Below are 72089 nucleotides of genomic sequence, written 5' to 3'. Positions count from 1 at the left end.
ATGTAGCTCCAAATGCACAACAATGTGGTTGTCTCTTAACTGCCCTTGGGGCAATTAGGGATGGGCAATAAATGCTGGCTTCACTGATGATGCCCACATCCTGTGAACGAATAAATAAAAAAAAGTGAGGACTACCATCAGATTACCTATTATGATAGTGCTGTATGGAGGTGTGGGCAGAACAACTTGGGATCTCAAAGGAGTGAGACCTAGCATCTGGTCCTCTCCAAGTTCTCTGAACAACATCTATTATATCTATATGACCAGCAACTAATAGCGAACATACATAAATTAAGTCTTGTTAACTATAAGAGACTCTTCTTGTTAGACCGGGCAGTTTTATTGCTATAGCACACTAGACCAAGTAGGCCCTGAAGTTTCCAACACTTAAAGAGAATGGTGCCAGCAATCTTCATCAGGAGTAGCGGTCCCGTCAGTGTGGTGAACTGGCACCCTGTACAACATGGGAGGGAGCGTTGTGGATTTGACTTTGGTGCTCCTACACCATGTGGTGAGCAGGGATGTGAAATCTTCACACTCAGCTTTAAATTGCCTGCTCATCCAGCACAGTCAGCAGTAAGAAAGAGCTGATCATTTAAGCATCCTATAGAAAAACCTCTCATGTCAGTCCTCAACACGGAATGATAAAATAAAAGCATTTCAGACCTGTAAAGAGACACAGGGGAGTTAGCCACTCGTTGGAGAAGGAGAATTAGTAGTGCCAAAAGAAATATAGGCTGCAGCACAAGACTGTGGTCTGTGGGAGTGAGCACGAGTCAAAATTGAGCAGCTAGCGAACTATCATCAGAAGCTCTGTGAATAAGGCTTAAAATCCCTGGTGACACATTCAGAAATGTGCTGCAATCCGAGCTGAAAAAGTGAGAAGACAATAAAATTATTTAGAGCTCAAAAGAAGCACATTACCAGAACAACTGGGCACCATGCAGCATAGCTACAGTGATGGAAGTAAAGGATCGGGAAAAGAATATCAACCTGAGGTCACTGACTCGGGGACATTGTCACTTTAATTGCTGCCTCCACAATGTTGTGCTGATTAAAAGCCGAAGCAAATCTCATCTAAAAGAGACAGAACATTTGGGAGACTTTAGTCAGACTGCAGAAAAGGCAGTCATCCATAATAAAAACCACAGTAAAGGCAGGAATAATTTATTCAAACCAGAAGCAATGGGAGTTATTCAGTAAAACTGTTGATCAAAGTGGGAATCATTTAATAAAACTGTGAATGTGGGATTCATACTGTGGAGCTGAAAAATATATCAAAATCTTCCAATTAGCTACAAACCAGAAAAACCTACCACACAGCAGAAAATCAGCATTCTGTGCCCAAATGCAGCAAGATCTGGACACATTCAGGCTTGGCAGGTAAGTGGAAAGCAATATTGGTGTCACACAAATGCCATGGAATGACAATCTCAAACAAAAGAAAATCCAAATATCGACCCTTGGCATTCAATGGCATTACCATCACTGAATCCCCTACCATCAGCTTCCTGGGAATTACCATTGACTAGGAGCTGACCAGACCAACCATTTAACCACAGTGGCTATGATAGCAGGTCCAAGGCAACATGCTTCCTGATTCCCCAAGGCTTGTTCACCAATTGCAACGTACAAGTCAGGGGTGTGGTGGAATACACCCAGTTTGCCTGAATGAGCGCAACTCCAACAACACTTTACACCATCCTGGACAAAAAAGCCTGCTTGATTAGCACCATATCCACTATCTTCAACATTCATTGCCTCCATCACTAATGCATAACAGCAGCAATGGGTATTATCTACAAGATGCACAGCAGAAACTCACTGAGGCTCCTTGGAAATCACCTTCTCGTCATGCAAAACATTCACCTATAAGGATAAGGATGAGATAACCACCATCTGCATGTTCCTCTCGAAGCTACCCATTGTCTTGATCTGGAATATCACTATCACTTAATTGTCACGGGATCAACGTCCTGGAATTCCCTCTCTAATAGCATTAGAAATATACTAACACCACAGCAATTCAAGAAGGTACCTCACCAACAGCCTCTTAAGTGTAATTAGAAATAGGCAATAAAAGCTAACCTACCTAGCAATGCCCATATCCTATGACTGAATTTTAGAGCAACAGAACTACTGTTACTGCAAAAAAAAAAGTATTTTAGCAAAATATACTTTGAATTTGGACAACATGGCATCAGACTTATTTTTAGTGTTGGGCCAAATAGAATACAGAATTGGACATCTTAGAGAAAGTAATTCTGAAATACAGAATAATATCTAAATGAGCTAATAGGTTAGAAACTGAAGACATAAATGCATGACTAGACACAATTTGAAGTATAGATAGTGGTGTTATCACTCACCAAGGGGTAAAAAAAGCAACAAATATTTTTGAAGAGTTACTGAAAGCCTTTGAGAATTATTTAAATCTTTTGAGAATTACTTAAACCTCTTGAAAGAGCAAGATTCAATAAAAGAGTTCGGCATCAATGAGAAATCCATAATGTTTAATTAACAATCACTATAGATTGGTGATGATATAAAATCAGAATTCATACAAAAAGAATTATTGCAGGATCTGCTGATGAGTCATTATCAGAATTATTGCAGTCCAAAGAAGACTTGACTCTAGAGAAATCTATTTAAGTGAGTGAAGTTGAAGTCCCAAAGCAACACAAATCAATTCTAAGAGAGGTAGCTCAGGGGATCAACAAAGTCCATTCAAGTTTTGTGGCATAAAAACGTTGGGCATCCATGAAATAGTATGGGCCATCAACAGCAGAATAATTGTACTCCAAAACAATTTACAACCTCATGGCCTGGCACATCCCCACGCAACCATTACCACCAAACCAGACACGAAAATGTGTTGCTGGAAAAGCGCAGCAGGTCAGGCAGCATCCAAGGAGCAGGAATATCGACGTTTCGGGCATGAGCCCTTCTTCAGGAATGAGGAAAGTGTGTCCAGCAGGCTAAGATAAAAGGTAGGGAGGAGGGACTTGGGGGAGGGGTGTTGGAAATGTGATAGGTGGAAGGAGGTCAAGGTGAGGGTGATAGGCCGGCGTGGGGGTGGGGGCGGAGAGGTCAGGAAGAAGATTGCAGGTTAGGAAGGCGGTGCTGAGTTCAAGGGATTTGACTGAGACAAGGTGGGGGAAGAGGAAATGAGGAATAAATATCTCATGAGAACCTAATTAAAATTAGAAACATTATACAGTGGGAATTGAAGAAAAATGATATGATTACGCATATTAAGGGTATATATTATGCTGCCTCTTCACTAAGAATTAGACGTCATTTATTACCACATTCGAGGTCATCTCTGATTGATAATCTAGATTTATTGTCTATTAATCTCTCAACCGGTTTGATAACAATAAAAGAGTGCTATTTTGTAGCCTATGAGGGGTCTGAGAATTTCTAAATTTACAGTCTGAGATTCCCTGGTTTTATAGAACTTAGAACATTACAGCGCAGTATAGACCCTTCAGCCCTCGATGTTGCGCCGACCTGTCATACTAACTGAAGCCCATCTAACCTACACTATTCCATGTACGTCCATATGCTTGTCCAATGAATACTTAAATGTACTTAAAGTTGGCGAATCTACTACCGTTGCAGGCAAAGCATTCCATACCCTTACTACTCTCTGAGTAAAGAAACTACCTCTGACATCTGTCCTATATCTATCATCCCCCCAATTTAAAGCTATGCCCCCTCGTGCTCACCGTAACCATACTTAGAAAAAGGCTCTCCCTGTCAACCCTATCCAACCCCCTGATTATCTTAAGTCACCTCTCAACCTTCTTCTCTCTTACGAAAACAGCCTCAAGTCCCTCAGCCTTTCCTCGTGAGACCTTCCCTCCATACCACACAATATCCTAGTAAATCTCCTCTGCACCTTTTCCAAAGCTTCCACATCCTTCTTATAATGCGGTGACCAGAACTGTACACAACATTCCAAGTGCGGCTGCACCAGAGCTTTGTACAGCTGCAGCATAACCTCATGGTTCCAGAACTCGATCCCTCTATTAATAAAAGTTAAAACACTAAGCATTCTTAACAACCCTGTCAACCTGGGTGGCAACTTTCAAGGATCTGTATACATGGACACTGAGATCTCTCTGCTCATCCAAACTACCAAGAATCTTACCATTAGCACAGTACTTTGCATTCCGGTTACTCCGAACAAAGTGAATCACCTCACACTTGTCTGCATTAAATTCCATTTGCCACCTCTCAGCCCAGCTCTGCAGCTTATCTATGTCTCTTTGTAACCTACAACATCCTTCGTCACTATCCACAACTCCACCGACCTTAGTGTCGTAAATAAACAAGGAAAAAACATTTCTGCAATGTTTGCAGTCATTTAAACTTCACAAGCAATACAATGGCTACAGCTGTTATGGATCAGGGCAGATCCCCTCAAAATATTTTAAGGTAGCCTAGACCCTAACTGTTCCTTATTTTAAAGGCAGATGTGAAGTGAGTGTTCCAGCTGTGAAGCATTGGTCAAACCACATAGCTTTAAGCAAAACAGAATTTATTTAAACCCTAAAGCTGAAACACAACACAAGGAAAACAGAATTTAGAATAACCTACTATTGGAAAACTTAACTGACCCAATACAGCAACTTAACTCATTAACTGTCCAAAACAGTAACTGGAATTTCCCATAAACGCAAAAAGGCAAATTCAAGCAGATTGTCAGAGGCAGGAGGAAACTACATCCAGAGAGATTTCAGAGAAAGTCAGTCAGGAATCATTTACTGAAGCTTGCAATCCTTCTGGTACTCACACATCTTCTGACTGCTACAGCTAAAAACAACTAGAAAACCCTGAACTGAGAGAACTGGCCACTCACCTTCTGTTGTAAAAAAAGACACTTGATTCAGGACAAAACCCTTCTGGTTTACAAACTCTCTTCAAAAAAACCCAGGACAAAATAACCTTTTTAAAAGTGACAGCATCGACACACAATAGTCTGTGTGAAGAACCTGCAGTTTTCGATATATCAAATGCAGGATATTCTTCTGCACATTATAAATCTTTCATGTATAGCTCTTGCTAACCTATGCACAACTTTTGATAGTGTATGTAAGTGAACACTGCTTCCAGATATATTTATGTAGTCTGCATTATACAAGTGGAAATTACTTTGGTGGTTTGGTTTGGAGACTTCTAAACATGGTGATCATTTCTTAACATGTGCCTGAACACTCAGCTAAACAAACAAGTGGATTGCCTTCAAAAGAAAAATATACAAGCATTTTTCTAAAAACCTGAACTTAATAGTATTATGGAAACAAATGAAATGAAATGATTGTTAGAGCAGAACAGAATGAGGAATGCAGATGCTAGAGATCGCAGTCGAGAAGTGTGATGCTGAAAAAGCACAGCAGGTCAGGCAACATCCGAGGAGCAGGAGAGTCAACATTTCAGGCAAAAGCCCTTCATCAGGAATGTGTGCGTGTTTGGGGAGTGGTGGGGTAGGTGCTGCTGAGAGATAAACAGGAGGCAAGTTGAGGGCTGGGGGAGGGGGGGGTGGTAAGTAGAAGGTAGCTGGGAAAGTGAAAGGTAGATGCAGGTGGGGGGAGAGGGTGACAGGTCAGAGGGGAGGGTGGAGCGGATAGGTGGGAAGGAAGATGGACAGGTAGGTCAGTTCGAGAGGGTGGTGCCGAGTTGGAGAGTTGGATCTGGGATGAGATGGGGGAAGAGAAGATGAGGAAACTGGAGGAAACAACACCCAGAGATGTTGATACTGTGTGGTCAGAGGGTCCCAAGGCAGAAGATGAGGCATTCTTTTTCCAGGCAATGGGTAGCTGGGATTTGTTGGTGGAGGAGGCCCAGGACTTGCATGACCTTGGCAGAGTGGAAGGGGAAGTCGAAGTGGTCAGCTACACGGTGGTGGAGTTATTTGGTTCATGTGTCCCAGAGATGTTCCCTGAAATATTCCGCAATTTGGCGTCCTATCTCCCCAATGTAGAGGAGACCACATTGAGAGCAACAAAGACAGTAGATGAGGTGTTTGGATGTGCAGGAAAATCTCTGCCGGATGTGGAAGGATCCTTTGGGGCCTTGGATGGAGGTGAGGGGGAGGTGCAGATGTAGATTTTACACCTCTTGCTGTGGCAAAGGAAGGTGCCAGCAGTGAAGGGTGGGTTGGTGAAGGATGTGGACCTAACGAGGAAGTTGCAGAGGGAATGGCCTATGCAGAATGCTAATAGGGATGGGGTGGGAAATATATCTCTGGTGGTGCGGTCTGATTGTAAATGGCAGAAATGGCGGAGGATGATGCGCTGTATCTGGAGATTGGTGGGGTAGAAGATGAGGACCAGAGAGGTTCTATCCTTGGTGCGGTTGGAGGGGTGGAGGTGCGGGAAGTGGAGGAGATGCACTGGAGGGCATTGTTGACCACATGGAGAGGGGAAATTGTGGTTCTTGAAACAGGAGGCCATCTGGAATGTTCTGGAGTGGAATTGCTCCTCCTGGGAGCAGTTTTAGCGGAAGCAGAGGAATTGGAAGTGAGGGATAGCATTTTTATGGGGAGGGGGGTTGGGTGGGAGGAGGTGTAGTACAGGTAGCTGTGGGAATCGATGAGTTTGAAGTAATGTGTGTATTGAGTCAGTTGCTGGAGATGGCGACAGGGAGGGAGGTGTCTGAGATAGTCCAGGTGAACTTGAGATCAGGATGGAAAGTGTTCGTGAAGTTGATGAACTGTTCAACCTCTTCATGGGAGCATAAGGTTGCGCCAATACAGTCATCAATGTAGCGGAGGAAAAGGTGGGGGTTGGTGCCTGTGTACCTGTGAAAGGTGGACTGTTCCATGTATCCGATGAAGAGGAGGTATAGTAGAGGCCCAAGCGGGTGTCCATGGGCATTGATTTGGTCTGAAGGAAGTGGAAGGATTCAAAGGAGAAGTTGTTGAGAGTGAGGACCAGCTCCATCAAACGATTAAGTGTATCGGTGAAAAGGTACTGGTTGGGTCGGCAGGAGAGGAAGAAGCAGAGAGCTTGGAGGCCTTCACCACGGCAGATGGACATGTACAGGGACTGGATGCCCATGGTGAGGATGAGATGGTGGGGGCTGGGGAAATGAAAGTCATGGATTAGGTGGAGGGCATGGGTGGTGTCCCGAATGTATGTGGGGAGATCCTGGACCAAGGGGGACAGGACAGTGTCAAGGTATGAGGAGATACGTTCGGTAGGGCAGGAACAGTGGAGACTGAGGCAGTCAGGTTTGTGAATTTTGGATAAGAGGTTGATCAGACAATGTAGCATTCCTGGACTACGAGGTTGCAGGCTGTGGATGGGAGATCCTCTGAGATGATGAGGTTATGAATGGTCTGAGAGATGATGGTTTGATGATGGGAGGTGAGGTCGTGGTCGAGGGGGCAGTAGGAGGAGGTGTCTGTGAGTGTCCATAATTGTTAGAGCATCCTGGTTGATTTTAGTATCATTTGGCAATCCTCTGAATTCAACCAACCCCCTATCCCTCCATCCCTCCTTTAATGAGGTATCTAAGTACAAAGCAAGATATTTCAAGAGAAAAGTAAAACAAATGTCATAGGCATGAATTATCCTGTGGCTGTACTATAGCTTGCCAGACTGAAACTGCTAACTTAAATTCTAACTCTGGACTCTGCCATTTTTCTAAAAAAGAAACTAAGCAAAGTATTTTGTGGGAAGGAAGCAGTGACAGAACCAGCTAGTGCTTTTATTGTAAATAAAAAGGTTGCTTGAAATACATGCATTCATATTTACAACTTAGTGTGGTGTGTTAGCACTGTCAATAACCAATCTTGACAATCTCTATACTAAACACACCTTAATAGGATAGTGCAAATTGACAAACATACTAATTAGGATGATTATGAAGGATGAAATACACAACATTTTGTTCAGTAAATCAAATTTAAATGGGGGTCATATTTAACTCCCATTTGTTCGCAGTGTTTTGCATAAGTATCAACCTTTTATTAGTCAAATATCGCATTATGTTTTCTGTTTAAAAAAGGTATGTGTATTTGTAAACAGGAACATTTTAATTCATTTGTTTGAAAGGACATAACATTATTTATGATAACTGACCTTTCCCACTTAGATGTTTTTCCTAAATATGAAACAAACCAGAAAAGGATTTTTTTTTGCATGAAATTTAAGAAAAACAAGTAGATAACTCTGAGATTAGCAGCTGCTAGAGATTACTAGAATTTGGAAGTGCAAGACTAAGGTGTGAGAGGTGGTTGGGGAGAATATATTGGCTGGAATTTATTGTAGCTGACAAGGTTATGGTCATTTTTTTCAGGTACTTATCCGTGCAATGTTGTGCATATCTTCTGTTTAAGCTTTTGGACCAGACTCTACTAACTCTCAGACTAACTCACTACAGCCACAACTGGACCTGACCTGCTCAGTTGTATCATGACAACCTAAATACACCTCAACTACCTGATTGACCTGACCCATTAGATCTGATTATGATCCTTCCACAACTGCTCCCACACCAATCCTGCCATGGACCTTACTATTTAATGGATTACCCAGTTACTAACACCATCCACCTACACACTCACTGACTTAGCCATTCAGCCACCTACCCATCTCATCCAATTATCCACCCAGCCACTTACTCAGCTATCCATCTCAGCCACTCACTATTTGGGCTACACTCTCATTTAAAACACTCATGGCTTCACTTGGCATTTCACTAACCCATTCATTACCACTCACTGAAGGAAGCAACCATTAATCTTGCCAGACAAATTAGAGCAGCTAATACTAGACAAAGAGGGTGTGTGCTATTTTCCCATCATCTATCCCAACAGACATCATGAGCGACACACGGCAATGCATTTCTTTGACAATCAATATGTAATTATGTCAGGCTGGGGGAATATTTTTGTGTTCATTCAGAGATATGGGCATCATCAGATGAACCAGAATTCATCACCCATTCCTGGTTGACCTTGAGAAAGTGGTGGTGAGCTACCTTCTTAATCCACATCCATTTGATATAGGTACACCCACAATGCTATTAGGGAGTGAGTTCCAGAATTTGACCCAGTAACACTAAAGGAACAATGATATATTTCCAAGTCAGAGTGGTGAGTAGCTTGGAAAGGAACTTGCAGGTGGTGGTGTTGCTATGTGCCTGCTGCCCTTTTCCTTCCAGATTGTAGTGGTCAAGATTAGGAAGGTACAATCAAAGGAGCCTTGGTAAATCTTGTGCATCTGATAGACGGTACACATTGCTGCTACTGAATATTGGTGGTGGAGCGATGAATGTTTATGGATGGTTTGCACTTTGTTGTCTCCTTTTAGAAATGCTTTTAACAATTAGTTTCTAAGTGGGCTAAGGAGTAGCAGATGGAGTTTAATTTAAATAAGTGTGAGGTGCTGCATTTTGGAAAAGCAAATCAGAGCAGGACTTAATGGTAAGGTCCTGGGGAATGTTGCTGAACAATGAGACCTTGGAGTGCAGGTTCATAGTTCCTTGAAAATAGAGCCACAGGTGGATAGGATAGTTAAAGAAGGCATTTGATATACATTCCTTTATTGGTCAGAGTATTGAGTATAGGAGTTGGGAGGTCATGTTACGGCTGCACAGGACATTGGTTAGGCCACTGTTGGAATATTGCATGCAATTCTGGTCTCCTTCCTATCAGAAGAATGTTGTGAAACTTGAGAGAGTCCAGAAAAGATTTACAAGGATGTTGCCAGGGTTGGAGGATTTGAGCAATAGGGAGAGGATGAACAGGCTGAGGCTATTTTCCTTGGAACATCAGACACTGAGGGGATGACCTTATAGAGGTTTATAAAATTATAAGGGGCATGGATATGGTAAATAGCCAAGGTCCTTTCCCTAAGGTGGGGGAGTCCAGAACTAGAGGGTATAGGTTTAGGGTGAGAGAGGAAAGATATAAAAAGGGACCTAAGGGGCAATGTTTTCACACAGAGGGCGGTGCGTGTTTGGAATGAGCTGCCAGAGGAAGTGGTGGAGGCTGGTACAATTATAGCATTTAAAAGGCATCTGTATAGGTATGAATAGGAAGGGTTTAGAGGGATATGGTCCAAGTGCTGGCAAATGGCACTAGATTGGAGGCAGCACGGTGGATCAGTGGTTAGCACTGTTGCCTCACAGTGCCAGGGACCTGAGTTCCCACCTCGAGCAACTGTGTGTGTGGAGTTTGCACATTCTCCCCGTGTCTGCATGGGCTTCCTCTGGGTGCTTTGGTTTCCTCCCATAGGCCAGGTGAGTTGGTCATGCTAAATTGCCTATAATGTTAGGTGCATTAGTCAGGGGTGAATATAGGGTAGGAGAATGGGATTGGGTGGGTTATCCTTTGGAGGGTCAGTGTGGACTTATTGGGCCAAATTGCCTGTTTCTTCACTGTAGATTAGTTTAGGATATCTGGTCGGCATGGACAAGTTGGACTGAACGGTCTGTTTCCGTGCTATGAATCTATGAGTCTATCTTCCCTGTGACAAATGTTAAGCTGACCTGCCCGTAGTTTACTGTTTTCTGTCTCCCTCATTTTTATGGAATAAAGGAGATATGTTTAGTATTTTCCAGTCTAAAGGAATCTTCACCAAATATAGGGAATGTTGAAAAATTAGCACCAATGCATGAACTATGTATGATTATATGTTTTCAGCACTTCCAGGCATGACATTGGATGACTTTACTGAAGTATTTAAACATTTTTAGCACATAAAATTATATTATATATTTATCCCCTTTTCTTTGAACACTTGTTAAGTGTTCTGACCAGTTGCAATGCTGAGCACAGTGCTTCTGCACACAAAGATTATGTGATGCCCATATCCTTTGAATTATTAAAACAAAAATTGGAAAATAAAAACATGTCCATTTTGGCAGGAAGGATAAAAAAGAAACATATTGTCTAAATGGTGAGAGATTGCAAAGCTCTGAAATGCAGAGGAATCTAATTTTCTTACTGCATGAATTGCAAAAGTTTTGTATGCAAGTACAGGAAGTAATTAGGAAAGCTCATTGAATGCAGTCATTTATTGCAAGGGGGATTGAATTAAAAAGTCATGAGGTTATGTTTGAACTATAAGGGCATTGATGAGATCACATCTGGAGTAGGAAGCATATTGCATTGGAAGCAGCTTGAAGAAGTTTTTTTAAAATAATACTTGAAACAGATGCGTTGTCTTATGAGGAACAGGACAGTGTGGGTTTGTATTCACTCTGTCCCTTTTAGGTATTTATTGTGATTGAGATTTGAAATCCCAGGCTGCTTTCAATATCCTACCCAGTGCAGATGCATGAATTCACTGTTGCTCTTTTCCTCTTGTTCTTAAAAAAAGTTAACTATTGGGAAGCAGAACCAGACTGTGCCAAATGAAAAGAGTCAACTAACCGTAAATGGATTGCAGTTTTTACAAATCCTTTGCACTTGTAATAAGAGTCAGCATAAACTGCCTTCCAGTAATAAATTTAAGAGAAGGACAGAAAGTTGTATCACAAGAAATTATATTAGCATTCTGATCGAGTTATGTCGTGCCCAGTCAGTGGTAAACATCAGATGGATTCATTGAGTTACTGCACTCTGTTTTGCATCCCTTTACATATATATAGGATCTAAACTGTGCCATAAGAAAAGATGGATGGTCAAGTTTCTCAGCCAAGAACTTGGAATATTCCGCATAATTGGAAACCTTTTGGGAGACCTTCTTAGGCAGTAATAACTGATTCTGACTAATTCATGACTAACTCGGGAATCAGGAGTCCAGATACTGTTCATTTTGAATGATGTAACTTCCTTTCTTCCAGTTTTCTGCAGAATGTCTTGCACCTATCTCAGAGCTGACACTGCAAGGGATCCTAACCAGCAGATGGCTTCCTGCTCTCACTTCTTCTGGACTCTTCGTTGTTCTTGAGTTATTGGTGTTCATATAGAATTGAGACCTTCCTCCACTAGCAACTGCACTCACCTTCCACCTCTTCAAGACTAGCATGACTTCATTCCCAGAAGAGCCAGTTGTGGCTTAAAATATAGGTAAATCATTCTTAAAGATACTAATGTAAAAATGTCTTGTGACGTTTTTTTAAAAACAGATTTCATTAGACTGAACCTGAATAGACTCCACCTGAAGTAGAATGGAACCTGTGTGACAGAAGAAAGGGTACAAAGGGAAATGGCAATTGTTTAAAATTAGTAAGTTATAGCAAAGCTACAAGAATGGAAATAAATTCATTATAAATAAAAGCGGAAATATTTTTATGGCATACTAGGTTAAGGGAGGGCATAGACGGTCAAGAAATAAATAGGGTTTTAGAATAGGAATACAAAAAGATGGCTAAGATAAAATGAGAAGAATTGCTTCTATTAATAATTTAAACTGTAAAGCAATACACAATTCTGTAATAAAACATGGATGACTAGAGGCAATCATTCATTTTGATGATTCATATAAAGTTGACATTACGGAGGCATAGCTACAGAAAAATCAGGATGGAAATAACACACTGCAGAGCATAACACATTTGGAAAGGATAGAAAGATGGATGTGAAATAACTGTGCTTATTAAAATTATTGTAATGACATTTGAAAATAAATGCATAACTATCAGTAAAGCTGAAGTAGAATCGATATAGCCAGCGATATAAGATAATGCAAGATCAATCAAATTAATAGGGGTAGTTTACACACCCTGAATAGTGGAAAGGAGAAGGAGAAAACAATAATTAGGTAAATCAACAAGAAAGAGAGATTTTGCAGCACACTAAAATTAATTAACCCTAAGGAGTACAAAAAGGGATAAGCTAACGGAGCTCTCCCGGTGTCTACGCAACTCCTTCCTAAACCAGTATGAAAGAAACCTGGCAAAGAAACAACATACTACAATTTTGAAACTTGAAAGAAAAGTAAAATACAATTCTAGCAATACTCAGAAAATCCAACAGCATCTGAGGAAGAAACAGAGTTAGTACTCAAAGTCATCACATTTATCAGACTTGATTCACAATTGAATTTACTAATATGAACCAGCGTAGATATGAGAAGTTAAATTAGATGGCTATGGAGGCAACCATAACCATAATATAATATTCCTTCAGGTAATGAATTAGAAGGCCATCAACATGATAAAGTAGGTCAGGCAACATCTGTGGAGACAGAAGCCGAGTTATTGTTATGGTTCAGTGAGCTTTCATTGTGAAGATGATCAACCTGAAACACTGGTTACAGTAGGAAGTATGGTAATCAGGCCCACGGAAGAAGCAATGTGCCAATCTCCAAAGCGAATAAACATGCCATCCCTGTCGCACGAGCCATCAAGATTGTTAAAGGTGGGTCAGGGATTAATGGAGTCACACAAATCTTCTGAGCGTCTTAAAAGTTGCCAGCAAAGCCTGTTCGTAGAGGATAATGTGTCCCACATTGTCAGGTGAGGAACTGAATTTGCGAACGTGTGAGGAGCCTTTGTCACAATTCCTCCCTCCCCCAAAATTCCTTCTTGCAAACCACATCCCATTCTCACTGAAGAGAAGTCTTGGTGAAGTCTTCACAGTAGCCAAAGTGTTCAATAAAGCTGAGGAAAAAGATATTTCACTGATAAACAAGAACAAATTATACACTTAAACATTGTGAATGCATAAAAACATAATACATTGGATATCCAAAGGTCCTGTATTTGAATCCCTCATTAGGATTTGTTGGTCACACCAGGTCAGCTCAAAATATGCTGAAAAATGTGTTGCTGGAAAAGCGCAGCAGATCAGGCAGCATCCAAGGAGCAGGAGAATCGAGGTTTCGGACATAAGCCTGAAGAAGGGCTTATGCCCGAAACGTCGATTCTCCTGCTCCTTGGATGCTGCCTGACCTGCTGCGCTTTTCCAGCAACACATTTTTCAGCTCTGATCTCCAGCATCTGCAGTCCTCACTTTCTCCCAGGTCATAACATGGCCAAGCAGGTTAATTGTTAACCTGCCAATCCTACCAACATGCTAATGGAAGACAGTAAGGGTGGGTGATCCTTCAAGTCAGCATGCTTGATGTTGACTGAAACCCCTCAAGCTATAGCTTCTTGCTTCAGACTGATTAACCTGTTTGAGGAAAAGCAAGCTATGGATAACAGACATTACTATGAGTCTTGTCTTCCTTGTGCAACTCCTGGTGTGGGTAGTGTTTTAAACCTAATAATAATTGAAGGCATGATTAAAAAAAAGACTAAGTGTATGAACACCAGGGGGAAGCATAACAATAGAGAATGCATTAAGAATAGGAGAGAAGATAAAGACAAGCATTTAAATTGTCAAGGAACATAAAACAGTGCTGCATACTTTATAGGTACATAAATAAAAAATAAAGATGTTGAAATGGATATAGAATCACTCTGGGATGCAAAGGATAAAATCCTTGGCAATGATGACAAAATAGTTGAAATATTAAAGAATTATTTGCTTCAGTATTTACCAAACAGATGCATCTGATGGACATTTTATTGGAAGATTAGATTAGAAATTATGGTCCAGACTTTCTGATGACCAGGTATTCGGTTCTGCAGTGTCAGAGCAGTTCATGAAGACTCTGAGGAATTCCTGATAAGATAAAGGGAGTATAAATTCACAAATCACATAAAATAGCGATGCAGGTTAGCAAGGTATCCTAAAAAATACACACACCAAGAGAGCACGAGGGTTTAATTTGAGAGGGGTGGAATTCAAAAATAGAGAGCTTATGCTCAACTTGTACCAAATCTTGGTCAGAGCACACTTAGAATGTTGTTTGCAGTTCAGATTCTACATAAAAAAGTGATATATAAGCATAACATAGGATGCAATAAAAATCTAGAAGAATCATATCAAAAGCATAGGTTATGCCAAACAGGAGAGGGTAAACACATCAGATTTCTTTTCTCTTGAAAAGATAAGGCTGATAGGGGTCTTTACAATTACAAAATGTTTTGATGGCACAGGCAGAGAGGAAGCATTCCCACTATTGGGGATGAGCAAAACAAAAGGCAATGTGAGGATGTCACCAAGAAATCAACCAAAGAATGTTTAAAGAAATTTCTTTACCCAGGTATTAGTTGGAATGTGGAGCTTGCTACCACAGCAAGTGGTTGAGCAAAATGGCATTTATGAGAGGAAAATAGAAAAGAAGGTCATGCCGACAATGCGATGAAGAAGCATAGAAAGAGGATAAGTAGCATAAATGCCAGCATGGATTATTTGGGTCAAATGGCATGTGCTGTAAATTCTATGTAACTTCTGTGTACTATATAAAAAAAAGTATGGACCCTGGTTTTAATTTATTTGTATTATTTTCAAAAGTGTTGTATGAAGCCATTAATCACTATGAAGTGAATGATGCCTTTTATTAGTGTTCTCTTTGTGAAGGAAACTTTCTGCTTTTGATAATTCTTATTTTACTGATAGTTGTCAAATATCTTAAGTTCAGCTTGTTTCTTAAAAGTATTTTGTTTTTGATTTTTCTTTTATCAACGGTGTCAGTCTCTGTGTTGGAAGCTATGGGTCAAACCCCACTCAAGACTTGAGCATAAACTTTAGGGTGACACTTCAGTGTAGAACTGAGGTGTGGAGATGCCTTTTGAATACCATGCTAACGTCCTAAATTCCAATGAATGTATCATTGTTAATTATCCATGCTCACATGCATTTTGCCAAAAGTTCCACATAGCAAGATAACGCTTCCCCATCCCACAAAAGGTATTATATGAAAAAAAATTGGTTAATCGTACTTTTTAAAATGTACCAAATGTATGGTAAAGACTTTGGCAAGCACTTGACTCAGATAAAGGAATTTGTGCCAATGCGTCATTGTGTTGTGACATCTTTTGCCCCTTTTTTGTGATGTCATTGTAACAATAAAGACACTCCGCTACTTTGCTCCTGTTCTGAGAAATGGTGGCAGTGTCCCTTTTTAAAAAAAATGGTGTGACCAGAGATTCCTTCTTTAAAATAAGGTCTTTTGATTTTGCTAACTTTTTTTTTGACATTTCTCACTGTAATGCTTCTCTGTTAATCAAATCTGTCCTTTATTTTATTGTTTTTTAGCTGGCTTTTTCACACTCCAGCTGTGCTGAATCCAAGAGGAGTTTGGTGCAGCTTGGACAATGAAAGCCAAGACCAAGCAGTGGAAGCAGCTAGTACTGATTGGGATACTGGCATGGGCACTCGTCTTCTTGCTGCTGTTTACATATTTCACAGACTCCAAAACAGATGAGCGTCCAGCCAGCTCTTTCACATTCACTGAGACAAGAAGGCTCTTCCCCGTACAGGGTAAACAGAGAGTCTTTATGGGAGCTTTCCCAAATCCAAAGGTCTCAGCAAGTCAAAGAGAAAATAGCCTTTTCTTTGAGAATGATGAAGATTCTGTGCATTCATTGCATTTAGATTCTTTGAATGATGGAAATCTAAAATGGAGCCAAGTGGAAGAAAATGGTGAACTTCAAGTCAAGATAAGAGTGAAGAAGATGAAGATTGGCACCGACCAGCACATTCAACACAAGCTAATAAATACGCTAGTTAAAATTGCTAATGATGGCAATATGTACGAGGAAACAATTATTCAAGATACTAAATCTAAACCTCACAAAAGGATATCAAAAAATAAGCAAAAACAAAACTATGAAGTAGACCCATTTCTTGAAAATCTAGATTCCTTAGAGCTAGAGGACTTGGAGTTTTCAAAATCCAGTTCAGTGCTTGCCAATCTGTGGAGAGGAAATGTTTCATCTGGGATGCTGAATCCTCGTTTACGGAAAGCTATGAAAGACTATATGAATGAAAACAGACATGGTGTCCAGTTTCAAAGGAAAAGTGGCATGGAAAAGATGATTGGAGAAGAGCTTCTCTGTGAACTCAAAGACAAAATCAAAGTAAGAACCCTCGATGGGAAGGAGGCTCCATTTTCTACAGCTAGATGGAAAAAGCATTTTCCTAAAATACCACTGAACAAGATCAGGACTAACACACAGGCCTACAGAAATTGTGCTGTAGTCACATCTGCTGGTTCAATATTGAATTCCTCCCTTGGCGAAGAAATAGGTAGGAACAGAATTTTTGTCATTTGAAGTGAAATTTGTTATTGGCTGAAAATTTCAGTTTGCAGATGTATAATGAGCAATCAAACAATTCTCAAGTGAAAGAAATTTCTGTAAGGTTGTTTTTACTCACTGAAGTGGTCATTGTATAATATTATGGTTGCATCTGTATGCTTCTCACGAGAACAAGGTTTGTTGCTCAACGTTGAATTTTTATAATTTCTGTTCTCCGGAATGTAGTGAGTCATGCCAGAGTAAATTCCTTATGTAATAATTTTCCAGTATATCACCAAGCAACCATTCTACTTGCTTCTAATTGAGGTCACCCCAGTTGATGCAATCCAATCCAGTGGGCATCCTGCCATCCAGAACAGAAACCACAGCTCTATCATTTATTTTCTTCCCGGGGACAATCTAAGGAACATTTGCAGTGCTGATTTAACTATGACAATCCTATGGATCAAATGTGGTATACCCTTGTTCCTTAGTCACAAACACCATATGCAACATTTCTGATTCACAAAATCAAGTCCTACCCTAAACTTGATGGGAATATTGTTATAGTCCAAAGATTACCACTGGATAAGTCAGATCCCAGAATAGAATCTGGGATCATATTTAATTTAATGTGGCTGCTGAAACATTAAGTACATGAGGCTGCAAATTTGGTTTTACGAATAAAAGAAATTTATTACATAAGAGGAATTAAAATAAAATAAAGCAAACTAAGCTATCTAAACATAACAGTTCAATAGATTTCAAAGCATACACCAAATCAAAATTCCATCTACTCCCTTACACCATCACTTTACAGTTATTCAAAAGCCACAGAAATGCCGTTTCTGTCAAATCTATAGGTTTTGACTTAATTGTTTCTTCACAGTTTCGGGCCTGTGAGATGCAAGGTCTTTTACCTGGAATATTCACACAATTGAGATCTCAGACTTTCCCAATCCATTGAATATAAACTGGTTTCTAACCAAATATTCCTGTTCTGGAAATTTCACATCTAAACTCATTCCCTGAGGTAATTTATTTCCAAACTGCTCTGAATAATCTCTCTTTCCTATGAACCATTGTAAGGTCCTGAACAGGTCTCTGTCAAACTGAACCCAAAAGCTTTCTAATTTCCATGTGGTTGTTTGATGTGGGTTGAAATTTTGTGGAAGTATGTAAATTTGAGAGCTGCTTGATTTCTATGTATGCAGACAGCTCACAGGTCTGAGGTGGGGCAGTGGCAAGAAACAGTCTAATGCAGACTGATTTCTTTTTTAGCCTCATGGAAAAAAACATTTCAACATATCAATTATATAGGAAACCATTATGCACACCTTGTGCTAGCTGGTCAGAGTAACATTTCCAGCTACAGTGCTAGTAAATGATAATTCTGCAGTGCTAGTAAATGGTAATTCCGGAGAAAAAAGGGAATGCAAATAAATCTACGCTAAAAATAGTTTTCAGAATGGTTTTATGTTTGAACAATGTGCTTATGTTTCAGATTTCTACATTTATAGTTATTCAATGGGAATGTAACATGAGTATCCCAACCAGTTTCACTGTTGTGCTGTAAAATTGCATTTCCATGCTGATTATTCCCTTCCTGCTCACAACCTCCCATCGATGTTCCATCCACTTTTATTCAACTCGCAACTACAAACATGACTGGAAACAAAAGAGAAGTTTTAAAATAATTGCTGTGTTCTTTACAAACATTTTACTGTATTTGGTTATAATTGCCATGTACATGAGCAAAGGCTGATCAGGGAAACAAATAGTGTCAACTATGAACAGAAAAAATATTTGGAATACATTATATAATGAATATAATATTAGATTACAGGATTCAGTAAGCAAAACAAAATTGCATACATTTACAACAAGTTTTCTATGGCTTCAGAACATCCCAAATCATTTCAAATTGTTGTTGCATTTATAATACAAAACATAACAGTCATTGTGAATATATTAATTGTCCACAAATAGCAATGTGCAAAAGATCAGTTAACGAGCTTTTTCAGTGAAATTTGTTTCAGGATAAATAGTAGTGAGGAGGTTGAGAAGGACTCTTCTGTTCTTTAAAACATGTGACCTGCCATTTATATCAAAGCAATTTGCTTATTATGTGTGATGAATTCCACAGAATTGTTGTCACAGAAGTTTTCCCCTGTTAAACTACCTGTATAGTCTCTTTCAGGCTTTTTGTAATCTAGGAGCACTTTTCCTGCCTGTATTTCTCCTGTTGATTTGAGATGTCTTTGAAGCTAGGAAATTCAACAATCACTACTTTATTCTGCTTTTAAAGTTTACCAACTACCCCTCAATCATTTTTTTTTTATCTCTCATGGTAATGTTTAGTAATTAGATTTCTACACACTATGAACTACTGACAATGTCAGCCCAGTTAATAGCATTTAAGCAGTGTGTTTACAATTGACATCTTTGATAATGGCACTTGCACCTATGCCATCTTTAAGAGCATGTGATGCACGCACTCAAGTACCACCAGCCCAGAGCTGCCCTGCATAGTTTCTGACATTTGCCTCAGACATTGCAAATGGGGGAAAAACAATGCTTTGTTTCCTGGGCAGGGTACAACAGGTAGTGCTGAATGGAGTGGTGCCAACACAGTCCTTCTTTCTGCTCTAGGACCAGCAATGGAGGCCATGACACAAAACATTGCCAGGTTGGTCCAAATTGTCAGCTGGCTAAAAGCAGCCTAATCCATCTGGAGGAATGTCCAGAGATGTAAGAAGATTGTCCTTCTCCACTTTGCCACCATCTTTTCTCTGATATCTTACAGTCACTCTCCCTGTGGTTTTGTACTCAGTACCATACTCTACTATTGTTACAGTTGCCTGCCATTGCCCACTCACTTGCATCCATCTCAACCCCAACACCATTAATCTTGCATGCCCTCTGTGCTGCTTACTCATTCATTCAGGACACCTTCTCACCTGTACCAACAATCATAGATTAGATTACTTACATTGTGGAAACAGGCCCTTCAGCCCAACAAGTCCACACCGACCCACCGAAGCGCAACCCACCCAGACCCTACATTTACCCCGTCACCTAACATTACAGGCAATTTAGCATGGCCAATTCACCTAACCTGCACATTTTTGGACTGTCGGAGGAAACCAGAGCACCTGGAGGAAACCCACACAGACACGGGGAGAATGTGCAAACTCCACACAGTCAGTCGCCTGAGGCGGGAATTGAACCCAGGTCTCTGGCACTGTGAGGCAGCAGTGCTAACCACCGTGCCACTGTGCCGCTCCACTCACTTTCATCTCTGGAAGGACCTGCCCTCCCCCTCTCATTCCCTGAGGAAAACAGCCTACAATAGAGCAGAAAGAGTCAAGATGGGTTATGTGCTGCCTGTCATACAACACCTCTCTGCTAATGAGGTCAGAGTCCTGACCCATGCAAGATCTGGACATTATAGCTTACTGTGCCATAAACCCCTGATAAAGGCTTGAAACACCTTGATGTGAGTGACATCTGCTGACATAATGACCAGCTTCCTCTCCCTGTGCTAAATGGTGGAGCAAGGAAGCAGTAGCATAAGCCTGGAATCTCTGGCAATGGTGGCAAACTGCAAACAGGTAAGGCAAGGCAATGCAAGAAAGGGACATCCAGGTCGGCTCATAGTGAGTGAGCATATGAAAACAAGTGAAGAGTCCACAGGTGCAGCCTGGCCCATCAGCTGGATGTGTGTCCCTGAGAGCACAGTGTCCTTGCTGCAACATTGTTATGATAGTTGCCAATGCAGCACCAAGTATGCATCCTGTAAATGGATCAAAGCCATGCCATGAGGGTTCTTAGTAACAGGTACATGTTGGATGGTAGTGTCCATGGGTGTGGAATGCATGTGGCTGATACCCACGGAGCATTTTCTGAGATGTCGGTGTCCAGTTTCCGACGTGCAGGCCGTTTGAAGTAAGTGGTGAGCTGAATCTGCTGTTGGGGAGGCTTTATTGAATTCAAGCTTGTTTGGGGTGTTTGGTAAAATAGGACACTGAATGTTAATGAGGTGAGTTGGGCTGTAAATATGGTATTTAGTAAATGTTAATTTCCAGCAATCGGCTTCCTGCTGCTGCCTAGCAAGAATGTTGTATACTGCTTATGGAATACTTAGCAGATGACACAGGTTTCTGTCAAAGTCAGGAGAACCTCATTGTACCTGTCGGCCAATTCTGTCGCACATCTCACCAAAGCCCACATTGTTCAGATCTCTATATAGTTCAATCCATCACATTTCTATGTTAACTGTATTGAAAGAAGCACTCTCATTCATAAACGACACTTCAGAAAGTTCAAAACCTCTTCACAGTGCTTGATGGGTCCACACTAGTTGACAGGCCTCAGCAAGTTTAATAGTTCCACGTGGTAGAACCAATGGCAATGAATCAACTTCTATTACACACCGTCTCTCAATATTCCTTCCCGTGGAAGATTACATGATAATGATTAATTCCATATAAATTAGTACTTCTGACTCCAATATAAAATTCAACTGAACAATTAGACAGAGTGCTACATGGTCAGAACTCTCTTGCAAATGTTGTCCATTCATTTCCTGATCAATCTCACCCATTTTACAGCTGCCAATAGGATGGACATCCCTGATCATAATATGTATCTCAAACATTCTTCAAGTTAGCATTTGAAAGCAGATGTTGCTTCCTATTGTACATATTGTTTTAAACTATGAAGGAATCCATTACTTTATAATTTAAAAAGTGATCACATTTTAAATTATGGAAATAATCATAAAATTACTGTTATTTATAAATTAATTGTAGAGATGAAAGTGTGGGAAATGGATTTTATTGCAAACAAGTGTGAGATCATTCATTTTGGACCAGAAAAACATAAATCAAAGTATTGTCTTAAGAAATGAAAACGAGGAATTGTGGAGGCTCAAAAATGTATAGCCATCAACGTAAACAAAGCGTTTAAATGTGGTGTCAGGTACACAAAGTAATCAAAATAATTAATGGCATAGATAATTAGACTACAAAAGGTGAACTATTTAATATGACTATATCAGCCTGGTTTCAGACAGAATCAATATGGTTTCATGAAAAGGAAATCATATTTGAAAGTTTAGAGTTCTTTTAAGATAATATGAACAGGGTAGAAATGGGGGAAACTAATAGATGCAGTATAACTAGATTTCCAAAAGAAGTTTGATAAAATGTCCTATAAAAGATTATTACACAAGAATTCATGGTGATGGGGTGTTATATTAGAATGATTAGAGGCTTGAATAAGAGCAAGCAGAGTTGGGATAGATGCATACATTTCAGGCTGGAAAGCTCTAACTAGTGGAGTGTCTCAGGGATCAGTGCTGCAATCTCAAATATTTATGGTCTATGTTATTGGCTTGGATATAGATATTGCAATTGTACTTAGGTTTGCTGATAATACAAAGATGGTTGGAAGCAATTTGCGAGGAGGATACAAAATTAAAACCCTGCAAAGAGATTTGTTAGACTGAGAGAGTGAGCAGAGAGTTAGCAGATTGGGTATAATGTGAGTTGTCCACTTTGACAAGAATAGGAAAGCAGAATTTTATTTAAATGGAGGGACACTGCAAAACGCTTCAGCACAGAGGGATTTGAGTGTCCTTATACATTAATCACAAAATGTTAGCATGCATTTCTTTTTAATGTTCTTTCATTGATGTGGGTATCACTGGCTGGGTCAGCAGTTAACATTCATTCCTAGTTACCCTTGGGGAGATTGTAGAGAGCTGCCTTTTTGAATCACTACAGTCCATGTGGTGTTGTTTTGCAGTTCTGTTAGCAGATGAGTTCCATGATTGTGATCAAGTGACAGTAAAGAAACGGCAATTTAATTCTAAGTCAGGATGCTGTGTGGCATGAAGAGGAACTTTCAGGTGATGGTGTTCCCATGCATTTGTTACTGTTATCATTCTAGACCAACATTGTAATTGGGAAAGTAATTGGAATGCCAGTATTTATTAAAGAGGAATGGTGGAAACAAGTTGAGGAACTTGCTACAATTGTGCAGAACATTGTGTAGACTATATCTGGAGTACTGCATACAGTTTTTGTCTCCATATTTAGGGAGAGATATATGTGTAGTGGAAGCAGTTTAGAGAAGCTCACTGGATGGATTCCTTGGATGGAGGCATTATCTTGTGAGGAAGTGTTGAATTATATGGCCTATACTCTCTGGTTTTAGAAAAATTAGAGATGATCTTAGTGTAACATACATGATGCTAAAGGCTCTTGATATGCATTATGATCCTTGCTGATGGTAGTCCCGGACAATCAAATCCCAGAATGATACCTGACATGATAGATCAGGATTTAGATTTTCAGTTGAACAGATAGACAGTATTCTGGTGTAGATGGGACCTGCATATAGGGATCCTGTGGAATTCCTTGTTTAGTGGACTCTGAAGCAATTTCCCAGGAAACGTAGGTCAATTTCTCTACACCTGGAACCCTTCAGAATGTTCCATTTAACTTAGAGAATACAGAAGGATCTGATTAAATTAAGTACAATAAACCATTAATTGCATAACTATTAAAGTAACTATACATTTACCTCACACACACCCCCAAAACAACTCCCACAGACCACTTAGACCCTCCAAACCCTAATCTGACACTCCCAGATTGACCACACTTTCCCTGCTCTGAACTCAAACACATTTCATGCCCAGGAGACATGCTTTCCCTTGTTTCACTCTAGACCCAGTCTGCCACTGCCTCCTCCAGGTCCCACATCCCATGAAAGAATAAAAAAAAAAGGATCAGGAACTGAACTTTCAAGGATATTTAATGTTTAAGAAGGATGGACAAAAAATAAAAAGAGATGGGGTTGCTGTGATATTAATGGATGAGATCAGTATATTAGTAAGGGAGGATCTCAGGTTAGAGGAAGAATATGTGACAAATGTTTAACCCGAGTCCAACCCTATTACATCTGATTGAGTATTGATCTGTTCCACCCAATCAGCCATGGTTATATTGAATAGCAGGACAGGATCAATGGCTGAATGGTCTACTCCTAGTCATACATTCTGAATTCTTCACTGTGCCTATCTTCTTTACACTTAAGTGTTTGCACTGAAGAACAATGAGAGAAAGTGAAGGCTGCAGATGCTGGAGATCAGAGCTGAAAATGTGTTGCTGGAAAAGCGCAGCAGGTCAGACATCATCCAAGGAACAGGAGAATCGACGTTTCGGGCATAAGCCCTTCCTCAGGAGAACTGAAGAACAATGCCCTGTTTTTCAGAAGTCCTAATGGTGATCTCTGAATTATAAATGGGAGTTACACATGGGGCCCCTGTGAAATTCCCATCGGAGCAGAATTCAAAAGAGTTGTCCAAGGAGTTGAAGATTCTCCTGGGCAATTCCTCTAGGTCTGGAACCATCCAAAACTATCAATTAAAACTGAGATGTTCTGAGAGTTCTGCTGAAATTATAGTCACTCAGGAAAAGGTACAATCTTGGATAACTTATCTAACTCCTGACTAACTACTAAACTAACTACACCAGTCCTACACCCCTTACACCTCTTTCCCACCTACAAGACTCTGACCTCCTCCATCTCAGCCAGGACTTGATCACTGTCACTGGATCTTTTAGGCCTGGGACGAGACAAACCCTCCAGCAACTGATTCCCCCATTCGCTTTTGAACCTATCATCCTCCAGCCTTATCCTTCCCCTGATCTGGATCCAACCACCCTCATATCCCCATTTGATACCCAAAAACCCCACCTCCCCCACACTGGATCCAACCACCCTCCTAACCCCACTCAAAACCAAACAGCACCCCGCCTTCCCCTGTTTTAGACTCACCTCCCCTAATACTAGAAATAGGATGTCAATGTACCAGATAAGTTGAGTGCTAGGGGGCAAGGTGCCATATGGTGAAAGATGGCACGAGAGCCAGGTAAGTGTTTCATTATTCAGGGTAGGTTGAGAAGAGTGGTAAAAACTGGGCCAGGTGACAAGGATGGAGGGTATCTGATTGGGTGGGATTGTAGGATGGGTGTTGATATGGCATTAGAGGTAATGGGGTTGGGTCCTGTGTATGGGAGAGTGAGTGCAGGGGTAGGTGTAGAGGCAGATCAGGTCTGGTGTGGGGGCCAATGTTTTACACAGAGGCTGGTTCATTTGTGGAATGGACATTCTAAGGAAGTGATGGATGTGGGCACAGTTACAACATTTAAAAGACATTTGGGTAACTACATGAATAGGAAAGGTTTGGAGGAATATGGGCCAGGAGCGGGCAAGTGGGACTAGTTTAGTTTGGGATTACGTTTGGCATGGACTGGTTGGATCGAAGGGTCTGTTTCCATGCTGTATGACTCTATGACTATGACTGATTGCCAAGAGACTAGCTTTTTATATCAGATATTTTGCATTGAATTCAAATTTCACCATCTATCATGGCAGGATATGAACTCCTGTCCTCAGATTATTAGTGTGAGGTTCTGGATTACCAAGTTTATGACATTACCATTACTCCAACACTTTCCCTGGTGACCATTCTGCCAGATTGCAACAATAGCAATTGGAGCAGACCGATGCATCTCTGTCTGTGCCTTTGCAATGTCTCCCCCGCATTCAGGTAGTGAGCTCTAAACATTTCTTTGTGACATCAATCTACTTTCAAAGCATACTCAATGCTTGTCCTTATTTCTTCTGTCTTATCTCTCCCCAGCATCTTTTGGATTTCCTGTTTCCAACTTTGCTTCCTTCTAATTCACAGTACTCCTTGAATTGCTATCCCTCGGCAATCTAGTTTAAAGCTCACCACCACATGCCACTGGCAGTAATCCTGTGATGATTGCTCTTGAGGTCCTACTTCTTAATTTCCTTCCTAAACCCCTAGATCTATCTTCAGGACCTTATCCCTCTTTCATCCCATGTCATTGGTACTAACATGGCCACGATGTCTGGCTGGTCCACCTCCATAGAAGAATGTCCTGCAGCCGTTCCATGCCATCCTTCATCCTGCCACCAAGTGAGGCAACCCATCATCCGGGAATCAAGTTTACCACCACAGAATGATCTTTGAAGTTGGAATTCTTCATTCATTCTTCCCCTTCTACTGTACAGCTGAGTTATCCATGCTGTCATGGCCTAGGCTCTGGCTGTACTCCCCTGAAAACCCACTACCCTCACCAGTTTCCAAAATGGAATTCTAATTAGTAAGCATGAAAGACAAGAGGTTCTCTTGCATTATCTGTCTGGTTTTCTTAGACTGCCTAGTTCTTACCCATTGCCTGTCTGTCAGTATGATTCTAATCTGCTGTGTGACCAGTTCATTGGATGTGCTATCCATATGGTCCCCTGCCTCTTGGATGCACAACAGTGCTTCCAGCCATGACTTAAGTTGGCAGTCAATTCACTGTGAGCACATATTGTGCTGTTGGCAAAGATCAGGTGAGTTTCACCCCTAGGTTACTAAGTTTGGAATTACAGAGCTCATTGCACAAGCTTGGCTACGTTACGTATCTATTGGGTCTCTTGTTAAACTAACACATATTTGCAACATTTTCCAAATCTATTTTTTCATTGGACTTTGCATAATAGTTTGGGCAACTGGATATAAATATGCTGACAATGCAACCCAAGTTATAAACATTTGGGAAAATTTCTCCCAACACACGACCATCCTGCCCTTGAAAAGCAAGGAAGCCTTATTTTAAGTTGTTAAACTTGGTCAATTTCTACCATTTCAATCACTCTGTGGGAGTGTTGTATCTTGTACATGCATATCAGAAACTGATCATGAGAGGAGCCCACTGATGGTGTGAAGCATATAACAAAAATTTGATTTCACTTCCATTTGTCATATGGGAATTATATCTTTGGGAGAAGAGTATGAAATAAAAGCATTTGTAACAGTCCAACACCATGCTGAGTTTTTATTGGGAAACAACAGGGGGCTGTAAACAAGGCTGAAAATATGATTTGAATTTGAAAACACTTTTGTGTGAAACCCTCAGTGCATTCTTGACTCAACCCTGAAGTGAAGGAAAGCTTTTTATGACCTTGCAATAGCAACTTTGAGCCAAATAATTGACAGAAGATTTTTATACCAAAATCACAGAATTTTTATAGACTGGCAGGATACTCTGGCTTGACCAGTCTCCACCAGCTCTCTGAATGAGCATTATGACCGAGTACCATTCTCCTGCCTTTTCCCTATAACCCCACACATTGGTTCTGTTCAAATCATTATTTCACATCCTTTTAAACGCCTTGATTGAATCTGCTCCTACATTACTTCCAGGCAGTGCATTCTGGACCCAAACTACTGACTGTGTGGGACCAGTATCTTCTCAGATTGCACTTGTTTTGTTTCGCAAATTACTTTAAATCTAGGCTTTTCATTCCCAATGCTTTTACAGGTTTCTCCTTATCAACTCTGTCCAGAAGCCTCATGATTTTGAGTACCTGAGACCATCAGATGTAGGAGCAGAAGTAGCCATTTGGCCCATCAAATCCAATCCATCATTCGATGATATCATGGCTGATCTGATAATCCTCAACTCCACCTTTCTGCTTTTAACCTCTAACCTTTGATTTTCTTACTGATTAAAAACTATCAATCTCAGCTCTGAATATACTCAAAGATCCAGCCTCAACAACCATCTGGTAAAGAATTTCAGTGATTCACTATCCTCTGAAAGAAAGAAATCCTCTTCATCTCTTTCTTAAATATGCGACCCATTACTCTGAGATTATGCCCTCTAGTCCTTGACAATCCCACAAAGCAAAACAGCCTCTACTCTGTTAACTGCCCTAGGAATCCTTATGTTTTTTTGCCTTCATGTAGGTTCACAAAAGTTGGGCATCACTGGCTAGGTAAATTCAAATGTCACCATCTGCAAAAGTGGGATTCAAACCTATCCATTATGTTGAAGTTGTACAGGACATTGGTGAGGCCTCTTCAGGAATACTGTGTCTAGTTCTGGTCGCCCAGTTATAGGAAGGATATTACCAAGCTGGAGAGGGTTCAGAAGAGATTTTCCAGGATGTTGCTGGGTATGGAAGGGTTTGAGTTATAAAAAAAGGCGGGAATTTTTTCATTGGAGTGTAGGAGATTGCGAGGTGACATGATAGAGGTTTATAAAGTAATGAGAAGTATAGATAAGGTTAATGGTAGTTGTCTTTTCCCTAAGATAGGGAATTTCTGGAGTAGGGGGATACATTTTTAAGGTGAGAGGAGAGTGATTTAAAAAAGACATTACGATTTCTTTTCACAGAGAGCGTTTTGAGTGTGGGATGAACTCGAAGAGAAAGTGCTAGATGTGGGTACAGTCGCAACGTTTAAAAGACATTTGAATGGATAAGTGAATAGGAAAGGTTTGGAGGGATATGGGCCAGGAGCAAGCAGATGGAACCAGTTTAGTTGGGATTATGTTCAGCGAGGACTGGTTGGACCAAAGGGTCTGTTTCTATGCTGCATAACTCTATGACTCTATATCACTGGCCTGTAGTTCTGGATTGCTAGTCCAGTTGCATTACTGCTGCACCATTTTTTCCTCCATGTTTCAATAAGACATAGAACATAGAACATAGAACATAGAAGAATACAGCGCAGTACAGGCCCTTTGGCCCTCGATGTTGCGCCGATCCAAGCCTACCTAACCTATACTAACCCACTATCCTCCATATACCTATCCAATGCCCGCTTAAATGCCCATAAAGAGGGAGAGTCCACCACTGCTACTGGCAGGGCAATGACCTCCTCTCATTCTCCTGAACTCCAATGAGTATAGGCCCAACCTATGTAACCTCTCTTCATAAGGAAATCCCTTCATACCCCAGGATCAACCTTATGAGCCTTCTCTGGACTGCCTCCAATACCAATATATCTTTCCTTAGATAAAAGGACCAACACTTCTGTTAAATCTCCTCTTAGCCTTCTCCTCTCCAAGGAAAGAGCCAAATTTCTCCAGCCTATCTTCAGAAATGAAGTTTCTCATTCCTGCACCTTTTCTTATAACCTCTTCGGCATTCTCTCCAATGCATTCAAGTGAACTGAAAGGTACACAGTACTTCAGGTGAGATCAAAGTTATATCTTATACCATAACTTTCTTGTACTTGTACTCTATGCCCCCAGTAATAAAGCCCAGAATACTGTTTTCTTTACTGACTGATCTCTCCACCTTCAATGACTTATGCACATATGCACCCAGGCCTCTCTGTCCCTGCACAAAATTTAGAGTATTTTTTAAAGTTATAGCTGTCTTTATGACAGTATTTTTCTCCATCCATTTCTGGGTGAGAATGTTTAATGCAATTCAGTAAAAGCCTCAAGTCTTATTCAGTGTCACCAGTTTTATGAGTAAAATGTAACACAGAAGTTGGCGTACACCACTGGAAGGAACATATTAAATAACTCTCAAAAAAAAATCTACTCTGCCATCTTGTGGCCACAAATGTTTATATCAGTATTTGGTATACAATAATTGCTCAACAGCACTCATCAATAATGTACATCTACAGACACGGTGTATATTTCACATAATATACCACTTTAGTTGGAAAGGAGATGCCGTCCACATCAATTAATTGAGTGGATTTGAAATTCTGCTGCAATCCAAGCTGTACTGTTGTACAGTATTAGATCAGACACCAATAAGATTAGCAGACTGACTAATTCAAATGTTCACTCAGATGTGCAATGCAGAAACTAACCATGGATTTAATCACTCATTGTTTATCAGCTGACACTTTTTTTTATTAATACCTATCACATTTTCTGGTTTGCTAGAAACTGGTGCAATTCTCTAAATGTTCCATTATAGTCCCTGAAAAATCAAAAATATTGGCCACAAAAATTAATATGTGTGCACTATTCATTGGCAAAGGTGGACAGAAAAATGAATTGTGGACGATTTTTGATCATGATTTGGCATTATAATGCTTCACACATAAAGTGACATCGTTACAAGAAGCTCCATTGCAATTTAGAGTTATAGTATGGAATCCCTTTAAAGTATCTAAGAAGTGAATCGTGTATATGCAGATTTTTTTAAAAAGGAAAATCTTATTATAATTTGGCAGAGAATTCAATAAATGGTATAAACATTCCTTAGCTCTAGTTAGTGAGCATTCTAAGAAATGGAAACATTTTACTCTGACTGAGATGGAATGCCGTTTCTTTGTGTCTCAATGCAACAACTGGGCTGAAAAGCAGGAGGTTCTTCAACTTGGGAATGGGTCAGGGTTTGTCACATGATTGTCACTCGTAATTTATTACGTATGCATGCATGAGGAACTGCAAACTTTTTGGGTAGTCAGATAGGAAATTCCCTCCTACCCCACTTCCCCACTCCTACAACACCTAAACCCCAGACCTTAGGGGTTCCAAATTCTGAGTGCCACATTTAAAGGGCACCCAAACAACACTCTTTGCTCCATAGCCTAAGAGCGTCACTCAACCTCTCCTCATCACCCTCACCTAGCCGCGGAGATGTCAGAGACTAGGTATAAAGAAGCACCGCACTTTAGTGATGGCTCCTTCTCCTGAAGCTATTCAAGAGAGCAAGGCAGCTTTTTTCCCTAGGGATGGGAACAGTAGGCCATCCCAAATGACAAAGGTGGCATGGACAGAGCAGCCAGAGGAGGTTAGCACTCATGGTTCCACTGCCATAACAGGAGGAATGGTCTGCTGTACTGCTGCCTACTCAGTGCTTCATGCTCCCATGAGTGTGAGTTGGCTTAATAAGGTTATCATGCAGAGGACTGTCATACACTAGATGAGTGCAAGGCAACTCCATCAGGTGCATCATAGAATCAATGTATATCCCTTTACTGCAACTGCCACTGTAGCATTACATGTTTTTAAAATCATTTGTAGGGCCTTGGCATTACTGGTTGGACAGTATTTTTATTGCCCATCCCTAGTTGCCCTTGAGAAAGTGGTGGTCAGATGTCTTCATGAGCCACTGCAGTCCATGTACTGTAAATTAACCCACAATGCTGTTAGGGAGGGAATTCAAAGATTCTGACCCAGTGACAGTGAAGGAACGGCGATATATTTGCAAGTCAGGATGGTGAGTAGCCTGGAGGTAGGTGTTTCCACAAATCTACTGATGGAAGCAGTCGTGGGTTTAGAAGGTGTTGTCTGAGGATTTTTGGTGAATTTCTGCAGTGCATCTTGTTGATGGTACACACTGCTGCATCCCAATAATTCTGCCTCTTTCACACTTCTGACAGAACTCACACTTAAACTTATAAGGAGCCTCAACACTTGACAGTTCAAAGCATCAGCTCATTACCTTTCATCACTATGAGAACATACACGGAGACTTTTATTCATTTATTGGGTAGACGAAATAGGGCTGAAGGCCTTAATTCCTTAAGCACCTCCAACTGCCCCTTCTCCTCAAGGGGAGAGGGAAGTGCTATTGCACACTGCCAGGGAGCAGGAGTGATAGACAGACACCAAGGAATTATCATCTCAGCATACTCCAGAGTATGACAAAGGAGCAGTGCCCCAAAAGCTTGTGATTTCAAATAAACCTGTTGGACTATAACCTGATGTCGAGTAACTTCTGACCTACTCCAATGTACACTACCTTTGCCCTTTCAATGGCGCAAATACTTAAGAACATAAAAAGGCCATTCAGTTCATCAAGTTTGCCGTTGCAATCATGGTTGATTGAAAACTTCAATGCTTTTTACTCCATCACAGGTAATTGGAAATCTGTCAATCCTGACCTTGAACATACTCAAAGACTGAACCTCCACAATCTACTGTGGTAGAGAATTCCCAAGGTTCATAACTTTGTATATAACATAATTTATCCTCCTCTCAGACCTAAGTGGCATCCCCTTATTTTTAAATTGTGGCCTCCAATTTTAGACTCTTCAACCAGAGGAAACATCATCTCTGCATCGACCCTGCCTATCCCTGTAAGGATTTTGTAGTTATTTCCATCAGGTCAGGCTCTGGACGATGAGACCACACCGAAGCAGTGATCTCTAAGCAGGCTGGAGAACTCTGTCCTGGACCACCAGAGGACATCCATCAAAGTCATTGGAGACAAGCTGACAAAGTAGTCAGTGGCAAGTTCAGCAATGACTGCTGTGGTACCACCAATAGGAAAATAACCATTAAACAATATTGAAGTCACCATGGGTGCACGACCTTCAGTCGATGTCCTGCATACTGGGGTCATTAACCAGGTCTTCTAGAGGTACCCCTTGTCGCTCTTGAGACAGCCCTGGAGATCACAGAAATGTTACAGTGCAGAAGGAGGTTATTTGGCCCAAATCTCCAAATAAATATAATGACTTAAAGCCAGTCTCCGGCCTTTTGCCTGTACTCTCACACATTGTTTAAATGAAAACAATCATGTTGCCCACTTGAGTGCCACAGGTGAACCTGCCCCCATCACTTGTTGCTTGAAAACATTTTTGATGCAAGGGCGCAATTATTCAAGGAACCTGGAATTTATACAGAATGTGAGTGTTGTGACAGTTTCCTGGATATTGGGCACACACATTTAGGAATTGTTTCTTGTGGTCAAAGCTAGCTGGCCAGGAACCTGTCTGAATGAAGCCACGGTTGAGATTTGTATTTGTACAATTTGATGCCGCTTGTATGAGTTAACTCAGTGATGGCTGCAAATCTGACAATTTGGGCACCTTGGCTCTCTGAGTCCATATTTAACAGCACAAGAGGTACTGCCTTGCTGTAAAGGACATTGGAGAACTCTTGATTGTAATGGGGTGCACAATATGGCACATGTCCCTAAATGAGGTTTAAAAAGCACTGGCAGCAAGCATGTTCTATGCTGCTGTGATTTTCAGCGTCGTTGAAATTTAGTTTCCCCCCAAATGACCTCCAATCTGTCAGCAAGAGGTGCAGGTATAAGTAATGGTTTTGCTAGGCTTGTGCAGACATCTCCAGAACTGCTTTTAAATTCATTTGTAGATCAGTGCAACTCCTTTGGTGAACCTTTTCTTTGTAGCCTGTGTGATCCTGGTTCTGCTGTTCAGGCACCTTGTCCACAGCTGCAGGCCTGAGTCCTTTCTTTTCACTTTCGTTGATGCTGGGCCTTCCTTCTTTTTCTTTCCTGCTTACCTCGCAATGTTAGTAAAGCTGCTGAGTTAAGTTGGTCACATTGGCAGGTAGGTACTGATTTGTGGAGAAAAGGTCAGCAGTGAGGTGTTTGTTTTCCATTTGAGGTATGGACACAGTCAATATTCCTTTCATCCATAACCCGGCAGCTCTGGTATTGAGGTAAAAACAATGACTGCAGATGCTGGAAACCAGATTCTGGATCAGTGGTGCTGGAAGAGCACAGCAATTCAGGCAGCATCCGAGGACAGGCAAAACCCGGATGCTGCCTGAATTGCTGTGCTCTTCCAGCACCACTGATCCAGCTCTGGTATTGGGTGACTCTACAGCCACCTCTACATTGTCCGTGTTCCATGACAGATTTTCCAACTCTTGATGTTATCAAATGGAAGGTCTTTGTAGCTTTGATCTTTACATTGTTTTTCATGCATTAGCTCAAACTGACTGTTGGTGGAACCTTCACTATCCCCTGTGATATGGCCTCCCATCATTGCAAACTACAGCTGCATAACAGTTTCATCCTCATGTCCTTAACATGGGTCCGTGAATGTTCCTCCATGGCTGAATGTGGAATATTGCACGCAGCACGCTCACTACTCTGGGGCACCTTTCACAGAGGTAGATGAATCACAGAACATGTTGAGTTGCTAGTGTTAGGATTTGAAAGAGGTTATTCATCTTTACTTTGCAATGAGTGCTTCTATTTAGTGCAAAAGTCTTAACTGAGCACTCAAAATCATAGTATTTTCCAGTATCTGTTTCAATTCCCTCAGCTGGGTGTGTTTGTGTTGTACAGGAACATGTGCAAACAAATTTTGGATCCATCCCATGTATAATTCATATTCTCTAAGATGTTTTCTATTGTAGAACAATTTAGGAGAGATGGTAATTGGTAGATTTATATTTGATTTGTTCATCTTTGATCCTTCTCCTTTATAACACACTTTCCACTCATTTCTAGAGGCCTGTTCTCTTCCTCAGGTATTCCCTTTGTTTTTCCTAAATTTCCCCCTATGAACATTGGCCTTTTCACAATCTTTGTTATATGCCTGCTCTTCCTCCTAAGACCACTCCCAAACACATCCCCATACACAGCCGTAGTCTACCCTAAACTTGGTCAATTCTTATTACCCTGTTGTGTTCTCAATCCTAAATATGCCAGACCTCCATGTCCCTCTTACTGCTATCACTGTGATTCTCCCCTCACCAGTGTGTTGCCTTGATTGAGCAGGTTTGCTGACCCAATCAATAATGCAATTGAGGTTCAACTGACCAGACAGAAGAGTTCTGAGAACATATGGCAAAACTTTTCTCCAATATCGGGAAACTGAATTTTTGCTCTGACGCAGTTGAGTTCCCTCATCCACCCTTCTAAAGGTTCCAAGCAAACCTGCAATTGTCTGCTAATGGTTATCCCAATTCAATCTGCTAGTCCATCTGTCTTAGTTCCATGAACTCAATATTATGAAAGCATAAAAGCTCCCATATTATACAGTCTGAGGTTACAGATGTTTAAAATGGGATATCACAATTCCAATTGCTTGAATTACTTAAAACAAAATGTGATAATCATTGACATGTTTCTCTCTTTCAGATTCCCATGATGCAGTGCTGAGATTTAATGCAGCTCCTACACAAGGTTACGAGAAGGATGTTGGAAGTAAAACTACAATCCGTGTTATTAATTCACAAGTGAGTCAATGTATATCATCACATACTTACTCGTATGAATTGTTACTTGAGTTATTTTATGTACTTTTTTTTGCAAATGGGATAGTTTCCCTTAGTTAACAGTTCACTAATGGAAGCAAATTTGTAATCCTCGCCAGGTCTGACCTACATGTGACTCCAGACCCTCAATATATGTTTGATTCTTAACTGCCTCCTGAAAGAGCTAGCAAGCTATTAATTTGTTTAATCTATATGACAAAGTATTAGGGAGTGAAAAGAATCGGCAATCCCAATGAGCATTAGATTCAAACTTGGACAAAGATACAACTCTAGTACAATGCAAAAAGTACTCCACACAACAGTCTGAGGATTTGTGCCAAAACTCAGAGAGATGTTCTACGACCAATCAAGCAATAAAAATAGACAATGGGTGCAGGAGTAAGGCATTCAGCCCTTCGATCCAACAACACCATTCATTATGATCATGGCAGATCATCCGCAATAAGTATCCTGTTTCTGCCTTATCTCCATAACCCTTGATTCCACTATCTTTAAGAGCTCTATCCATATCTTTCTTGAAAGTATCCAGAGACTTGGCCTCCACTGCCCTCTGGGGCAGAGCATTCCATATAACCACCACTCTCTGGGTGAAGAAGTTTCTCCTCAAATCTGTTCTAAATGACCTACCCATTATTTTTAAACTGTGTCCTCTGGTTCTGGACTCACCCATCAGTGGAAACATGCTTCCTGCCTTCAGAGTGTCCAATCCTGTAATAATCTCATACATCTCAATCAGATCCCCTCTCATCCTTCTAAACTCAAGTGTATACAAGCCCAGTCGCTCCAATCTTTCAACATATGTTAGTCCCGCCATTCCGGGAATTGACTTCATGAACCTACACTGCACTTCCTCAATAGCCAGAATGTCCTTCCTCAAATTTGGAGACCAAAACTGCACACAATACTCCAGGTGCAATCTCACCAGGGCCCAGTACATCTGCAGAAGTAACTATTTGCTTCTATACTCAACTTTTCTTGTTATGAAGGCCAGCATGCCATTAGCTATCCTCAATGCCTGTTGTGCCTGCATGCTTGCTTTCATTGAATGATGTACAAGAACACCTACATCTCATTGTACTGCCCCTTTACCTAACTTGACTCCATTTAGGTAGTAATCTGCCTTCCTATTCTTGCCACCAAAGTGGATAACCACACATTTGTCCACATTAAATTGCATTTGAGGTGAGGTGCCAGATGACTGGAGGGTTGCTCATGTTGTCCCCCTGTACAAAAAGGGTAGTAGGGATATTCCAGGTAACTACAGACCAATGAGCCTGACGTCAGTGGTGGGAAAATTGCTGGAGAAGGTATTGAGGGATAAAATCTATTTATATTTAGAAAAGAATGGGCTTATCAGTGATAGGTAACATAGTTTTGTGCAGGGGACATCGTGCCTTACCAACTTAATAGAGTTCTTTGAGGAAGTGACCAAGTTGATAGATGAAGGAACTGCTGTAGATGTCATATACATGGACTTTAGTAAGGTGTTTGATCAGGTTCCCCATGGTAAACTAATGGAGAAAGTGAAGTCACATGGTGTGCAAGGTTTTCTAGCTAAGTGAATAAAGAACTGGTTGAGCAACAGGAGACAGAGAGTAGATGAAGGGAGTTTCTCGAAATGGAGAAAGGTGACCAGTGGTGTTCCACAGGGATCAGTGCTGAGGCCACTGTTGTTTGTAATATACATAAATGATCTGGAAGATGGCATTGTTGGTCTGATCAGTACATTTGCAGAAGACACGAAGATTGGTGGAGTAGCAGAAAGCATAGGGGACTGTCAAAGAATACAGGAGAATACAGACAGATTGGAGAGTTGGGCAGAGAGTGGCAGATGGGGTTCAATCCAGGCAAATGTGAAGTGATGCAGTTTGGGAAGTTTAATTCTAGAGCAAACTATACTGTAAACGGAAGGGCCCTGGGAAAAGTTGATGAGCAGAGAGATCTGGGAGTTCAGGTCTACTGTCCCTTAAGGTGACTGCACAGGTGGATAGAGTGGCCAGGAAGGCATATGGTATGCTTACCTTCATTGGATGGGGTATTGAGCATAAGAGCTGGCAGGTCATGTTAAAATTGTACAAGACTTTGGTTCGGCTGCATTTAGAATACTATGTACAGTTCCGGTCGCCACGTTACCAAAAGGATGTGGACACTTTGGAGAGGATGCAGAGAAGGTTTATGAGGATGTTGCCTGGTATGGAAGGTGCTAGTTATTAAGAGAGGTTGAGTAGATTAGGATTGTTTTCATTAGAAAAAGAGAGATTGAGGGGGGAACCTGATTGAGGTCTACAAAATCATGAAGAGTATAGACAGGGTAGATGGAGATAACCGTTTTCCCAGGGTGAGGGATTCAATAACAAGAGGTCATACGTTCAAGGTAAGAGGTGAAAAGTTTAAGGGGGATATACGCAGCAAGTACTTTATACAGAGGGTGATAAGTGCCTGGAACGCATTGCCAGCAGAGGTAATAGAGGCAGACACGGTAGATTCATGTAAGGTGCATCTGGACAGATGCAGGAGTAGGTGGGGAGCAGAGGGATACGGATGTTTAGGAATTGGGCAACAGGTTTAGACAATGGATTTGGATGAACTCAAGCTTGGAGGGCAGAAGGGCCTGTTCCTGGGCTGTAAATTTTCTTTGTTCTTTATCTGCCATGTATCTGTCCACTCACCTAGCCTGTCCAAGTCACCCTGTATTCTCATAAATCCTCCTCACATTTCACCCTGCCACCGAGCTTTGTGTCATCAGCAAATTTGCGAAATTACTTTTAATACCTTCATCTATATCATTAATGTACATTATAAACAGCTGCATCCCAGCACTGAACCTTGTGGTACCCCACTGGTCACCGCCTGTCATTTTGAAAGGGACCCGTTTATCACTACTCTTTGCTTCCTGTCAGCCAGCCAATTTTCAATCCAAGACAGTATTTTGTCCCCCATATCATGTCCCATAATTTTGTTCACTAATCTCCTATGTGGAACTTTACCAAAGGCTTTCTGAAAGTCCAGGTACATTACATCCTTTGGCTCTCCCTTGTCCATCTTCATAGTTACATCCTCAAAATATTCCAGAAGATTAGTCAAGCATGACTTCCCATTCGTAAATCCATGCTGACTCTGACCTATCCTGTTACTGCTATCCAAATTAGTCATAATTTCATCGTTAATAATCCAGCATCTTTCCCACCACTGACGTCAGGCTAACCGGTCTATAATTCCCTGTTTTCTCTCTCCCTCCTTTTTGAAAAGTGGGACAACATTAGCCACCCTCCAATCTGCAAGAACTGATTCTGAATCTATAGAACATTGGAAAATGATTACCAATGCATCCACGATTTCTAGAGCCACCTCCTTAAATACCTTGGGATGCAGATCATCATGTCTTGGGGACTTATCAGCTTTCAGACCTATCAGTCTGTCCAACACCATTTCCTGCCTAATATAAATTCCCTTCAGTTCATCCATTACCCTAGGTCCTTCAACCACAATTACATCTGGGAGATTGGATCTGTCTTCACATGGGAAGACCCGAGCAAAGTACCTATTAAACTCTTCTGCCATTTCCTTATTCCCCACAATAAATTCACCAGTTTCTGCCTTCAAGGGCCCTATTTTAGTCTTAACCATTTTTTTTCTTTTCACATACCCAAAAACCTTTTACTATCCTCCTTTATATTTTTGGCCAGTTTGCCTTCGGACCTCATTTTTTCTCCGTGTATTATCTTTTTAGTTATCCTCTGTTGCTCTTTAAAAGTTTCCCAGTCCTCTGGCTTCCCGCTCATTTTTGCTATGTTATACTTCTCTTTTGTCTTTATACAGTCCTTAACTTCCCTCATCAGCCACAGCCGTCCCTGCCTCCCCTTAGGATCTTTCTTCCTCTTTGGAATGAACTGATCCTGCACCTTCTGCATTATATCCAGATATACCTGCCATTGGTGTTCCACTGACATCCCTGCTAGGGTTTGAACCATTGAACTTTGGCCAGCTGCTCCCTCAGAGCTCCATAGTTCCCTTTGTTCAACTGCAATACTGATACTTCTGATTCTCCCTCTAAAATTGCAGATTAAAATTTATCATATTATCTCATATTATCATATTATTACCTCCTAATGGTTCCTTTACTTCAAGGTCCCTGATCAAATCCGGTTCGTTGCACAACACCAGATCCAGAATTGTCTTCTCCGTGGTAGGCTCCAGTTCAAACTGTTCTAAGAATCCATCTTGGAGGTACTCCAAAAACTCCCTTTCTTGGGGTCCAGTACCATCCTAATTCTCCCAGTTTACCTGCAAGTTGAAATCCCCTATAACAACTGAAGTAATACCCTTGCAACAGGCCAATTTCAACTCCTTATTCAACTTATACCCTACATCCAGACTACTGTTTGGGGGCCTGTAGATAACTCCCATTAGGCTATTTCTACCCTTAGAATTTCTCAGCTGTATCCATACTGACTTTACATCTCTTGATTCTCTGTCCCACTTTCAAGGAACTAAATATCAATCCTCACAAACAGTGCCACCCCACCCCCTCTGCCTATCAGTCTGTCCTTTCAATAGCATGTATAGCCTTGAATATTCATTTCCCAGACCCTGTCCACTTGAAACCATATGTCAGTTATCCCCACAGCATCGTACCTGCCAGTTTCCAACTGAGCCTCAAGCTCATCCTCCTTATTTCTTATGCTTTGTGCATTCATATATAATATTTTTAATTTGTTACTCCCCTCACCCTTCCTATCAATCCCTACTTCACTTGACCAGACTGTATGATCCCTTCTTGTGTTTTCTGCTCCTTTGTTCTGTTGTCTTTCTTAACTTCTCTTATTCTCACTTTCCCTTTAACTTCCTTCTTAAATTTCCAGTTTGTCCCCTCACCCCACTACTTAGTTTAAAGACATCTGTGTTGCAGTGGCAAACCTGCCTGCCAGAATGCTGGTCCCCCACCTATTAAGGTGCAGCCCATCCCTCTTGTATAACTTATCCTTACAGCAAAACCTCTCTGTTCCTGCCCTCTCCAGCCAAAGGAACTGGAAGCAAACTGGAAATAACCAACCTGGAAGTCCTGCTTTTTAGCCTTCTTCCGAGTTCTCTGAAGTCCCGCTGTAGAATGTCACTCCTCTTCTTCCCGACATCATTTGTGCTGACATGCACCACCACCTCTCGCTCTTCACCTTCGCCCTAGAGAATTCCCTACACTCTGTTGGCAACGTCCTGGATCCTGGCACCAGGAAGGCAACACACCATCCTTAAATCCCTCCGGTTGCCGCAGAAACCCCTTTCAGTCCCTCTCACGGTGGAGTGCCCTACTACCACGGCTCTGCATGATGTCTGACTCCTCGGCTCTACCTCCACACCAATTTTCGATTAGCAGACCTGTCTGCCTCTCAGACTGGCAGTGTGGTCTGTCACGACAGTTTCCAAGGAAGTCAACCTGTTCACGAGAGGTACTTCACCCAGAGTCTCTTTTACTTGAATGATCTCTACCTTCCTCATCGTCATCTCCCTTCTTTCTTCTGGTATGCTCGGTGTAATGACCTGTCCAGAACACATCTACTAAATACCACTCACTAACCTTCCCAACAGCCTCTGTGCTCTGACGTCACTTCCGCCCAGCTCCCACTGCTCTCTGCTACAAAAAAGCCTGGTGCAGTCATATTCACAGGAAACATACCACTTAACCAAAGTCTCAGACTCATTCATCATCATTCTGTATTTATTCTAGATATTACAACATGTTTTCTGTGGTACCCCCACTTGCCACCTCACGTAAAGACTCAGTACTTCTCTATGTTGAACACCATTTTGAAGAAGCATTACATAATGGGTTCTTAATTAATCTGGAGTGGACTGAATTGGCTGAACACGAGCATATATGATACTGGGGACATCTGGAGGAGGCTGAGATGTTAAGGAGGGAATTCCAGGATTTTTACCCAGCAACAGTGAAGGGACGGTGATATATTTGCAAGTCAGGATGGTGAGTGGCCTGGAGGAGATCTTGCAGGTGGTGGTGTTCCCATATATCCGTTGCCCTTATCCTTCGAGATGGAAGTGGTCTTGGGTTTGGAAGGTGCGGATCGTTGGTGAATTTCTGCAGTGCATCTTGTGGATAGTACACACTGCTGCTACTGAGCATTGGTGGTGGGGGAGTGGATGCTTTTTTGTCCATGTGGAGACTAGATTGAGGTCAGAAACTGAGTGAGCCTGGAGAAACCCAAACTGGGTGTCACTAAGCAGGTTATTGTTGAGCAGGAGCTGTTTGATAGCACTGTTGATGACAACTTCCATCACTTTATTGATGATCAAGAGTAGACTGATGGGGCTGTAATTTGTCAGGTTGGGCTTCTACTGCTTTACTTTGTGCTGACAGGAAGGCAGTAAGTTTGGGAGCACATGTCTCCAGTTGCCAGAATGTTGTCAGGGCCCATATCCTTTGCACTATCCAATGCCTCTAACTGTTTCTCAATATCTTGTGGAGTGAAATGAACTGGCTGAAGACAGGTATCTGTAATGCTGGGGACTACTGGAGGGGGCTGAATTGAATCATCCACTTGGTACTTCTGACTGAAGACTGATGCAAATACTTCAGCCTTCTCTTTTGTACTGAAGTGCTGGGCTCTTCCATCTTTGCGGATGAAGATATTTGTGGGGCCTCCTCTTCCAGTAAGTTGTTTAATCATCCACCACATTCACGACTGGATGTGGAAGGGCTGCAGAGTTTAGATCTGATCTATTGGTTGTGGGACTGCTTAGTTCTGTCTCTCACTTGCTGCTTTATGCTGTTTGGTGCGTAAGTAGTCCTTTTTGGTAGTTTCTCCAAGTTGACACCTCATTTTTAGGTAAGTCTGGTGCTGCTCCTTGCATTCCCTCCTGCACTTTCCGTCGAACCTAGATTGATCCCATGGCTTGATGGTAATGGTTGTATGGGGGATATAAAGTCACAGAGATGTACAGCCCAGAAACAGACCATTCAGTCCAACTTGTCCATGTCAATCAGATATCCTAACCATTTGCCAGCACTTGATCCATGTCCGTCTAAAACCTTCCTATTCATATACCCGTACAGGTGCCTTTTAAATGTTGTAATTGTACCAGCCTCCACCACTTCCTCTGGCAGCTCATTCCATACATGCACCACCCTTTGCATGAAAATGTTGTCCCATAGTTCCTTTTCAAACTTTTTCCCTCTCACCTAAATCTATGCCCTCTAGTTCTGGACATCCCCACTCCAGTGAAAAGACCTTCTCTATTTACCCTATCCATGCCACTCATGATTTTATAAACCGCTGTAAGGTCACGCCTCAGCCTCTGACTCTCTAGGGAAATCAGCCCTATGCTGGGCCATGAGGTTACAGATTGTGCTGGAGTATAATTCTGCTGCTGTGAATGGCCCACAGCTTCTCGTGGATGCCCAGTCTTGAGTTGATACGTTTGTTCAAAGTCTGTCCCATTTAGCACAATGATAGTGCCACTCAACATGATAGAGGGTGTGCTCAATGTGTAGGCGGGACCTGATCTCCACAAGGACTGTGAAGTGGTTGCTCTTACCGATACTATCACGGACAGATGCATCTTCAGCCGGCAGATTGGTAAGGTTGAAGTGAAGTACATTTTTCCCCTCTTTTTGGTTCCCTCATGAACTGCCGCAGACTCAGTCCCATAGCAGCTATGGTCTTTAGGACCCGACCAGCTCAATTAGTAGTACTGCTGCTGAACCACTCTTGGTGGTAGGTGATGAAATCTCCTACCTCTGAGTACATTTTGCACACTCAGAACACTCAGTGCTTCCTTCAAGTATTGTTCAAGATGGAGGAGTACTGACTTATTCACTGAAGGAGAACAGTATATGGCAATCAGCAGGTTTCCTTGCTATTATTTAACCTGAAGCCATGAGACTCCATGGGGTCCAGAGTCAATGTTGAGGGCTCCCACGGCAGTTTCCTCTTGACTGGATACCACTGTGCCATCGCCTCTGCTGCATCTATCCTGCCGTTGGGACAGCAAGTGTCCAAGGGTGGTGATGGTGATGATCCCAAAAGTATGACTATGCCAGGCTGTTCCTTGACTAGTCTGAGACAGGTCTCCCAATGTTGGCACAAATCCGCAGATGTCAGTAAGAAAGACTTTGCAGGGTCCACTGGGCTGTTTCTGCCATTGTCTTTTCTGATGCCCAGGTCAATGCCAGGTGGTCCGTCCAGTTTTATTTCTTTGCTGCAACTGCGTAGTGATTGATATAAGTGAGTGGCCATTTCAGAGGGCAGTTGAGAGTCAACCACATTGCTATGGATTTGATGTCATGTGTAGGCCAGATGAGGTAAAGATGACAGATTTCCTTTCCTGAAGGACATTAATGTGCCAGATGGCTTTTTTTCTGACAATCGACTATGGCTTTACGATCATCAGTTGATTCTTAATTCCATATTTTTTATTTAATTCAAATTCCTCCATCTGCCATGGTATGATTTGAACCCAGAACATTAGCTGAGTTAGTTACATTTACTGTTATAATTTCTGGTGCCTACACCCATGCTAGGCAGTACAACGAGTTTGATTCTTTTTCTTCAAATTCATACAGGTTGGATACAACTGTATGGCTTGCTAGGCCATTTCAGAAGGCTTTTGAGAGTCAACTACAGTTGTGGGTCTCGTGTGTTACATATGGCAGAACATGTAAAGGGTGCAGATTTCCTTCACTAAAGAGCTTTAATCAATCAATGGCTGCTTTTGACAATTGACCCTGGTTTCTTGATTATCATTCAATTAATAGTTTAATTATAGAATTTTGAATTGAATATAAATTCCATCAACTATCACGGTGAGATTCAAATTGGTCCCTCCAGGCCAGGAGCTTAAACCTCTCAATGGCTAGTTAAGTGATATTATCACTTTGCACCCCAATCAATATTCCTTTATTCGTTTATAACATTGGGAAAGAGGAATTGAATTGCAAGATCCTAACCAGTAACCCTGCTCTTATTTATTATGTTTTTTAGAATTTGAGTTTGAGTTTCCATGTTTTCGGACTATCTTTGTATATGAGCTCCCTCATAAATTGCTTTGATTGCCAAGAATTATTGTAACTTGTCTAGAGGGAACTTCCTTTTTTAAAAATGTTGGTTATTACATGTTATCAGGAAATGCTCTTTGTCATTTAACCTGCCCAGAGTAGAAATTCATTTAAAATCTTGAGATGGAGATAATGTAAAACAAAAGAACTGCAGATGATGGACATGAGAAACAAATTGCTGGAGAAGCTTAACAGGTCTGGCAGCATCTATGGAGAGAAAGTAGCATTAATGTTTCAGGTCCAGTGACCTTTCTTCAGAACAAATTGTAGCTTGGAAAAGGTTGGTATTTCTGCAGAAGTTAGGATGATGGGGAAGTAAACAAAAGGTGGAGATAGAGCCAAAGAGAGAAAAACACAGTTGGTCAGACAAAGTACTGGATAAAAGTCAACCTGGGACAATAAATACCTTTGGATGCTAATGCAAGTCTTTTTCTGGAGAGAGCTCCCTCTGGAGGCAGCAGTAGCGATGGCATCGCAGCTTCACCATTGTCCAGAGTATGCCAGCAACTTGGGGCCTGGATCAGAGATCGAGCCCAATACGGGAAGAGTGAGGCCAATGCGGTGTTGAGAGAGATCTCCTGGCATCTATGTGGCGGTGAGAACAGGCAGCACAAGGACTCCCAGTGAAGCACCAATGCGGGGAGACCAGGTCAAAGCAGAGGAGATTGCATCCTTGTAGGGAGTGTGAGACCAGCATGGCTAAGCACTTAAGAAAGGCTGTAATGTTGAACTTTTAACTTCATTTCTTTATTTTTCTACTTTATACTAAGAAGGCTGTAAAGTTTAATCTTTAACTTTGTTTCTATATTTTTCAACTCTGTACCTAAGATTTTGTACCTAGGTACTTTGGTACCCAAGGTGGCACCAAGAATGGCAGCTTTGTACTCTTGATACTGTGCTGAAGCCCAAAAATGTTTGAACTCGATATTGGATCTCCATGGGAGACTGATTAGCAAGGTTTGATCTCACGGAATACAGAGAGAACTAGCCATTTGGATACAGAACTGGCTCAAAGGTAGAAGACAGAGGGTGGTGGTGGAGGGCTGTTGTTCAGACTGGAGGCCTGTGACCAGTGGAGTGCCACAAGGATCGGTGCTGGGCCGTCTACTTTTTGTCATTTACATAAATGATTTGGACGCGAGCATAAGAGGTACAGTTAGTAAGTTTGCAGATGACACCAATATTGGAGGTGTAGTAGACAGCGAAGAGGGTTACCTCAGATTACAACAGGATCTGGACCAGATGGGCCAATGGGCTGAGAAGTGGCAGATGGAGTTTAATTCAGATAAATGCGAGGTGCTGCATCTTAGGAAAGCAAATCTTAGCAGGACTTATACACTTAATGGTAAGGTCCGAGGGAGTGTTGCTGAACAAAGAGACCTTGGAGTGCAGGTTCATAGCTCCTTGAAAGTGGAGTCACAAGTAGATAGGATAGTGGAGAAGGCGTTTGATATGCTTTCCTTTATTGGTCAGAGTATTGAGTACAGGAGTTAGGAGGTCATGTTGCGGCTGTACAGGACATTGGTTAGGCCACTGTTGGAATATTACGTGCAATTCTGGCCTCCTTCCTATCGGAAAGATGTTGTGAAACTTGAAAGGGTTCAGAAAAGATTTACAAGGATGTTGCCAGGGTTGGAGGATCTGAGCTACAGGGAGAGGCTGAACAGGCTGGGGCTGTTTTCGATGGAGCGTCGGAGGCTGAGGGGTGATCTTATAGAGGTTTACAAAATTATGAGGGGCATGGATAGGATAAATAGACAAAGTACTTTCCCTGAGGTCGGGGAGTCCAGAACTAGAGGTCATAGGTTTAGGATGAGAGGGGAAAGATATAAAAGAGACCTAAGGGGCAACCTTTTCATGCAGAGGGTGGTACTTGTATGGAATGAGCTGCCAGGGGATGTGGTGGAGACTGATACAATTGCAACATTTGAGAGGCATTTGGATGGGTATATGAATAGGAAGGGTTTGGAGGGATATGGGCCAGGTGCTGGCAGGTGGGACTAGATTGGGTTGGGATATCTGATCGGCCTGGACGGGTTAGACCGAAGGGTCTGTTTCCATGCTGTACATCTCTACGACTATAAGTCTGCAGGGTTCTCAAGCAGAAAATGAGGTGTTGTTCTTTCAGCTTGCGCAGAGCCTGGATGGAGCACTGCAGCAAAGCAGAGACAGAGAAATTGGCCAGGGAACACGGTGGTGTATTGAAGTGACAGGCAACTGGAGGCTCAGGGTCTTTTTTGCAGACAGAATGAAGGTGCTCTGCAAAGTGGTCATCAAGCCTGCGTTTTGTTTCCCCAATGTAGAAGAGACTACATTGTGAGCAACGAATACAGTCGACTAGTTTGTGTGAAGTGCAGGTAAAGCACAGTTTAGCCTGGCAGGTATGTTTTGGCCCTTCGTTAGTGAGGTGGGAGGAAGTAAACAGGCAGGTATTGCACTCTGATTGTGGGGGAATGTTGGGAGTGAAGGAGAAGTAGAGCAAGGTATCCCTGCAGAAGACTGACAATGGAGGGGAGTGAAATATATGCCTGGTGGTGACATCCCACTGGAGGTGGCAGAAATGGCGGCTAATGATCCTCTGGATGTGGATGCTGATGGGATGGTAGGTGAAGACTGTTGTCAGAGGGAAGAGAGGGAAGAGAGGGAGTGAGGGCCAAAGTGCAGAAGATGGGTCGGACCCGACTGAGGGCCTGTCAACCATGGTGCTGGAGAATCCTCGGTTGAGGAAGAGGGTGGACATTTTGGAGGCTCCCTTGAAGTTGGCATCATCAGGACAGATGTGACAAAGATGGAGGAACTGAGAGAATAGAAGAGTCTTTACAGGAAACAGGATGTGAGGATTCATCAGCAAGATAACGGAGAGCCAGTGGCGTTTGTTGTGGATGTTGGTGGCCAGCCTATCCCCAAAAATGGAAACCGAGACCTCGCAGAAGGGAGGGGAGGAGTAAGAGATTGACCAGGTGAAGATGAGAGCAGGATGGTAATTGGAAGCGAAATTGATTAATTTTTCTAATTCAGGACGAGAGAGGGAGGTTGCATGGATTATGTCATTGCTATACTGGAAAAAGAGATGTTGGAGGAGCCTGGAGTAGGAATGGAACAAGGAATGTTCCATGTATCCCACAAAGAAACAGGTGTAACCGAGGCCCATGCAAGTACTCATGGCCACCCCTTGGACCTCAAGAAAGTAAGAGGAGTTAAAAAAGAAGTTGTTCAGAGTGAAGTTGAGCTCGGCCAGATGGATGAGGGTGGTGGTAGATGGGGATGGCTCAGGCCTTTTTTCTATGAAGAAGCAGAGAGACCTGAGACCATCCTGATGGCGGATGAATGTGTAAAGGGATTGCACATCCCTGGTAAAGAGGAGGTGGCTGGAGCCCGCAAACTAGAAATTCTGAAACTGATGCAAAGCGTCAGAGGAATTACAAATGTAAGTAGGAAGTGAGAAGGATAAATGTATTATTTTCTAATGGCAAGTCTATTTTCATTCAGTAACTAATACTGAAATTATTCCTATTTAAGAATTGCGGACATATTTTAATAAATTGAAAACCATTACTTTATGGCTAGCACACGTATTAAATGGCTATCAAAAAATGTCTCTTATCAGTATTCTAATAGCTTTATGAACACTCAAGTTGTGAATGAATAGATGCATTTTGGTATCAACCTTACCTATGATCATAAATAATTTGTCTAATCACAACCATTCTTAAAATGCAATGTATGCATTATTGTTGTTCCACAGCTTCCTGAATATTTAAGTTCCTTTTGGAAATAATTTATCTCTGTGCAATACCTTTCGGTAATTTGTAATTTCATTCACTGTTTTTTTTAAGTAATATTTTGTTTCCATCATAATTTGCAGATTCTTGTTAACCCAGAGCACAAATTTAATAATAACATACTATTTAAGAATGTGGTTTTGGTGGCCTGGGATCCTGCACCATACTCAGTAAACCTCCTTAAGGTAAGAACAACTGATGGAAATGTTTCTGCTATACTTGTGAACACTGCTTGTCCAGAAAGGCACAATGAAGTAAAGGGATTAGTGTGGCTAAGTGGTAGCACTTTTATTTTTGTGTTAGTTAATTACCAGTTCTAAATCCCAATCCAGGACTTTATTTTATAATCTAGGTTGATGCTCCATAAGAAAAAGGCATCTTTGGAAAGACCAATGTTAGCTGCTCATCCATAAACACCTTAGAAATGCATGGTCATTTCAGTGTGCTGTTAAGAATATGCCTCATTTCTGTGGTTCTTCAATCACATAGATCAGACTGCCTAAAATCCCCAGGATATTAGCCTGAAATATCTGCCTCCCTTCTTCATTTCAATGACGTTTCAAAGTGTGACGTTTTCCTCACTTTGCTAAGCTGCAATTGTCTATCTGGTCCAATGGAGGTAAAAGATCCTGTAGCATTACTTTAAAAAGAATTCCGTGCTCTCCTCAGAGAGCTCAAATGCTATGGTGGCTTAGTGAGTCACCCTCCTGTCTCAGACACAGAAGGCCCCAGATTCATGTTCTACTCTGGGAATAGTCATCATCAAAACAACCCAGCCATTGGTGTGAACATTGGTGTGTAGTGCCAGTCCTCAGCCTGGTTAAATGGGGAAGATTAGCAGCAGGAAGAACCACCTGCCAAATCTTAACACTTATGGTCGACATGAAGGCATTCAATTTGTATTGCAGCAACTGCCTGAAGGTCGGAAAAAGTCAAAGGTGGAAGATTACTGTGTCTGCTCTGCCTTTTATATTTCAACCAAAACGAATGTAATTGGCCATTGATTACATTAATCTTTGAGATGCTGAGATGTATAGAAAGTATCTGCCTTTATTTTCTAGAGTAAAGATATATGTTTAGTAGATTGTATTATTTTTCTTAAATTTCTATAGTTATGTTTATTTTGTTTGTTGGAAACATGGAATTTTGTGGCTTTATTCTCTTTGTAAATACCTGAGATTTCACACACTGTCTACTGTAAACAAACTTTACTGGGCCCTAATCAGATCATTACATCAGGGTTGCCATTTCTTACTGTCACAGTTCTCAAATTCACACAATTTCAGTGGCACACTTGTAATACCATGCTCCATGTGCAACTTTTAATAGCTTCTCTCCCTCAACTGTAAGTAACTATAACAATCATCATATCGTGACAGCAAGATCCTCCCTTTATTCCATAATTTTCCTGATTAGTTTTGGATGGGGGGGCATTGATGATGGGGTTCTTGTTCAGAATTTGACCCTTTAAATTTACTACTGTCCAAAGTAGTAAAGCATTGGGGTCAACTATGAGCCAAAAACCTACAGTGAGTGTGGAACAGCCTTACAGCATTGGTTTCCCTGAATCAATTAGTGTCCAGAGGGTGGACTCAATAGGCAAGGAGGTATTGCCAGTGGACTCCCAGAACTGGTGCGCCAACAGAACATTCTCCATCTCCAAAAGAGATGAAGCCTACAGCTCAGGCAATAGTGAAAGACAGAGCCACCATTTTGAGGCAACCTCTGTCTGACTTTATAAACTTGTTAATTGAAAAAGGAAAGAACAATGCAGTCCCTCCTGAGGAGTTAGAACCCTGTCCACCGGATGGATGTCAGCAGCAACTGATCAGGCAGCTGAGAAGGATCTAGAATCTGCTCGGCTGCTGGTGGGTCACCTGTAGGCAGCCGAATAAGAAATTCCAGTTGGCCTCTACAATAGGCGTAGAACTATTCTTCACATTTGCCAGTGAGCACAGGACCAATTTACTCATCCTCTCATTGTCAGACAACCATTTCATACTAGGAAGCTATCTATTGAATATTTGCTCAACCACTACCAAAGCTGTAGACAGTATTCCAGGTGTGGTCTCATCAAAACCTTATACAATAAACAATTACAGCAAGATCTCTTTTATTCTGTAACGAAACAAAGAACAGCAGATGCTGGAGATCTGAAATAAAAACAGAAATTGCTGGAGAAACTCAGCAGGTCTGGCAGCATATGTGAGAAGAAAACAGAATTATGTTTTGAGTCCAGTGACACTTCATCAGAAGTTCTGATCCCACCTCTGCTATCACCCTCCTAGCCAATCAAATCTTCCTCTTCTCCCAGTCCCCAACCGGAAGGTATGTTGATGGAGAATAGCTTAACATAAATGGACAATGTAACAGAGTTGTGTTCTCTCACAGAGTGGTAAACTGTGTCTTTTGATAAATATTTTGAGTCTCTAAATAGAAATCAAATTGACTTCTTTTCTTCTGATGTTCATGTGAATATGAAGAATTATCACCACTTTAAACTCATCCACTTTTGGTATTATTATGCAAAAGTGAGTTACAGATGCATAGGACAGGTATAAATATTTGTTGATTTTACTGAACTATCTTAAAATATATGTACTTACTTTTGACAATTAACATAAGCAGCATCACAATTAGCTGATACTTGACCATCTAATCACATTTGGTCCACAAGACCAATAGAAATAGCTGGAGTTTTTCTGAATTCTAGATTTACTTAAAGTAATTGCTTTTGAAAATGATAAGAATTAAGAGAAACAATGTCAGAAAGAAACAAGACTCTTATGCTAAAGTATTGAAATTGAACATTTTGATCCTCTTTTAATGCACACACTCTTTCGCAGTGGTACAAGAAACCAGATTACAACCTGTTCCTGCCCTATTTGCGATATAGAAGAAAGAATCCTGACCAGCTCTTCTACATTCTTCATCCAAAGTTTGTCTGGCAGCTTTGGGATGTAATTCAGGAAAACACTCAGGAAACCATACAGCCAAACCCTCCCTCCTCTGGCTTCATTGGTAAGTCTGTCTGTTCTCTTTCTCAGTGATTCATATCACAGAACTGTACCACAAAGCATAAATAGGAGCTTTATTTGTTTCTTTATATGCTGGCATAGGGATTTGGGCACTATACAAAACCCCAAAGTAAAGAAAAATGTTGAAGAATAACCATATTGATAAAAATAACAATCAATTTGCATTCTAGATCAACGATGAGATTGATTAGACAATCAGCACTGCTACTTAACATTTCATTCATCAAGAAGTTGGTCTGTCTTTCCCATGGATGCTGGATCTTCTGTGGTCTTCTCTAACTTGCCTGAACCTGATCTCTTGAGTATGTCTAGTCCTAAAATTACTATGGCTGTACTAATGACTCCTATATGCTAGATTTTAACTGCCTGAATGATTCCTCAACAGCTAAATTGATTATATATTTTCTATTCACTCTCTGAAGGTAAATTATTTCACTTCTAGTAATCAGTTCATGCTAATCCACTCCAATGGTGGATTCCTATGGCAATCCTTCATCCAATGCTTTAGTGGCTAACCAAGCCTAATACTACAACCAATACTTTTTATGACAGCCCTTCAGTCTATGAGAAATATCCATTGACTAACAATGTCCTCTGCAGTTGCTAGCTTCTTGCAAATGTCCTATTTGTGCAAATGGTCTCTCAACAAGTGTACTACTGCTAACACTCTCTCCAAACAATTTGTTACAGGACATTTGCTGTAACTTGGAAGATGCAAGGACCCCAATAATACACCTGTATTTTATGTCTTTATTGCAGGTTATTTGCAACAGTTAACAAAATGTGTTTCTGGGCCCATGCATCTAACAACTTTTAACATAGATTTTCAATCCTTGGCCAAAGGGAATATTGCTCCTAGCATTGTCACAACAATCCAAAAATACTTTGTCTCTCTAAAGAACAGTTACTTAAGAAATGCCAGAGAAGATTTTAGCAGACTTGATGCTCCTAATAACTGTGAAACTAAGTTGTATTCTTGACCGAATGTACTGGAACAACTCATTCTCAGACTAGTTTCCAGAGCAGACAGGGTTGTAGCTTTAGCTTCTCTTTACTGCTAAGCCAGACTTGCTAGAACCCAAAATATGGAAATATCAGTTCACCCCACCCACTCCAATCAACTTGGAAGGACAACTTGACTAATGAATGACTAGACCCCTCTCAGATTTCTGTGCACCTTCACTTTTTTAACTGCGGTAGTGCTCCTCTCCTGATTATATTTTTTTTTAAACCCCCCCCCACACTACCGCCTAACCGTGGTAGTGCTTATTTATTCCCCAGCAACCATGGTGTGTGTGTGCAGGTGTGAGACACAGTGAAAGACACAAAGTGCACGAATCTTTATTCAATTTCCACCACCGGGAAGATAGGAAAACACCCGGGTGGCCAGTGACAAACACTGCCCTTCACATCAAAGGGCAGTGCTGTGTGATCAAAACAGTCAAGGGAAGGGGAGGGACGAAATCAAAATAGAGTTGGAGGGAGAAATAATGCACTCCACTCCCTGCGGCATCTCTGTGCACCTTCACAACTGACTTACTACTAACTCTGATTGGTTGCATTGAACCTGCAGCACTGACCATGGTCCAATGCCTGGATTGGATAAAGTGAGAACTGCAGATGCTGGAGATCAGAGCTGAAAATGTGTTGCTGGAAAAGCGCAGCAGGTCAGGCAGCATCCAAGGAACAGGAGAATCGACATTTCGGGCATAAGCCCTTCTTCAGGAATAAGGAAAGTGTGTCCAGCAGGCTAAGATAAAAGGTAGGGAGGAGGGACTTGGGGGAGGGGCGTTAGGAATGCGATAGGTGGAAGGAGGTCAAGGTGAGGGTGGTAGGCTGGAGTGTGGTGGGGGCAGAGAGGTCAGGAAGAAGATTGCAGGTTAGGAAGGTGGTGCTAAGTTCGAGGGATTTGACTGAGACAAGGTGGGGGGGGAGGGGAAATGAGGAAACTGGAGAAATCTGAGTTCATCCCTTGTGGTGAGGCACTCTTCCTCCAACCCTCGTGTTGCTATGGTCTGGCGATGGAGTCGTCCAAGGACCTGCATGTCCTTGGTGGAGTAGGAGGGGGAGTTGAAGTGTTGAGCCACGGGGTAGTTGGTTGGTCCGGGTGTCCCAGAGCCGATGACTGTATCGGCGCTGCCTCGTGCTCCCACGAGGAGGTTGAGCAGTTCATCCATTTTACCAACACCTTCCACCCCAACCTCAAATTCACCTGGACCTTCTCAGACTCCTCCCTCCCCTTCCTAGATCTTTCCATTTCTATCTCGGGCGACCGAATCAACACGGACATTTACTATAAATCGACCGACTCCCACAGCTATCTAGATTACACCTCCTCCCACCCTGTCCCCTGTAAAAACGCCATCCCATATTCCTAATTCCTTCGTCTCCGCTGCATCTGCTCCCAGGAGGATCAGTTCCAATACCGTACATCCCAGATGGCCTCCTTCTTCAAAGACCGCAATTTCCCCCCAGACGTGGTCAACGATGCCCTCCACCGCATCTCCTCCACTTCCCGCTCCGTTGCCCTTGAGCCCCGCCCCTCCAACCGCCACCAGGACAGAACCCCACTGGTCCTCACCTACCAACCCACCAACCTCCACATACAGCATATCATCCACCGTCATTTCCGCCACCTCCAAACGGACCCCACCACCAGGGATATATTTCCCTCCCCTATCAGCATTCTGAAAAGACCATTCCCTCTGACTCCCTCGTTAGGTCCACACCCCCCACCAACCCAACCTCCACTCCCGGCACCTTCCCCTGCAACCGCAAGAAATGCAAAACTTGCGCCCACACCTCCCCCCCTTACTTCCCTCCAAGACCCCAAGGGATACTTCTATATCCGCCACAAATTCACCTGCACCTCTACACACATCATTTACTGCATCCTCTGCACCCGATGTGGCCTCCTCTATATTAGGGAGACAGGCCGCCTATTGCGGAAAGTTTCAGAGAACACCTCTGGGACACCCGGACCAACCAACCCAACCACCCAGTGGCTCAACGACTCCATCGCCAGACCATAGCGATGGAGGAAGAGCACCTCATCTTCCGCCTAGGAACCCTCCAACCACAAGGGATGAACTCAGATTTCTCCAGTTTCCTCATTTCCCCTCCCCCCCCCACCTTGTCTCAGTCAAATCCCTCGAACTCAGCACCGCTTCTCAATAATCGCTCTAGACAAATTCAGGAAAACAAAGTTTTATTAACAAGTCTGCAGAGTTGGGCACCCTTGAAAGAAAAAAGGCGCACTGAGGCTTACAAAGTCTCCCATTATATACAGTACAAGTCCCTCCCCTCCTTGGCTCTAACGAGCCATGAGGTTCACATTCTTAAAAACATCATTATTCTCCAATTTGCACTCTTATCACAAAGTCTGCAATAAATGTCTTCAGAGTCTCTAAAGTTGTTGTTTTTCTCACCCTGTAGTCTTATCAGTCAAAGACTTATTCTTCTCTGTCTGTGCTAGCGGTCTTATCAATCTGTAGCAGATGTCTCTCGAGTCGTTTCCCTATCCTGCAGTCTTATCAGTCAAGGACTCATCCTTCCCTGCCTGTGTTAATGGTTTCATCAATCAAGGGCCTGTTTGTTTTTTACTCTGCTCACAAATTGTCAGCATTCTGCACAATTTAAACTATTCTACTTTTGAGTATATAAAATGTTCTAGAAAAGAAACAAAAGTTTTGTCTTTTATTATAGAGCAGTCTGTGGTCCAGGCACATCTTAAAGTTTAAACCGAAATTACCTCTCACAATTCCACCCTTTTCTTTCTTTAAGATGTGCCTGACCAAGATAAGCCCCCCCTCCCTCAAGGGCCCGGGAAATCCTTGGTCTTTCGCAGCAACATCACCTTAAGTTCCCGCGTCCTATGTTGTGGAACCACCACTGCCTGGAGTCGGGAAATATTTTTCTGAATTAAAAACTGAATACAGGGAGTTAGGCAGGGTAATACGAGAAGAAGAATCATGCCTCCCCCAACCACCAGCAACGCCGTGCGCCACCAGCTACCACCTAGGAGACCATCCCACCATCCGATGCCACTAAGAGGACGCCAAGATTGTACTGGCACATGGGCCAATTTCCGAATTTCATCGGAAATTTTCAAAACCGCTTTACCATTATCGTCAATTTCTAGACAGCAGTTTGTCAGGTTAAATTTCCCGCACACACCCCCCTCCGAGGCCAACAGATAATCCAAGGCAAGTCGGTTTTGATATATAGCAGCCCTCATCTGATCCTGCTGCTTAGCCAACAACTCTAGGGCCAGGGCAGTCCGGTTAGTAATGACCTCTACGACTGCTTGGAGCCTGATAATTCGATTTAACATATAGATAGGAGTACGATATCCCCATGATCCGTCCTGTGCCCACGTAGCCGGCCCGTAGTATTCAATAATCCGGGCCGGTGGCCACTCATCCCCCCAATCACCGACTCGGATATCCCTTGGCGACCTACGCAGGGAGTCAAAGAGTTTAACTCCCAAATCATCGCCTTCCTCCCGGGGTAATAGGAAGAATTCAGGTCTTATTAGACCCAGGAAGCATACTCCAGCCCATCCCATGGGCAGTTTGGAATATGCCTGATTACCGCATATCCAAAATAGGCCATCTGGAGCAGGCCCTCCCTGCCTCACAACGTCATCCCACAACTCCTTTACCCCAGGGACGCCCTCATAAGGACCAGGACCACTGCAATTCCAGTATTCGGATTGTTGGCCCCAGACTGTGGCAGAGTCTGGACAGGATTATTCCAGCATTGATTCCCCTGACAACCACCGCTCCACACTCTTTTCATGCCATTGGAAGGGTCAGCACTTAGCTCGTAAGAGGAGGAATCAGAACGTAACCGAATGCAATTTTGATGATCTCGGTTTGCAATGTACCAAGCAATATTCACAGGCCACCATACTCGCGTGGTTGCATCCAATATATTCTGACAGGGGCTAATCCCTACCTTCACGGTCCCCTTGCCTTCAATACAGAACTGGCCCTCAGGGCTGTTTGTCAATCTCCACCCCTGGCTTTTTCTGTCGTTGTCATGAGTCCAAGTGGTTTGCAGCAATTCCCCTATGTCTAAGCTTTGACCAGTCCACGGCCATTGTTCCGACATATGTGGCCCCCCACAGACCCAGCAATTGCTAACATTTAAAACAGTGGCTATTCTAGAGGTGAGATCAATAAACAGGTTTTGTGTAACATCAGGGAGTTCAATCTTTCCTTCTACCTCTGCGTATACAGATGGCACTTTAGGGAGCACGACCGTTCCCTGACGGTCTTGCTCTTTCCCCAACCCCCGATCAGTGATCTGTATCCTGACTCCTTGACTCTGTCAACCTGCTCCCTGAGCAACACGGAGGATAGGTCCCACCTCCCAGTTTTGCTAATACACACCCAGCGGTCATTTATAGGGCATCCATGGATTTTGCCACCGTATCCTTTATTATATACCTGATAATAGGGTCTCCCATCCTCCCAACATTCATGGCGTGCACTCACATCGTAACACCTATCGTCCACATAGGAATGGGACACAAATGATCCCGAATAGATTCGAATCCCAAGTCTTACTGTAGTTCGACATTTGTCACATCTCCCCTCACCCTCCCCCACATACAGGAGTAAACTGATCAATATCCCCACCAATACAGTCCAAGTAGAGTTCATTATTGCTGTCTTTTCAGTTTTACCGACAACGGCTTGTCCCCTTGCTCGCATGTCCAGGTGCTTTCTTCTTCAGGCGGAACAGGCCCCTTTATCCTTGATGCGTGGACCCACCCTTTTTCTTTCGTCCGAACAGCTGCTTCAGTTGTTAACAGAACCAGGAACGGTCCTTCCCACCGCGGCTGGAGCTTTTCGGCCTTCCAGGTCTTAACAAGTATCCAATCTCCGGGCTCCACCTTATGCAGGAGGAAGTCGAGCGGCGGAGTCTGAGCCAGGAGACCTTTCCTCCGGAGTTCTGCAAAAGAACGGGATAAGGCCAGTAAATAGGTTCGGATAAATACATCCCCCCCTTGTAGAGTGGGACATCCATCAACCTTACTCCAATAGGGTAATCCGAACAGCATTTCATAGGGGGAAACCCCGACATCTCGGCGAGGTGCCGTACGTATCCTCAATAGGGCAATGGGCAGGCACTTTGGCCAGGGTAACTTTGTTTCTAACATCAGCTTAGTCAATTGGGTCTTGAGCGTGTCATTCATTCTCTCAACTCGACCCGAACTCTGAGGATGCCAGGGTGCGTGGAATTTCCATTGGATACCCAGGGCAGTACAGATCAAATGGTGTAGCTTAGAAATAAAATGCGTCCCGCAGTCGGAGTCGATAGATTCCATTATGCCATATCTCGGGATTATGTTCTCTAACAACAGTCGGGCCACGGTTGGTGCATCGTCTTTGGCAGTTGGGAAAGCCTCTACCCAGTGAGTGAAATGGTCTACTATTACTAGCAGATATTTCCATCTCTGTACTGGGGGTAATTCTGTAAAGTCGACTTGGATCCTCTGAAATGGCCTAATCGCGAGGGGCTGACCACCGGCTGGCATAGAACGCATGGCCTTCTGATTAATACGCCGGCAAGTGGGGCATCCGACTACCTCTTGTTGGGCTAATGTGTATATCCCCCTGCATACATAGTCTCTCAGGATTGTATCACACATGGCTTGCACCCCCCAGTGGTCTGATGGTGTAATCGGTGGAGAATACCTCGGGTGATCTGTTTGTTCAGTACTTGTCTCCCATCAGGAACCGTCCACTTCCCGTTAGTATCTAGCCGGGCACCTAATTGATCCATTTTATCAATCTCCCCCTGGGTGAAGACGGGTTGTTTAGCGAGCCCTTCCCTCAACGGTATTAACGTTAACAATTGGACGGATTTTTCGACCGCTGCCCGCTTGGCTTCCTCGTCTGCCAGCCGGTTTCCCACCGCTTCCGGTGTCGACCCCTTCTGGTGACCGGGTACATGGACTACTGCAAGTTCCGTAGGTAACGCCAGGGCTTCCAACGTTAGGCTGATCATTTGTTCGTGAGCTAATTCTTTTCCCCGGGAAGTTATCAATCCTCGCTCTTTCCAGATTTTCCCGAAAGTATGAACGACTCCGTATGCATACTTTGAGTCAGTATATATGGTTCCCACTTTCCCTTCCAACAACTTCAGGGCCCTCTGGAGGGCGTACAACTCACAGGATTGGGCTGACCACTTCCCGGGCAGTCGTCCGGACTCAATCGTCCGTTTCGTTGCACCATCTATGACAGCATAGCCACTGTATCGTACTCCACTGATGCACCGGGAGGACCCGTCGATATACAGTTCCTGTCCCTCACCCAGCGGGGCTTCTTGCAGGTCCTCTCGGCTCTTGGTCTGCAAGTCCACAAATTCCACACAATCATGCTCCTGTTCCCCGTCTGCAGGACGTCCGTACAGAAACTGGGCTGGGTTGCAACTGAGATCTTTTGCAAAATTGAGATCGTTCCCGGTCATCAAAATCGTCTCATACTTCAGGATGCGAGAGTCTGTTAACCAGCGGTGAGCCTTTTGAGCCAGTATGGTACTAACCGAATGTGGGGAGTATACTGTGATCCTTCCTCCAAAGCTAAGTTTTCGGGCCTCTTCTACTAACATTGCCGTAGCTGCCACTGCCTGGATACAGGTCGGCCATCCACATGACACAGGGTCTAACATTTTTGACAAAAATGCAACCGGCTGACGTTTCCCTGCCCGCAGCTGAGTAAGCACACCCTGGGCAATTCCGCCGGCGCTATTAACATATAACTGGAACGGTTCCTTCAGGATGGGTAAAGCTAATACCGGAGCTCGAATCAGTTTACTTTTAATAATATTAAATCGCTGCTCATCCTCATCTGACCAGTCCACCTTTTGTCCTTCTTGTCCCAGTTTGTCGTACAAAAATTTTACTAAAGTGGTGTAACTTTCAATCCATATCCGGCAATACCCTACTAGTCCCAGGAATTGTCTGACTTCCTTCTTCGTCCTGGGTATTGGCATACCCATAATCCCTGATATTCGTTCTGGCGTGATACGGCGGTGCCCCTTACTGACTTGATGACCCAGATATCTTACTTCTCGCTCCACAAACTGGAGTTTTGTCCTGGAGACGCGTAGACCCTGTTTCCCCAGGAAGTTCAGCAGGGCAACGGTGTCTGCTCGTACCTCCTCTTCTCTTGGTCCTGAGAGTAAGAGATCATCGACATATTGGAGCAATTGATTCTCCGCGTTACACCGAAATCCTCCTAAGATCTGCTCCAGTATTTGTCCAAACAAATTGGGTGACTCCGTGAATCCCTGCACCAAGACCGTCCATCTTAACTGTCGCTTTCGTCCTGTGAAGGGATTCTCCCATTCAAAGGCAAAAAGGTTCCGACTTTCTTCGTCAAGGGGGCAACTCCAGAAAGCATCCTTCAGATCTATTACGCTGAACCATTCATGTTCGGGGGGAATTTTACTCATTAACGTGTAGGGATTAGGTACCACCGGGTATCTAGCCTGGACTACTTCATTCAACCCCCGCAAGTCTTGCACCAGCCTATATGTCCCATCCGGCTTCCTCACAGGGAGTATTGGAGTATTGAAAGGGGACATGCATTCCTCCAGTAGTCATCTGTGATTAATCTTTCTATCACAGGTTGTAACCCCTCCCGTCCTTCCATAGCAATCGGGTATTGTTTCCTTCTTACCGGGCCTCTTCCTGGTAACATGGTGATTTGGAGAGGTTTGATGTTTAGACCCCCTCTGTTCCCCTCTCGGTACCATACTTCCGGGTCTATTTGTTGATCATCTTCTTCGGTGAGGGCGAACAACCTTACCACCATTTCCCCGTTATTTGGTACCGTTCCGATCCCTAGTTTGACCTGCAAGTCTCTTCCTAACAAATTAAACCCCGCCGATGGCAGTAGAAGGAGGTCTCGTTTAGTAGTTCTGTTTTCATACCCAATTTCCACGTCCTCCACCACTGGGACTTGTAATTTCTGTCCTCCAATTCCAGATACCCCCATAACTTTTCCTCCTGCTCGGGTGCCGGGGGGTATTTGGATTATACTTGATCTTTCGGCTCCCGAGTCCACCATAAATGTGATCTCCGATCCTTGGGGCCCTACTTTCAAGTTTACCAGGGGTTCCTGTCGATAGTCCTTTTGCCCCAAGGGTAGGAACCCCCGACCTCCCTAATCTTACTCCATCAGGGCGTACGACCTCACCTCCCGCTTGTAGCGGGAGCACTCCCGTTTAAAATGTCCCTCTTCATTACAATAGTAACATCTGAGTGTCCTCTTCGTTTCCCTGTCGCGGTCTCGCGTTCCTCCACTCTTCCTTTGTTCCGGCCATGGTTCTCTTTTCCTCTGCTCTTGCCACGACTCTCCCCTTTCCTGTTTCTGCCACGGCTCTCCCTTTTCCCTTCTTCCAGCTGTCATTTGTTGCACCGTTTGCATCATTATCTTTGTCGCCTTCTTTTGCTTCTCATCGTCCCTTCTCACAAACACCTTTTGCGCCTCCCGTAGTAATTCACTTAAAGATTTACTATCCCAATCATCCATTTTCTCTAACTTCTTTCGTATGTCCGGCCAGGCCTTTGATACAAACTCTACCCGTATGAGTTGTTGCCCCACGTCTGTCTCAGGGTCCACCCCAGCAAACTGCTGCAAATTCTTCCTAATCCTGTCTAGGAAGTCCGTAGGGGTTTCCTCCGGGTTTTGATGATTACCAAAGGCCTTGGTAAAATTGTGCCCCTTCGGGGCTGCGTGTCTTATTCCTTTTATCCAATATTCCCGCATGTCTCTCATGTTGCGCTGTCCTTCCTCCGTGTTCTTATCCCACTCGGGGTCGGTGAGGGGAAACTTCTGCTCCCCTCCTTCTCCCCCTTCTCTCTCCCAGACCAAGAGCGCAGCTTGTCGTATCATCTGACACTCCTGGCTAGAGAACAATGTTTTCATGATGGAACACATCTCTTCCCACGTGTAAGTATTCGGACCCAGGAACTGATCCAATTGTTCAGCAAGTCCCATGGGGTCCTCTAGTAGACCCTTCATCTCCCTCCTGAAATTCCGTACTTCAGTACTCGTCAAGGGAACGTTCACATATCCCGTCCTTCCTTCCTCGCCCCCCATGGGCACTTCCCGGAGTGGATTCATTCTTGCAATCGAGACAGGGTTTTGTCTGTGACCCTTTCCAGCTTGAGATCTGGTCTGTACCCCTGAGGTAGTTTGTGATTCCTCCCCATTTTCTTCCCCTTCCCCTGAATCGTCGTCACCCGAAGGAACATTTTGTGGGGCAGACGGGGTCACGTAGGGCGGCGGTAAGTGATCTAAAGGGTCCCATTCTTTCTGCCCTTTCGAGTCTTTATTAGTTACCTGCATTTGGCAAGATATCGTAACCGGTAGCCAACAAAGGGCATAATCACTTTCTTCCAGATTAACATCAGGTTTTGAATTGACATATAAAATGAGGGCTTGCCGGACCCAGTCTTCGTCAGTACCGAATCTAGGCCACCACACTGAGTCGCCCTGAATAGGTTTCTGGGACCACTTTTGACAGTATTTTACCATCTTCCTTTTAGATTTTCCCTTTCTTCTACCCTGATCCCAATTATTTAGCATTCTCCCTAACGGACTATCATCAGGTACCCCGGGGTATGTGTCATTGTCCCTGTTTAAGCCTACCTTTCCCTTAATCGCCTTAGATCCCTTATTTCCCATTTCCGAGGACTTCGTATTTTTCCCGTGATAATCTATCACAATGTAGCCAATTCCCGGACCTTCAGCCCCGTGATCGCCCAGGTTCCTTTGCAGGCACCCCCGGTCTTTGGATTCCTGTGTCCTACGTCTCTGTGACACAGATCACAGGCACCCCGTAGGTACACGTTCCTCCTCAAACACGGTCTCTGCAAAATCCCTCACAGGCGAGCCCCAGTTTCTAGGTTCCTGAGTCCCACGTCTCTGTAGAAAAATCCACAGGCACCCCGTAGGTCCCCAGTCCTCCGGAAACACGGTCCCCGCAAGTTTTTTTTTCTTACCTGGGTTCGGAGCACCGAAATTACTCGATCGTTAACCGTCCCCACTGCCTCGGGTACACCCCTCCTTTGTTTTCCTGAGCCTCCCGGATATCACTCGCTCAAGCCGCGCGGGGCGACAAGCAAGGAATCAGGGACTGCCGAACTCGGCAGGGTGCACCTTCTCCGATATCCTTCCTCAACTCCCCTTGCGGCCGGAGTGTTGATCCCGGACGACGAGCCCCCAAGTTGTTAGAAACGAAAATCGCTTCTCAATAATCGCTCTAGACAAATTCAGGAAAACAAAGTTTTATTAACAAGTCTGCAGAGTTGGGCACCCTTGAAAGAAAAAAGGGGCGCTGAGGCTTACAAAGTCTCCCATTATATACAGTACAAGTCCCTCCCCTCCTTGGCTCTAACGAGCCATGAGGTTCACATTCTTAAAAACATCATTATTCTCCAATTTGCACTCTTATCACAAAGTCTGCAACAAATGTCTTCAGAGTCTCTAAAGTTGTTGTTTTTCTCACCCTGTAGTCTTATCAGTCAAAGACTTATTCTTCTCTGTGCTAGCGGTCTTATCAATCTGTAGCAGATGTCTCTCGAGTCGTTTCCCTATCCTGCAGTCTTATCAGTCAAGGACTCATCCTTCCCTGCCTATGTTAATGGTTTCATCAATCAAGGGCCTGTTTGTTTTTTACTCTGCTCACAAATTGTCAGCATTCTGCACAATTTAAACTATTCTACTTTTGAGTATATAAAATGTTCTAGAAAAGAAACAAAAGTTTTGTCTTTTATTATAGATCAGTCTGTGGTCCAGGCACATCTTAAAGTTTAAACCGAAATTACCTCTCACAGTAACCTATCAACTTGAGGGCAATAACATGAGAAATAAAAAGAAATGAAAAATTATTTGTTTCTTTCTTGTATCATACAAACTCTTGTATAAGCTGGACTTTTGTCTAAAATCTGTATATGTTCAGAGCTTGCATTAAAACTGAGCTATTTAAGGCTAAAATATCCAAATGAGGCCTAGGCTTCTGAGAAGCACTTAGGATTATAATTAAAACTTTAATGAACGCACCGAAAATTCATGAGATAATATGTAAAATAAATATGCTGCTGTGGAATATTTATGTATGTATTTAAATCCTTAGTTACTTTAGTTACTCAAAGAAATTGTATTGGAAACATTTCAGATATTTTCAATAAATGTGCTGTCTGGTGGTAAGAGCATGAATGATAGAGTCACAGATCATGACATTACTGGGGAGGTTCTCTTTATGAGTGATGGGAATAATCAGGCTTAAATGCTTAAAATGCTATTAGGAATGGTCACTGAGTGTTTAAATGAAGAGTTGACATTTTGTCCTGAATTTAATATTTAGGTTGACGGTGTAATCAAAGTGTAATTTTCAATGTTTTTCTGATGGGCTTGATAAATGTTTTCCAGGAATCCTTATCATGATGTCGTTGTGTGACAATGTCAATATCTACGAGTATATCCCTTCCATCAGACAGACAGATCTCTGTCACTACCATGAGCGATACTATGATGCTGCCTGTACCTTGGGTGCCTACCACCCTTTGCTTTATGAGAAACTTTTGGTACAACGCATGAATAAAGGAATGGAAGCAGACTTATATACAAAAGGAAAGGTTATTCTGCCTGGCTTTGGTACCATGAAATGTTCTGGAGAATAATGAACTTTGTGCTGCTGGCTAAGTACTGCAATACAGAATGTGATAGTATGGCAAAGCCTGAAAGATACTTGAAATGACAAGTTAGGACAAATTTCAGGGTAAAGGCAAGCTAATGAGCCATTAACAACAAAACAATCCTACTGCATCATCATGAAGCTTTTGTACCTCACGTATATTGCAACACATTATTCTTAAGCAAGTAAAGTCAAATTTCAGATTAAGACCACAGACTTAAAGAACTTCCATTTCCTCCTGTGCCAATACTAACAGTTGTTTGAATAGGGCCTGTATGCTTTAATAAAAATAGTGGTTAGTTTTGCTGTAACACTGCTTAAGTTATATTGTCAGCAATTACATTTCTTATTTAAGCTCAGTGGCAATTACCATCAGAAGTTAAGTTTTGCTTTGTGGATTACTTTGCAGCGAGTAGCAGTCTCTTTTGGCAAACATGTGTCTCCTCAAGTTCACTATAAATGACAGGAACATAGAATTTAGTAAAATATGTGGCTGAGTTGTTTGTGATTTATTCACATTTCTGCTCAGCTGATAACAGTTTAGTTTTGATAGTCTAAATAGAAACCTAGTTAACATTAAAACAAAAAACACCAATATAAATGTAAAAATATAAAAAATATGCAGAGGAATATTTAAATATTGTGCCAGCAAATGTATGGAACTAATATTGTTGAATTTTTAAGTACCATGGCTTTACTAAATTTCATTATTTCCTCTTGAGCGCCAATGTTTTGAATAATTTGCTGTGTGAACTTAAATCTCCTTGTTACTCTGAATGTAACTTTTTACTGTTGCTGCAGCTCATTAAAACCTACAGCACATCAAGCCAAAGTCCCTTGCCAAACATAACAGTGAGTTGGAGTTCTGAATACCTCACCATTATGGGATGTTATTCAAACCTATAACAGCCACTCAAGTTACAATCCTCAGCTATGTTCCATGATGGGCTGGAGTAGGTTGGGGCTTCTGGGATTCCAGTGGAAGGCAAACATTTCTTCGGTGAAATGAGAAACTGGTGAACTAATAACTGACTTTGTCTGATCCTGTTTATATTCTAAGAAGTGTCACTATAGATGCCTCAGCAGACCTATAGGAAGTTTTGTAGGAAACGTTAACCACTTTACTAAAGAGGTGCAAAATGTTTCCTCAACATATTGCAATTATGAACCTTTAAGTCTTACATATATCCTAGTTGATGCTCTGCAATCACAAAGCTGATAAAATCTAATTATTAAGACTTTGTCTCACTGAAGAAGCTTTAGGTGAATCTGCATCCAATATCCTGATCGGAAAACCCTATTTATATTTTGACAGCGGTGATAAATTCCACCACAACAATTGAGACAAGCCACAACATTCTAAAACAACCAACAGCATTCTAAATAAATCAACCCATATCATTTGAAAAAATTCATCATACGCTATTGTACAAAGTTAGAGATCATTTAAAAATTCAGGATTTGAATTCAGAACAACCTCTTTGCTAAAAATCATTCAATCAATCAGTTCTTTCACTAACCATATCCTGGCTGTGCAATAAATGATTATGAAATCTGTCCATTAGGTTTTGAGATATATAGTGTACAGTCAAATAGCTTGATAAACAAGGATGGAAAACTTACCTCTGCCCTCTGATGTAACTAAAATGCCATTAAATGTGAGTATTCCCTCTGCCCTCCATCAGTGGTGTAGCATAAACTGGAAATATATAGCCAAAAACAGCCATTTGTTATTTGGTTTCAGAATTAAGGTCTAAATATTTAATAATTAATAATTAATAACTTAATACCATGACAGCAAAAAAAAAGATCCTATTGCATTATAGGATATACCTTTAGCACAAGATTAGTTGAAAAACTAACTTTTACTGGATAAATTAGTTGCTTCTGGGGATTAAAAGTTACCGTATTCCTACTTCCTCACTAATGAATTGGAAAAGAAATTGGACACCAGGTAAACTGGGCTGCTGATTCACCATGAGCTCATTCCACACTACTGGTAAAGATCCATTTCATCTCTTAGGAACTTGGTTTGTAATCAAATCATTTTTTTTTATGCCAGGTTACACTTCGACATTATGCCCTCTTATCCTTATTAAATATAATGATTGGAACTTGCCTTTGGCTTGAACATAAAAGGGGTCAAGATAAGCCACCAAAGCAAATTTCTAATCTGTCTGTAAATGTTCCTTTTCACATCCAGTCCAAGTTTTGGCATTATCCATGGAATGTGTATCTGTCATGATATAGCAGCATGCAATGTGCTGTCGTTTTAAATTTTGCCCAGAAATGTTAGTTTATATGGGACACCATTTATGCCTGCATAATGTGGAACCTGGTTTATCATTTGAAATCTGTTTTGAGAATATATTTTTATTAAACAATTAAGATAAGTTATTAGAATTAAAACATGCACATAGCATGGAAAGTTTACAACTGAGAGTCAGTCTTGGGATACAGCCAGATGTAATTTAGGTTAATCTGGAGGTCCAACGCAGAGAAAAGCAAAAAATGGGAAGGTTAAAATATAATTTTTGTGAGGGCACAATGTTCTTTCAGGTTCCATAACAATAATTTTTTTTCAGACCATGGGTTATGGGCTATGAAGCAAAGGGCTGGCAAAATAGAGGGGAGTCAGGTGACAACAGCTCCTTGTGCAGACTCATTGCCAAAGTATTTTCCCAACAGGAGAACCAGTTGCAGAGAAACTGCATATTCCAAGGAGGCAGGAAGCCAATTTGTTTACATAAAGGCCTTACAGGCCAGTTTACAGAGTACCAGGCATTTTGTAGAGCCTGGCCTTGGAAGGTCACTACCTAAATGGAAGCAGCTTCCCTGCAGCTGCTTAAGGGGGTTATTGGAGCAGCAGGCTACATTGCCCAAAGAGGGCGCTGGAAAACTGAATAGTTTCAGTCTGAGTAAAGGTACTCTAATGTCTGACTACAAAGCACACACTTGATGGGTAAGCTGCCTCCTAAGCTGCATATACAGACCACCAGTTAGTTGCTTTGTCCAGAAAAACCAACAGGCAGGAGAGAAAGCTCAAGCAGCTGAAATGTTGCTACCTTTCATTTACCATCAATGACTGTCCTTTGATTAAAGGTCTACACAGGGTCAGAACAGATGCAGTCCTACTTTCAGCTGCCTGAAAAGCTGCAGAGATTTACCTATTCAGACTTTGTTCAAGTATAATTTATATACTTTGCATGTGTCAGGTGGATTTACATACGTTCATCAGGATCCCAATTGCCTTAAAAGGAACACCTCATATCCCTACTAACCTAGCAGTGCCAACTCATGCTTCCCACCCACCAGCTTCTGAATTACAATCTGTACCAACTCACCCAGTATCACCACAGACATACATCAGGATCCATGCTGATATTTAGAAAATCAGGTTTGATTTATAAATTCACTATTAAAAGAAATTCTGAATCAATCCTATTTACTGCAACTAAGTTTATTCAATAGCAACCTTCATAAGAACAATAAAAATACTTTATAAGCACTTGGAGCTGCCAATCAAACTGTGAACTGACAGTAAACCCACTGTGATGGAAGGTTGAGAGATCAGTCATGCAGCACAAATTTTTAGTAGTGGCCATCAAGCTTATGTCAACAGAACAAAAAATTGTTTGCACTGCAAGCAGCTTTTTATCCAAAAAAGTTGGATTTAATTTGCCAGCTTGACAGATTCAATTAATTTGACAGTTCCCTAGATAGCTTGATAGTTCCAAGGAGCGTTTCCACTTTTTATACATATTCCTGTCTATTGTTAGCCACCAAGAGACTTGATGTCTCCTAAAGGGCACTTTATTGCTCTACCTTTTGTAGGTATCAAATGATATTATACCTCTCCTAATAACTGACAGCTTTACAACTTTGCCTAGAAAGTGTAAAACCAACAAGTCATGTTGTATATACCACAGTGAAAATGGTGATGCAGGATTTGAGGGCAAGATTTCCAGAATCAGGTTTCCATGACCATGTTGGTGAAATCACATACTCTCTCAACCTTTACGAAAATTCATGCCAGAATTGGTCACAGTGGTACTAGCCATAGGTGTATTATTGTAACCAATCGTACTACAAAAAACCCACAATTTTATCTTATGGTTCATTCTCAGAAATTGCATTGTAATTGCTGAAGAGTTGTTCAGTCAAATTCTTAACTACTATTCACTAGAGTAAAAAAACAAGCCTGACATTTGTGCCTACAGTGAACGAGTGAAAAAAACTTCCAAGGCTATCTGAAAATCAGACTGTGCATTTGCATATGCTATGAAGATGTTATTATTCTTAGTAATATATGTCTTCTGTTGCTGTACTGATAGAAATGCTTATTTATGCATTTACACTACTGTTTGACCAAAGGTTTGACTTGGAGACTTCTATGACTGTTATTTCAAGATATCTCTTCTTCATTTCAGCTGCTATTTTCTGCAATGCATTCATTTTATTCTCTTTTATAAAACTAATGTATAAACATGACTACTGGCAAAATTAGTGGATATAATCTTAATACATGCATATGAAATCATTTAAATCAGAATCACACAGCGTGGAAACAGGCCCTTCAGTCCAATTAGTCCACACCAACCATGTTCCCCAAACTAAACTAGTCCCAACTGTTTGCATTTGGCCCATATACCTCCAAATGTTTCCTATTCATGTACTTATCCAAATGTCTTATAAACATTGTAACTGTACCTGCATCCACCACTTCCTCTGCCAGTTCATTCCACATACGAACCACTCTGTATAAAAAAAAGTTACCCCTCATGTCCTGTTTAAATCTTTCTGCTCTCACCTTAAAATTATGCCCCCTAGTTTTGAACTCCCATATTTTAAGCTAAATAAGTGACAGAGGAATTACCTATGAAACCAATAAGCATTTGCTCACTGGCAATGTCAACAGTAATAGTCAAATGAGCAATATTACTAAATTTCAATAAAGAAACTACAGCACCAGACGTTTCCAGCTTGCCAACCAATAGATTTTCATAAAGAAAAAAATAGATCAGCAGTAAGAAAAATAATATTTCTTGCAAGAGAACTTGCTTACACTATGAAACCCCTTAATTACAAAATGAGAGCAGTCATGAACATCATTTTGAACTTTAGAAGAAAGTGAGGACTGCAGATGCTGGAGATCAGAGCTGAAAAGTGTTGCTGGAAAAGTGCAGCAGGTCAGGCAGCATCCAAGGAGCAGGAGAATCGACGTTTCGGGCATAAGCCCTTCTTCATTCCTGAAGAAGGGCTTATGCCCGAAACGTCGATTCTCCTGCTCCTTGGATGCTGCCTGACCTGCTGCACTTTTCCAGCAACACTTTTCAGCCATCATTTTGAACTTAACCAATTAATATTTGTACAGTGCAAATTTAAACTTTTAAAGGTAATTTCAGATATTCCCTTTCTAAGTGGGTATACTTGAAATCTTATGACATCAATTAAAATATAAAGTTTGAGATTCTGCCATCAGATGGCCAGTATTCAAATGTTAACTTAATATGAATTTATTTGTTTAAGAATATACAGACTGTTTAACGTTACACCATAGAGTCTTCCAATTTGTGACAGTGATGACAGTTCTGGACTGAATCATCCATTTTAAGAAAAACCTGTGGGTTAAAAAAGTTAATTGATGTAATTGCAGCAATTCACTCATACAGATGCTGGTATGGAACTGAGAAAGAATACTTCTGTGTTTGAGTATTTTTATGTAACTTTATTTAAAATTCAAATTTTCCATGATCCACTCAGCTCAACATATAGTAACTTCTGAGGATTTTCTTAAAGATCTTATTACTATTTAAATGTTTTGCATTGTGAATTGTACAAAGAAAAAAAAACTTAAACCACAGACCTTTTTAAAATAATTGATGTAATAATTATGTTTGGTGCAAAAACAGACTAACATTTTCCAATCATCTGAAATTTTCACAAACTGTTTAATTTATTGAATTGTTTTTCCAGCTTTTTATGAGCTTGCATTCCACTGAATTAGCGATTAGCAACTGGAGCCATGCTTATGTATAAACATTGATTTTTTTTTAGATTTTGGTTTTATATATTTTATATGTATAACATACTGAATATAACTTGTTGTAAATAAACATTTTTATCCTTATCCAACTGTCTATTGAATATATTTTAAAAGCCAGAGATTAATGCAATAACATGGAATAATTTGAAGGTCCGTAATCATGTGTTCTGAGATAGCAACGTTTTTTTCTTTTTACTGAGCAAAACAGATTAGCACCAGGGCAGCAAGGGCAGGGAATTTACTATAATATTTTAAAAGTTAAACACTAGTCTTTTCAACAACGTGCAAGGAATTTGCAACGGGACTGAGAGAGACTATCAAATTTTGCCATTATTACTCCATTGAAACTGATAGCAATTTCCGGAGTTGGTGTATGTACACAATTACACAGAAATCAACAATTTGTGTCAGTGAGTTCACACTTCTGTCTACATTGCAATTCTAAGACAGCTTGATATAATCAGTGGAAAAGAATGAATAGATGAGACTGTCCACTTCTATACAGTTAGTCTAAATGTTAAACCATAATAGCAGCATCTGGAACTTAAGTTCAATAAATAAAAATCAGGCTCAGTAAAGCTGACTGTCAAATTATCATCAATTATAGTGATCAAAAGAGTTGGATTTTTTGCACTAACTGGTCTTTAAGGAATGAAATCTGACATCCTTAACTGGTATGTATAAATGTGAGTACAGATTCACAACAATTGAGTTTACGTTTAACTCTTGGCTAAATGTTGGCCTTGCCAATGACACCCATTCGCCCTCAAAGACATTTGAAAAAAAACTTGAGAAAGTTACACTTTGATGGGTGGGAGGTGTAACTGGATCTTTAATGGTGTACTAATTGAAATAACAGAATTACACAAGGGCAATGGCACAAAGGAGGCCAGTTGGCCAAACATGCCCACACTGACTTGTTAAAGGAGCATTACCTAATGCCAAACACCTGGCTTTTCTTTATGCTGTTGCACGTTACTTGTATACAAATAATCATCCAATGTCCTCTTTAATGCCTCCATCACATCTCCAGAAAATGCATTCCATGACTACTCACTGAATGAAACATGTTTTTCACACTTCTATAGATCACTGTCCCTTTTATGAGTAAGAACAGTTTCTCCCAATCTACTCTATCAAACCCTCCCAGATCTCCTCTCAGCATTTTTCTCTCTAAAGAGAACAATCCTAATATTTTCAATCTTTACCTATGCTCTCTTGTAGTGACACTCAATCTGGGTCCCTCAAACCCAGGCTAAAGCTTCAGAAGAACCCAGAGCAGATTTGGCCACTAGGTGTGCAGTGTGTAGGTCCACCAGTATCTGAACATACCCTGACACTCTTGATCCAAACTCCCAGCCATGGGCAATTAGCTCCACTGCCATGATTTTATTTTCTTTATTCTTTCACAAGTAGTAAATGTCACTGTTGCTCATTCCTAATTTCCCTTCAACTGTTGTTGAAGGTTGTTATGCTGTTTCAGAGGACAGTTTACATTTAAAAAAAATCCAGCACTTGCTGTGGGTCTGAAGTCGGATTGAGGCCACAACAGACTAGACTGACAGCTATTTTTCCCTAACATCAGAAAACAGCATGGGTTTTCCACATTTGATGATATTTCCAACAGAATGGATCCCAAAAAGTCAACCTGATGTGTAAATGTCATTTTTATGGCAACTCCTGCAACCAAGCCAGTGACAAACATACTGCCTTGCATTCCTTTAGACTCAACCAGGAACATTGAGAGGGAGATGTGCATGTTTGGGCTGTCCAAAAACTCCAAACATTCAGTCCAGGCTTGTCCCCATGCTAAGAGTATCAATGCAACACAGAAGGCAGTGGTTATGAATGCTAAGTGCAAATTCTTTGTTGTTGTGGCTATCTGATGCTGGGAGAGGCATCTGTATCTGTATCCCATTGGTCAGCCATCACCCAGCTCAAGTCAGGTAGGCATTCAGTTTTAAAAGTGCCGACCTACCAGGGTACATCTGTCACACTGGGTGTTGGAGTTTACAGTCTCTGCTCAACAAGTGGGCTGAATCCGTCGTACAAGATAAAACGAACAAAAACACCAAGAGAAGATGCCAACTCTAACTGAATAACTGGAACACCAGGGCTATGTGCACAGAGCACTTGTCACTCTCTAACAACATGTACAAGACAGCTTTGATCAATATTGACCTACCCCTCCCCCTACCCTGTCCCTGTGATCTTACATTTAGCATGGCTAATCCACTTATCCTGCACATCCCTTCTGAAGTAGTATATTGAAGAATGAACTATGGATTGGGGTATTTTAGATCTAGTATTATGGAATGAGAAAGGACTGATTATTAACCTTGCTGTAAAGGAGCTATTAGGAAATAGTAACCAAAATATGATAGAACTTCACATTAAAATTGAATCTGATGCAGTTAATTCTGAAACTGCAGTCTTAAATCTGAACAAAGGAAATGGTAAAGCTATGAGGGGTGAGTAGGAAGCTCCCAGAAATTCTATCAACCAAGCGTCTTGTGAAATTCAAGAACTGAAAGGAATTTGTAGTAGTAAAGAGATAATATT

The 72089-nt window shown here is 41.9% G+C and overlaps 1 protein-coding gene across 1 annotated transcript; it reads left to right on the top strand.

Moving 5' to 3' along the window:
* Positions 1-16113: 16113 nt before the first annotated feature.
* On the top strand, positions 16114-68653 carry LOC122550674 (beta-galactoside alpha-2,6-sialyltransferase 2-like). Its single transcript, XM_043691760.2, has 5 exons — positions 16114-17047; positions 34738-34835; positions 47807-47908; positions 50570-50744; positions 63217-68653. Exons 1-5 carry the CDS (start codon positions 16114-16116, stop codon positions 63465-63467), a joined length of 1560 nt encoding a protein of 519 aa, XP_043547695.1. The 3' UTR covers positions 63468-68653.
* The last annotated feature ends 3436 nt before the right edge of the window (positions 68654-72089 follow it).

Source organism: Chiloscyllium plagiosum, unplaced genomic scaffold, assembly GCF_037043375.1.
Source record: "Chiloscyllium plagiosum isolate Xiang-an unplaced genomic scaffold, Cpla_swu_hap1 HiC_scaffold_6, whole genome shotgun sequence".
NCBI lineage: Eukaryota > Metazoa > Chordata > Chondrichthyes > Orectolobiformes > Hemiscylliidae > Chiloscyllium > Chiloscyllium plagiosum.
This window is presented reverse-complemented; position numbering and strand designations above follow the sequence as displayed.

What these genes read in the sequence shown, in the direction of transcription:
- LOC122550674 (XM_043691760.2), top strand. Translation starts at nt 16,114, where the DNA reads ATGAAAGCCAAGACCAAGCAGTGGAAGCAGCTAGTACTGATTGGGATA. An exon ending in CTCCCTTGGCGAAGAAATAG is followed by an intron (nt 17,048 to 34,737) that starts GTAGGAACAGAA and finishes TCTCTCTTTCAG; the next exon opens with ATTCCCATGATGCAGTGCTG. An exon ending in TCCGTGTTATTAATTCACAA is followed by an intron (nt 34,836 to 47,806) that starts GTGAGTCAATGT and finishes CATAATTTGCAG; the next exon opens with ATTCTTGTTAACCCAGAGCA.